The following is a 72,089-nucleotide window of genomic DNA, read 5'->3' on the forward strand; positions in this document are numbered from 1 at the left end:
TAGATTTTTGTTTTATGAGGCTTATTCACTTTAAGAGAAAGATATTTCAGTAAAAAAAAAAAAGAAGGCTGTAAACCCTTTGCAAAGGTCACAAGTTAGGATATATTTGATAGTAGCTTTTGAAAACATAATACTTTTATGGAAAAAAAGTATAAATGTCATAGAGTCTCTCCAGTATAGTGGTCTTTGAAAGAGGACATGGGAGTTTGAGGCCAGTCTCAGACTTGAGGGGAAATGGAAATGCTTTATATATTTCAAGTATGTCACATGCCTTCACTGCACTGTGAGGACAGTGAAAGAATGCAAAACCGATATAACTCTCACTCCTGCCGAATTCCTGCCACCGGTATTTTTAAATTGATCACGTTTGCAGTGTTTTCATGTATGGATGAATCTCTTACAAAATGTTTATAATGAATACAGGAGAAATTAATACATTCAAAAAGTTTTTACTAACATTTATTTCACAAAGAAATTGCACTGCTTTGTTAACAGTCAGTCAACAGCTTTAGTCCTCTTGGAATATTGGAATATTTAATTTAGCCTCTGGAATGTATTAACACTTGAATAATGTCATGACTTTGTCCAGAGCTGGAGAAATAAACAGAGGAGATGGTTGAATAGATGAATCATCTATGTAATATGTAAATGGGGAAAAAAAAAGAATTATAATTATATCACATTTAATTATAAGTGTGGAATTTTTTAGATAAAAAGCAACAAAATGGATATTTTGAGCTCTCCGAATAAAAATAAATTATTTCTTTAAGAAGTGGAAAAACTGAGATGCTATGTAATTCTGGGAGGTGTTCAAGAGCATAAAAGAAAAAGTTAGATATTCAGTCTTGCAATTCAAGTAAATGTTTGCAAACATATCCCAATAGAAATCCAAAGGTATATTTTCATACTGTTTTGTTGCCATTTTCTGTTCTTGCATGATATTGTAACCCTGCATTAGCACAGAAACTCCAACAACCCTAGAGATTTTTCCTTTTAGAGTGAAAAAGTTGTTTCCTTAAAAATAAATATGCATATTTATGTTTATTATAGTTGTTCCAAAAAAAGGAGAGAGCGAATATGTAGATTATACACTCTAAACTTTTATTCTTGCTTCTGAAATGACACTCTTCCTTTCATTGTGGATGGTACAAGCAGACTCCATAGTGCTTGATAACCTTGGCTATCATTCCATTGGCCTCATTAAAATACAGGCTATCTACAGAAATCATGCTTTTACCTAAGCCTCGATTGTTGCATTTGTTATCTACTGTAAATCCCACCCCTTTATGCCTGCTAACACAGGCTTTCCAGTTATTCAAAGTATTGCCTTTATCAGACATCATCTTGATTCATCCTGACTTTGTTAAATTGCACCCAGCACTCTTATTGGATTCAGAGGAAATACAGGAACAGGAGAGGAGCCACTGTGATCTGATGTATATATTTTATAGTCTGTGAATAACCAGATCAGTGGATTTATCAAAAGATTGCCCCAGGTTTCCTTTGAAGGAGAGGCATAGCCTGTCTTGACAAAAATCAGACTACCTTGACAGGTCCTTCATTTGGTAGGACTTTTTCCAAGAGAGGAGAAAGTCCGAACCTGTATATTGAATGTTTCTGTCTTTGAGGCACATTGGAGGACAGAAAGTGCCTGTGCCTTTTCATATTATACTTAGGTTTTCTATATAAAATCTATTTGTCTGAAACTAATTAAAAAACTTTTGAGAAAGAAGTAGGTGAACTGCAGTGTAAGTCCCCATTTAAACAACTACAGCTAAACTGCTCGTGTTATGTTTGTAGAGATTCCTTCTTTAAGAAGAAACCATGACGTTTTCCAGCATTAGTTGCTAATGTTAGAGCAAAACAATTACTTTTGCAACAACAAACTGGAACATTGATTTCACCTACATTCTACCCAATTGAAAAACCAGGGATTTCATATTTTCAAATCTTCTGTAGTGATTTAACAGGTTTAGCAGACTTCATTGTTGTTTCCTACTCTGTAAATAGAGGCGTTCAGGGTAAAGATTGACAAAAGAGACTTAATTGTCTGAGTTCTCTAAAAGTCCCTAGTTTCTTCTGGCAGATGACTTGAAGAATACAAAATTAGGAGGCTTTTTTTGTTAAGCTTGTGAGTACTTGGATTTTTTTTTTCCATAAAAAAGACATTAAACTATATACAGTAGATTCTGCATTCAGGCAGTACTGTGTATCTGAAATAATAAGTTGGACTCTTTATTCTCTGATGCAATTGTGTATCAGTGATTTAACTCTCTGAATCTAAATACAGATCATACAATGTCTGAACTTTCATTAACTGAGGCTTTAACTGCATTATGTATTGAACATTTGCAGGAGCTCTTCTGACGTAGTAGCTTCTTTGTGAACATTTGTTATGGTTTCATTTTCCCAGTACAGAAGGAAATTGAAAAAAGGCTTTTCTAAAGGTTAGTTAATTAGAGATAATAAATTTTGTTTTGCAGGTGTAGACTCCCAGAAGATTTAATTTTCCAACAAATGTATTGAGCCCATAAATGAATGCTTACCTTTTTTTTGCAGTGTTAAATTTCCAATCAAATTAAAGGTGACAGAATAAGAGAGAGACCCTTTGCATTTTGCAGGATGCTTCATCTTACATGACAGCTTATAAGAGATCAGTAGCACATTCACCATTTGACTTAGACTACACAGTCATTTGAATATCATTAAACAGTATTGGCAAATAAACATATCTCAATTAGACAAGGTAGTAATATTAAGAGAATTTAACATCTGTGTTCATCTTGGCTGCAGTCTGCTTTCACGCCTTGAGCCTGTCACTTTGTCTAGAGCTCTGTTTCTTCAATAGGTGAAGTTGGAACAATAAATATTTTGTGAAGGGTTATGATGTCCAAGAATGAACACAGGCACTGTAAAAGTGAGGAATTTTAGTTAATAACAAACTGTTTTAGCATTGCTAGGATGGGATACACAAGAACAGAAGAACTGGGCCTACTGGAACATTATAGTATAGGTCTTGCATTTGAGTGATTCCCTTTAAACCAAGCCAATGTTCTGAAACATTTGAATATGGGAGAAGTTTGTAAGTATTTGTAAAGATTCTTTTGGTGAGTTTCAAGCAGAAGATTTCATTTTATTCTCCTAACTCTTGGAAAGGTAAGAGTTTTCTTTGTTCTTTGTGTACACATCTTTTTCTAGACTCAAAGGCTTGCTTAATCAATGACTAATCATAATTTACTCCATGTAATCTCAGCTGCTTACCCACCTTCCACAACACATGGAGATATTGTATGGAAACCAGGTTTCTAGCTTAAAGGAGAAGCTGGGAATAGATCTCACTCACAAGTCCCCAACTTGATCGCTTATTTTTCTAACTGGTTACACAACTCAAAATATTTCTCATTGAGACCTCCTGACCAAGTGAATCAGAAAGAGTAGTGTTCAAATTCAAAGTTACAGGTGTGTGAATAAGGACATGAACACTTTGGTAGCATGCCCAAGGTTGGGTTGAGAGCTGTTTTCTCTGGGTTTATATGTAATTATGCAAGTTAAAGACTTGCATATAATTTTGAGTGTCTTAATCATAGCTGTATCGTTCCAGGCATTAAAAATTAGCTTTAGTTCTTGGTAATTCTACAATAATTTTTGTTAGAATTCACCATACTAAATACTAAAGAAAACTAATAGTAAATGGCAAATAATTTGTAGTGATTTTTGGTAATACAGACAGAGCAGCACCTTTCTACTTCTCTGTCCTACTATCCTCTTAAAATAGGACAAAACAGAGTTGTCTAGAGATGCTAGGCTATCTGTACTGCAAAAATAGTAGTGGGAAATGTATTTCACACACACTTTCTATGAGAATGACTGAAAAACATTCTAGGTGTGTACTATACAGCATTTTCTCTTGCAGCTGACATACCTAATTTATATGGTGTCATGGCCTCAATTTTCTGTCTCTAAACATTTTTCTTTATTGGGGATAGGCAATACATTTAGACTATAAAGGGAACACATCATGGTTAATGATGAAAAATTAGATTTATTAAAACCTTAATTAGATTTAAATGACACAATCTTTTCCCTGTAATTCTCTTTTTTTTTTTTTTTAACAATGTCTGCCAAGTAAGTACAATAATTCCTGTAATGTCAGGAAACAAAGTATAATTCAAATTAATGCTTACAGACAATTTTCTTAGCAAAGAGGGGGAAATGACTCAAATTGATGTGGGTTGAGTGTTTGTATTTGCTGGGGATGTTTTGTGCTTTTTTTTCCTTTCTGTTCCTTTCAAATGATAAAAACGCTAAGAATCTGGCATAGAATCCTGTTGGTGCTTGTGCTGCCTGTCCATTTTTAAAATATCACAGCTCACGCTTCACAGAATCATTAAGGTGGGAAAGGACCTCCAAGACATCGAGTCCAACCTTTGACCTATCATTGCCTTGTCAATTAGACCAGAGCACTGAGCACCATGTCCGCTTTTTTCTTGAACACCTCCAGGAATGGTGATTCCACCACCTCCTTGGGTAACCCATTGCAATGTTTAACAACCCCTTCTGTGAAGTTATTCTTCCTGAGGTCCATCCTGAACCTCCCCTGGCACAGCTTGAGGCCATTTCCTGTGGTCCTGTCACTTGTTGCCCAGGAGCAGAGACCGACTCCCACTTTGTTTCAACCTTCTTTCAAAAAGTTTTAGAGAGTGATAAAGTGACTCCTGAGCCTTCTTTTCCCCAGGATAACCAATCCCAGCTCCATCAGCTGCTCCTCATCAGACTTGTGCTCCAGACCCTTTCCCAGCTCCATTGCCCTTCTTTGGACTCACTCCATGACCTCAATGTCCTTCCTGCAGTGAGGGGCCCAGAACTGGACACAGCACTCAAGGTGTGGCCTCACCGGTGCCTAGTACAGGGGCACAATCACTGCCCTGGTCCTGCTGGCCACAATATTGCTGATACAAGCCAGGATGCCATTGGCTTTCTTGGCCACCTGGGCACACTGCTTAGTAAAAGCTGGAGACTGGAACCAGGTTGATCAAATCTAACCTAATCATGTCATCAGTCTAAGAGTCTGGACAAGGGAAGCCCAAGCAAGGGAAGGCAATACTTGTAGAAGGGACAATGATGCAAACAGCAGTTGCTACATGGCCTTTGCAAGGTTGTTATGATCCAGTTATTAAAATTATTAGAAATGCCTCTGCCTGAATTAAGGTGCAAACGAGACGATATGCCAAAGTCAATAGTATGGCTTTTATTTAACAGTAAATGTGAGGCAGAGAGAGGGAGAAATAGAAAGAAATAGGGAAAAGGAGAGGATGGGGAAGATAAAGAGTGGCAGAGAGATTAAATAGAAAATGTGTCACCACTCTGTGTAACCCAGCAGCATCCCGTGGGTCCTGTTCTTGTTGTCTTCTTGATGGTGAGGGTCCCACAAAACATGGAGTCCAATGGCTTAAGATATGTTCAGGAGATGGCCAATACTTCTCCTGGTGTGGGAGAAGCTTTGCAGTCTTTTGCAACAGGCTCTGGATTTGTTGCCTGACTTGGATCACGTGCAGTCCTCTGGTGGTAGAAGGCCTCAGAAATGAGTCAGGGGGAAATGCTTTGAGGCTCTGATGGTTTATGACCCCTTCTCAGCTGCCTCTCACATGAATGTCCCGTGTATACATGGTCTTCCCACATGAGGGATTTACTCCTTCTGTTTTACATGGAGAGATTTTGCCCTTAAACACCCAAACCCCTTTGCCTCCTCCACCTGTTGAGGCCAGCTAGGGCTGATTTTTAACACAGATGCATTCTTCTTCCCTAAATCTAGTTTACGTCTCAGGCTTGAGCTAATTGGACAAAAGTCTTTTCTCACGTTCCTATCACAGTCCAAATTCCAGTCAGGAGGCATATTTGGAAGGGGAAGTGCTTTAGTTGTCACAGACAGGCAGTTGCTTCTTTGCAGTTTGACAAAAAAATCTTTCTATGATTTTGACAACGTTTAAGACACTAACAACATTTCAGTCTATCACAAGGGTTGCAGTTCGCCTCTGTTGAGGACTAGCTCTGAGAAGGGCATGACAGGAGAAGGCATCTGGGAAAGGGTGAGGGAGGAGGGACTGAAGAAATTATACAGTTGTGGCACAGGCACCTGTGTGCAAAGGCAGTTGTGGGAGGTAGTTTTCTGATGTTGTCTCTGGCTGACTTCACAAGTGGAAACATCAACTGGCTTTGACAGAAGTGGGCAGTGATTCAGTGATTCAGCTGCAGTTTGTAGTACCAGGACTGTTACAGGCAAAGCCTGCAAGACAAAACGAATTGTGTAGTACACCTTGTAGGGTGAATTTGAGCCCAAAATAAGATTTCAGTTTGTGTTTTTGAAGCTCATATGAGTACTTCCATCACAACAGCTCAGGAAAACAAACAATGGTGAGTGCTTACATGTGCTAATAAAACTGTCAAATGGCAAAAAAACCCCAAGCAAAAGTGTTTTAAAAGTAAAACAATAGATTTGCATGTTTTATTAAAAGATAAGAACTTCCTTGCTGAAATAATACTAAAAAATATTTATTTCAAATAGTAATCTAATTCTTTAGGGTGAAGGGCTCTTGTATAATATCAATTATCAGATCTATCACAGGAGACTGTGAGTAAAAGTGTATAAATGCTAAAATTAGGTAGTTGATAAAAAGATTTTTGAAAACCGCTTTTTTCAGCAGTATCACATTAAAAGAGAAAATAATGTTGATGTAGAAAAGGTGATGACAGTTTTAAAACTTAGAAGGAATAAATCTTAAATAATAAGTCGCTCTCATTTTCATATGGAGTATGGAATTTAAGCTGGGTTCTGGGACTGTGAAGGCTCATCTGTACACAGTTTGCAATTTTTGTTTGTGTGTAACTCTCTTGTCTGCGCTTTAAAAAACAGCAAGGTAACAAAGCAGCCTTATTGAGGCAGTCACATTATCCTCATCACCTCCCCTCTTAGTGTTACATTTGTTACACTTAAAATTATAGAATTTTACTACATATAATATGCATACACACATTCTCCATCAAATTTTTATGAACTCAGACTCATCCATTCATTTATTTTTCCTGCTCTTACATACTTTAAATCATGTAGGAATACAATAGAAATGAGAGGCTTGCTTTTGAGGAATTCTCTACCAGCAGTTACGTTACTCTTGAGTCTAACCCTTGAATAATATATCTGCTCAAGAGCACAACTATTGGTAATTGAATATTGCAAATTATTTCAAGTCATTTTCTAATGGGATATTGAGAGCGAGATCTGATCAATAAAATAGAAGGTCAGACAATTTTTTTTATCACCGAAAAGCTGGTTGAGTGATGAGAATAATAGATTTTCTCATAGGCAGGAAGAAATCTGTTACAAAAGGGTGAAAAACAATGATTATTGGATACTAGAACTTAATGAAGTTAGAAATCAATGCAGTCATATGATACAGCAAAGAGTTACTTAAAAAATGTATTGTTACTTCAGTATGTGACACTTGAAATATTTAGTCTTGATTAATATAAGAAGTAGAATAAGTGTTTCCTTGATTACCAGCACAGGACTCAGGAGGATACTTTTCTCTGTATTTAGTGATCCAGAATGAGAATTCTTAATGAATTATTTCATGATGTTTTTCCCTTGAGGGCAAGTAAAATCCATGACCAGAAAAAAAGAATAGGGATTAGAGTGTCTGCAAGGAAAACTACTTTAGAACATCAGAAGTGGGAAAGAATTTATTTGCTTTGAAAAACAAAGCAACAATATCAAAACAAAACCTGCACATTTAGTGGAATCAGTTATTTGCATAGAATTTTTCAATATGTTTTTTATTCACATTAATAGTAAAAGCACATAATTTTTTCCTTTGTTAAATTTCCTTGAACTAAAACATTACTTTTAGTACTAAAACAGTACACTGTCAGAATGACTGTGTTAATGGACAAATACAACTGAAAGGGAAGATTTGATGCATCTAAAACTTATGTAACTTACTGAGCAATGAAGTGACAATGAATACTGTTTGGATATAAAGCCTTATGCATATGTGCTTATTTTTACATGAATCAACACAATCAGTCTTAGTTACTGTATGCAGTGCTTTTGATCTGTCTATTGTAGATTTTGTAAAAGTATTATGACCTGTGTCATACGAATAGGGAGAGAGTGCTGCAGCTCCTTTGTAGGATTAATAGGCCTGTGTGACTGTGACACAGATACAGGGCCCAGTATCTGACCTGCCTTTCAGTTGCTTGCCAGCAGTTCAACTTCAGGAAGTTCCTGTGAGCCCATTTCTCCATCTTGTCTAGGTCTGTCTGGATGGCAAATTTACCCTCAGGTGTATTGACTGTTGTCTCAGTTTGGGGTCATCTATGGACCTCATGAGCAAGCCTTTTGTCCAGGTTGTTGGTAAAGATTCTAAACGGACATATGGCAGGATAGATCCTTGAGCAGTATTCCTTCTTACTGGTCTCCAGGTAGAATATATCTCATGATAATTACTTTGAGCTCAACTATCCAGCCATTTTGTTACTATTTAGATGTGTTCCTATTCAGAATATAACATCTAAGCTTGGATATGGATCACTGTGGGAGTCAGTGTGGAAAGTCCTCCCTTTCTTTGATTACCAGGAGGTCTTACTTTCTGAGCACATGGCAGACTCTTCCTTTAAATTCACTTGCTCATGCCACCTCTTTTTCTCTTCACTGGGATTATGAAAGCTTCATATCACTCTCACCACGGTTACCTTTCACATACCAAACCTGATTTTTTTTCTCAGTGTGATGTTATGTGATCCAGCTAAAGGGATAAATTGTAAAAAGCAAGTCCAGTGATGCCTTTTAAAAGAGTTTTTACTGTTAAAAATAAATTTGCTTCAATAAAATGTAAAACAAGACACTTTCTACCAAAATGATACAAGTGAATGTTTTTCTCCTTGTTCCTTGTTTCTGTGCTTGAGCCTTTATGGTTGTCCTTAATAGCATCTATGGATACAAATTCCTTAAGCTTCTGCCTTTCATGTTGAACTGTCTTTCTTACAGCAAGTGAATGTATGAATAAATAGTAAATTAATTACTTTCCAAATACCTTCTTTGAAAAATATTTAGGAAAAATATAGTAATTCATGTCTACCAGTACTGTACAATTCTGCATAGTTTAAGAAAGCACTTTATGCACTGTAGAAATGAAAAAAATCAGATTCCAAGACACACCATTTTAGTACGTTATTCATGAAAAGTTTTTCTTGAGGAATTGGAATGATTTTATGTTTCTTAAATGATGAGTGAGATTTTTTGTAATATCCCTTTAGGTAAGTCAATGTCTGCTCCATGTTTATGCTCAAGTTCAGTCTGTAAATTGGGCAGCTTCCGAATTTCACAATTTTAAAATGTCTGACACAGCAATTCTAGCTGTTTAGTGTGTTTGTGTAATGTTTATGTTACAGTTACATGGTGACATTTTCTAGGGACCCAATTTGATATCATGGCAGCATAATTTTTTGGCAGTCGTCTGCTACAGGTGAGATTAATCAGTGCAATACACTTAGTTTGTGACTGTGGGCTGTAGCCCAGATCTGATAATGCTTTAAAAGCAGCTCTGTCTGGAATCTCTATCCCCTGATCAGTGTAGTTCAAACTACCTCAAAGTAATTTTTAAAATATGGATCCACTCGGTAACTGTTTGTCAGTTAATGACCAAGTCTTTCTTATTTTGACTTCTCAGACGCACCATCCTTTTCTATTGCTTCATTTTTATTGAGTTTGGAGAAACTTCTAAAAGTTTACAACTAAAAGTTAACTTACAGTACACAAAATATTTGTGAAAGCTGCTATATGTAACCCCCTATTTGCCACAGAGATATACATCTGTATCACAAATTAAGGAAACAAAAGGAAAAGAAAGGAAGAAGGAATATAATTTAAGGAAAAAAATTAAAGCTACTCTAAAATGAGTGTCATGAGTCATCTCACAGTGTAACAAATCAGAACAATTTTTACAAACCCTTCTGGATTAAAACTTCCTAATTAAACTTGCAATTAAAGGAATAAGACATTGTAACAGTCAACTTGAAAGATTCCTTTTGCTCTTTGCTGCATTCAGCTTCACATTTGTCAAGATGTGTTGTTTGGCTTTCTAAATGTTAATGATTTTCATGATTGACAGAGATGTTTGGCTGTGACAGGTATTGTTAAATACATAAAATTCAGGAGTATGATTTTATGAAGCTGTCTTTTACTTTGAGAAAAATTCACGTTTTTTTTTACCAATCAACATTTTCTTTCAATGCAAAGAACTTCAAAACAATGATTGTAATCTGTTTGTTATATTTGGCCATTACACATTTTACAAATCTAGTTGGTCATAATTTCACATAACTTTGCTTCCTTATATAAAGGGATTCTTCTCTATTCTGAGAAATGCCTTCAAACTATTCATATTACTGTCTTTCAACATTTCTTTGGTTTACTTGTTTTAAGCTTTAAAGATCAGAGCTGTAATGCTTAAATGACTAAGGATAACCTATTTGTTATAGTAGTTAGGTAGCTTGGAAAATAAGAATCTATACCTGAGAATCTTCTCTGCTAAAATATTTTTTTTTTCACATTTCAAACCTACACAGAAACAAATCATTATTATATTTATATTGGAGATTCAAAGTTGTTTTTCTTTGCTGCAGAGGAAAATGTACAGAGTGAGTGTTGTGAGTTTATTGTTATTTGATCAGATATGTAATATTCTTCTTTTCATCCTAAAAGCCCCAACTTCCTCACAGTTGTCTTTCCTTTCAGTTTCCTTCTTAAACACCTCCAGGGATGGTGACTCCACCACCTCCCTGGATAGTCTGTGCTAATGCTTAACCTTTTCTATGAAGAAATTCCTCCTGACGTCCAACTGGAACTTCCCCTGGTACAGCTTCAGTCTATGTCCTCTTGTCCTGTCCCTTGTTCCCTGGGAAGAGAGCCCGACCTCCACCTGATTACAACCTCCTTTAGGGAGTCGAAGAGAGTGATAAGGTTTGCCCTGACCCTTCTTTTCTCAAGACTAAACACCCTCATCTCCCTCAGCTGATCTTCATCAGACTCAAGCTCCAGACCCTTCTCTGGACTTGTTTCACAACCTCAATGTCTTTCTTGAAGTGAGGGACCCTAAACAGAAAATTAATGATTTTTTTTTTCAAGAAACCTGCCAATAGCAAATTCTTTTCATTTTAAATGTGCTCTATTTTTAAGCATTTTCTATTGAAACTACTGATCTCTTTTGAAAATTTGTATATTTTCAGATTTTGGAGGAAGCTGTATTTGAGAACTTTCAGAGTGTATTCAATTGGGAATACTATGAGAATATTGATAGGCCTGTGTGGTGTGTGTTCTTTAAGCAGTAATGGCTGTTCAACAACTCCATCTGAAATATAAGAGTGACATTTGTTCCTAAGATTTCTTTGAGAATTTCCAACTCATCTCTGTTGCAAATAAACGGGATAACACTTCAGGACCTGAAAAAGTAGAGTGATGTCATCAAAGAACTTATCTAGACCTGTGCTTTGGAAGGACAGCCCTGAAAGCTTCTGAGAGCTCTCAGGAGAAGCCATATCACGGGAACAAGGGTGGTAAAAGGTGTTGTGAGAAGTACAATAGCAGTGCCAGGTGTGTACTGGTTCTATGCTAGGAAAATCAAAACGAGCTTGAAACCAGTATAACTGGAAAGGTCTGGCCAACTGATGGTGCTCTACCAGCCTAGGCCCAGTACAAACTAAAGCAGATTCTGGAAGTGAAAGAAAATTGATGTATTATATCAGGAAGAATTTCTTCAAGTAAAAGGCTGTCAAACATTAGAATGGGCTGCCCAGGGAGGTGGTGGAGTCACCATCCATGGAAATGTTTGAGAAATGACTGGACGTGGCACTCAGTGCTCTGTTCTAGTTGACAAGGCAATGATACGTTAAAGGTTGGACTTGATCTTGGAGGTCTTTTCCCACCTTAATGATTTTATAATTTTATGCCAAAAGCAAAGATTGGGGATGAATAATAGGAAAATAGAGTCTCCTAGCTCCATTTAAATATTAATTTATATTACAGTAAGCATGCTGTAAGTATGATGAACTGCAGTGAAGATGTCTTGGTGTTAACCTTTATCTAATTTTGTTTTTCAGTGTTGTTAGCCTAATATACACTTGCAGATTAAAAGAAGGATGGGGTTCATAACACATAAAGAATATTTTAATTATTTTCCAGGAGCTCAAGAAGGTTTTGTGATGTGATAAGTCACACTAGGTTTCGGGAGGACTCTGGTGACATAGCTTTGCAAATGATTTCTCTAAGCAAAACTATAACCGACATAAACAAAAAATTTAGGTGCAATGTGATTAACACACAGAATGCAAGAAAACTGCAAGGTGAAGGATTGGACACCAGAAGGAATTTTTTTTGTGGTTTTGTATGTCTTGAGCTCTCTGTACATTCTATAACATGGCAACAAAATCTGTGTTAAAATATTTCCAATTCAGCTTCCTGTGAAGAGTGGCCTAGTTATTATCAGTGTCCTCTCCAAGGGGGACAATGTGATTCGTGTCAGTCAGATGAGTCATGATATTCTCATCTGGATGATACTGAAGGCACTATTTTTTTAAAGTTTATATGATATATGGTGTGATAAAACAGCTTGATAGACTCTTTTTTTTATTGTTGTAGTTTATAATATATTATTTAAATATCAAAGACCATGTTAGCTGAGATGGATATGAACCACATGATGATCCAATGCACAAAATCACTAATGGAGTAAAATATAATAGGCATGCTGTAAGCATAGATAGCATAGGAATCTTTTGATGGATAGTAGGCTGTTGAAATATGAAGCATGAACTGTGTGACCGTTTATTCTTTATTAAATTTTAAGCTGGCACAGAAGAATTATAAAACTGCAATTCACACATATGTAACGTATATTAAAAATAGGTGGCAGAAGAAGTTGAAAATATATGAATTCAGCTTGACAAAAAACACAGGAGTATTTTCCTAAATTTTATTTAATGTTGGATCATTCCTCAATTTTAACATCCCTTTCAACCTCTACAAGCCTGCCAAATTCAAACAGCTAGGATAAAACTAATCTTTGGGTTATAAGTGGCTTGCTGTTTTCCTTTGAAGTCATGGATAGATAAATTACAGTCACAATATCCTATCAACCGAGGTATTCCTCTCACAAAAATTTCCATTCTATATTTATGGTATCTCACAACATCTTGGAGATTATTTAGGGATGAATCTTAAACAATATTTTGTTGCAGGAAACAGCTAGTTTGAAACAGTTTACTGTGTTTTTATATAATATTAATTTTGTTTAATGAGGGCCTTGCAAAATGTCAAATGTCATTTAGTATATTACTTTGATGCATGAACATATAGGCATTTAAAAATTCCATCTAAATTAAATTATACACTTTGTCTTAAACAAGGAAATAAGAAATGAATGTAACTCACATTCGACATTATAGCTCAACATCAAACTGTAAAACCAGCAGCTCTACCTGTTATAGATTACTCTGTTTATAGAATCAACAAAAGCAAAATTCCTAAGTTAAACCTCTGGAACCGTGAAAGCATTTTGCGCAAACCTCATATCATGCTTCTTACTTTTCTTGAGAATATAATACTCTTTTCTTTTCTTGTGCTAACAAGACAGCTATTTTGCCTGACATATAGATGCAGAAAAAGTACAAATACAAGCAAATCATTTCTAAAAGCTTGAGATAAAAGGAGAAAGGGACTGGATTTTTGCAAAACCTTTCCAGGTCCGAGTCCATTGCAACTGTCTTCCATGTAATTTTAAGAAAATACCTGGTTTTGCAGTTCTGGAATTTATTCTTATATCATCTTGTTTTGCAAAACACTTTTCTATTATATTTCCCCTCACATTTTCATTTTTTAGTATATCTCACCAAATCTAATGTATATGTACGTGTACTGGTTTAAAAGTAAACCGGAGGGAGAAATGAACCCAACTCTAGAGAGATTATAATTCAGAGTTACAATTTACCAAAAATAAATTACAATAGATGCAACGATACAGAGAAAAACCGGTTTTAACCCACAAAACCTGATGTATAACCCACCCACCTGGGAGAAGAAATGAACAGTGTTTGTTGGCCCCTGTGCTGAGCACCACATGGCCCCCTTGGGTGCAAAATAGAAGGAAAGGAAAACCTGTTGGTCCAGATGATGATGGCAGTTCTGTGGAGGTAATGATCGCAGTCTTGTCAAGAGTGGCAGTGGCAGTCCTATTGGAGTTCTGGTCCTCCTCTTGATCCAACAAGTGATACCAGAAGTCCCAAAACCCCAAGACCATATATTCTGTTCCAGGCATTTGTACTTAAAAGAAAAAAACAAAACCCCCAAACTTTCTGGTGAGAACTTCTTGATCTGCTCTTTTTTATTGTTAGTGTTTAATTTTCAAGCTGATCTACAACTATGGAAGCACAGCAATTGGCCTTAGAATTATAGATTATGTGCTGCTGCAACAGCAGAAGTCCTGCATGTAGGATCAGAGGTTTTGTCCGCGGTAGCTTCAAGTTTGAGAGCAACTTTATTGTCAAAGATGTTCAGGCTACAGGAGATCAGAGACACAGATATGATATGGTGACTCTACAGAATAAAACAAAGTTTAGCTCTAGACAAGTAAATTGCTTTAGGATGATATTTTGTTCATGAAAGAATAACCACAAACACTTAACAATTTCCAAGTCATCAGATGCCATTACCTGGAAATCCTTTTTGAGCTATAATTATGAACCAGAAGTTACTAAAGAGATCATGATCATCTTCCTTTATAACTAGTGATGCCTAAAAGAAAATTTGGGGAGAGAAAAAAAACCTCAGAGGCAATTTACTTTTGAAGGTGAGATAAGGAAAGGATTTAATTTGTACCTAGGCATGTGTGTGCGTGCCTCTGTTACAGATGTTTACAATTTATGATACTCTCCATCCAATCAATGATTTTATCCACCCCTCAGCCTTTGCCCAGATCGACCCTCGATCCCCCCCTTGGGAATTGGGGCTGGGGTCTTTTGAGACCACCTCTTCATCAATCTTCATCTTCTTCAGAGCCAACTGAAGAAGATTTCTTCTCCCAGGTGGGTGGGTTATACATCAGGTTTTCTGGGTTAAAACCAGTTTTTCTCTGTATTGTTGCATCTATTGTAATTTATTTTTGGTAAATTGTAACTCTGAATTATAGTCTCCTAGAGTTAGGTTCAACTTCAGGGCACAGTTACCCAGAGCTTGATTGTACTCTGCAGTTTAGGCCAAAGTACAAGTGTTCTCTAAACAGAATAGGCCTACCTTGACAAGAGACTGAATATTCCGGGGATACTGATATGGGGAATTGGGATAAAAAGGTTGGAGAATGTGTGTAGCTTCTATGCTAAGGGTAAGGGAATAAGTGCTGCTGCTTCTAAATCTACTTCTACTATATAACTACTTATAAAGCTTATAAAAATAAAAATAATAATAAAAAAACCCCAGATGGACCTTAAGGCATCACTAGGTAAGATAAGACAGACCTTTGCATGCCTCTTTTCTGTTTGAGACATGAGCCACTCCTGCTTGAAGGCAAATAATCTGTCGCACTTCCCAGGAGAATATCCTCATCATTGGGATATGCATATGGGTTACGGTGCCATGCTGGCTCTGCCATTCCCTTGAGTGGCACAGCTGTCAAATCTCATGCAGCTAAATGAGTTTAAAGCCATTTCTTCCACCTTCCAAGTAATTTCCTTCCTCAGTGGTAGGTCACTGTGTAAAACAGGCCACTGACTTCTATTTCTCCTCTTCCTAGTTAAAATGCTAGAAAAGTAAAAGATGTTCTTTCCATTTGAAAAAAGAAACAGAACTCAGAATTGTGGTGTGAAAGTAGACTTACACGTACTTTTAGTAAGAAAAAAGTGCAGAAGATTGTTTTCAGGTTTTTTTGTTGTCGTTGTTTTGTTATTTTGTTTTTTTGGAAGGAAAGATGTTGTTTGAGTCACTGGGTTATTCATTCAGCTTGAATTACTACTTGACAAGTGAGCCTTAATCCAGATTTACTTAATGTTGTGATGGGTGGCTGGTTTCAGTGACAGGCATTAACAGAGAATCTCTGTGCCTTCTGTGATACTTGCAATCATTCCCACCACGCCCCCCATACCTGGAAATGACTCCAACTTTCTTCATTTGTCTCTATCTACACCATTCCTTCTCTCCTGCTTCAATAACCTTAATCTGTCTGCTTTGAAAAGAATAAGTGGTTTTATGCATCTGGGAATTCTAGCTTCAGATTTTTAGAAGAAGTTGCAAGTCTTTGTTGGACCAATGTGACTACCATAAAGAATAATTACATCATCTTTCTTCCTATTCAGAGACAGATTTTCATGAAAGCATTAACCTTGATAATGGAGGACTTTATTCAGGAATAAATATTTTCTGTGATTTTTTTCCTATGTCTTTCTATATTTAATTATTTTTTGAATTTTCTGGAACTGAACAATATAGTTTGTAAAATAAAAAAGTGTATACATTCATAAGAACTTCATAATGTTTACTTATAGTTCATTCTCTGACGCCTCCTCATTCCTTTGTTCTGTTAAAATCCAATACAGAAATAGTCTCGTACTTGGAACACCTATAGCATTAAATCCAAATATAAGAATAAGCTAGTTAAAAGAATCATGTCTGTAACATGTGAAACCAGATTTGCTTGTGTGGGTTGAAAAATAAGAAAAGTAAAAATTACTTGGTCTGGGCCTTTAGTTGTCATTTATACTGTCAACCCTCATTCCTTTTGGGCGATAAGAAGTGGGAGTTGAACAAGCTTCTATCTTCTTTGCTCAGATTCATGACACTGGAGCCTTCTTACAGTGAAGTGACATCCTTTAAAGTTAATCCTGACAATAGTGTTTTATGGATTGTCTACATCAAGCCTTTCTACTTTTTTATATTTTACCTTTTTTCTTTCCCCTATTCTTCTTTCTCCTATTAGTTAAAGCAAACATAAGTGAGATGCCCCTTTCACATGCAGTGCTTCATTTTCTCCAGAAAATTATCTCTGAGTTGTTGTGTATGACTGCAAGATGTAGGTCACATTTCAGGATGTGGGAGCACATCTGCCCTCGAGTGAAAATGCACAGCTGCAGAAGTGCTCTGCAAGAAGTTAAAAAGGCTTTAATGTAAGCAGTGTAAAGATCCTGTTTAAATTAACAAATGCACACTGGTGGTTTCACTGACATCGCTGAGGTAGAGCAGGTCTATATGTTTGTGTCTAAGCTCCCATTTAGGAAAATGAAATGAGAACACTGAGTGCATGAAAGGTAATAACACTGGGAAATAACAGGATTTCTGGATACCGACTAAGTAAAAATTTGAAAAAGTTTTGAAAAAGTTTTAGTTTTCAGATGAAAAATCACAAAAGTATAGATTTAAAAGGCTTTTGCAGTACTTTTGCAAATGCCATACCCCTGTTATCCCTCTGGTCCAGGTTCACCACCACACCTAGTGATGCCTGTGACCAAAACTTTAACTTGGCAAGGAATAAGATATACACGAGAGGTGATATTAGCAAATCAAGAATGATGACCTTAGGAGGGAGAAAAAATCATGCAGGCTGGTTTTGCATTGCCAAATTAAATTATACTTATATGTCGCTTGTGGTACTTAAATATTTTACAATTTTACACTTATTCATCAAACTCCCACTGTTTTCTATGGGAGATAGTTATTTTCAAGAGTAACATTTTTTTAAGACGTATAAGCAAGTTTTAATCGAAAAATTGAAATTGCTCATATCCTGGTAAAATTACTTCTGGGTTAATTGGAAACTATTTGTTCTGTAACGACATTCAGGCAATAGAAATTCAGAGGATTTGAGATGGATTTTCATACTAATTCTAGGTAATCATAGATTATACTCATTTCATTGATAGTTTAGTGAAAGTCTTATAACTCTTTAATTGAATAGCTTAGGGTTTGAAGCATGAAAGCTTTGTATATAAACCTGATATTTTGTAGTGTTTTAATCACTTTGATATAAAACATCTGACAATTCAAATGGATAAGTGAAAGATCATAGGTGGCAATTAAAGGTTTCAACATTTGGAAGAAATACAGCTAAGTGGTTATGCAATCATTCACATAAGTGACTGATAGATGCGGATGAAAAAAAGGAAAAAGTAATATGCTTAAATAATTTTGTGTTTATATGGAACACATACTGTCTCGTCTTTGTAAACCTTGTTTCTACACTGAGATTCTTCATAGAATCATACAATATCCTGAGTTGGAAGAGACCTGTAAGGATCATTGAAGTCTTCAGTCCTCTTAGATTTTCATTTGAAATGTAGATGCAAAAACTATAAAGAGAGAAAATTATTAAAATCTAATTTCCAAAGTGCATAGTCTTGCAATGAATTAAGTTTCTTTAGCATAAAATCGGGGATATGCATTTTTCTGTGAAGCTGGAGCAATAATTTCTGACAGTTTGAGATAGTCATTAATGATGTGCATTTCATTTTGTTAATTGCCATACCCTTTTTAGAAAAAACAGCCTCAGCAAAACAAGGGGAAGAAGCTTTAGTCCATTCTACTAATCTTGAGCACCTACTGCAGTCAGACATAACCTTAGATCTTGTGACAGCACTAGTTGCAGCTCTAGCAGCTCTTAAATTTAATTTGGAATAAGTGGTAGCTTGTAAAAATGTTTAGGACTGTGGATAACCTGCTAACTCTACCCTTAGCTTGCTATTTGCATCCTTTCTGGGCACAGAACAAGTGCCCAGAACAGAACTCTGTGTGTGTCTCCAGATAAGAACCATCATACTTAAAAGGCTGCAAACCAGCAAATTATTTAGGAGGGATATTTGTTTTCTCACTTTTTTATTGCCTTACAAGTCATGATGTAGAAAAAGCAAATATTTTGAAATGCAACTAAATTTTTAAAGCTAATAGATTTCAAAGATAAGCTATTGCAGCATTGGTGGCATTGACACCCTTACATTCTGTGAAGCTACCCTGATTATTTTTCCATTACTATACCTTGGTAATTTATCTTTCAAACATTCCTTAATGTACTCAGAGCTTTCCCTCCTTCTTCAGACACAGTACAAGAAGCTTGTACTTCAGAATGAAGGGGCTGTGGTCACATGTGCTACATGACATGGCTGATGATGATTCCCACCACAAAGTTTCCAGGGTTACTACTCAGTGAGAGATTGAGTTGCTCCCAGTTGATACTCCAGGATGATAAAGAAGTAATTGCTGTTCTTGCTGCTTCCTTTTAATTTCTGTTTCCAAACACACTAAATAATAGTCATAAGATACATGGGGGATTTATTGGAGGAGCCCACAGGCTGCTCCAATAGGGATCATTATGGCAGAGATGCAGGAATGTGTGTCCAGCCTGAGAGCTGTGACTGGCTCAATGCTGTTTAAATTGAAAGCATGTAAAGATTGTTCCAAATATCTTATGGGGTTAAGTCTGAGCTGTAGTGTTGTATCTGCCTTCCTTTCCCTCAATCATGTGGCATAAGTGAATTTAGTCATAATATTTTGTGGGATTTTTATCCTGATGCTTCTCAGGCTTCTTAGTCATACTAGTGAAAGATAAACGAGGTGACTCTGTAGCCTGTTTGTTCTCTTCTTGATGCTGCCTTGCAGGCCTGGTTTCCTTTTCCTGTTCTTTTTGTGGGAATGGTAACCACAAATTCCAATCAGTCTTGCATTATGGCTATGGGTTTCTGTTTCTCTCATACTAGCTCTGTTAATGTGACATATCCAAATGGTTGCTTGGTTGTTTTACTCTGAAGACCTTCTAAACTGGTTAAAGTGACTTAAAACGGTTTCTTCAAAGAAAAACAGCATTTGATTTCCAAGATAGTAGCTGGGTAAACATTGCAAAACCTGTAGCTCAACAACACAACCCCCAAACTCTTTGTTTGCTTACTGTAGTCTTTCTGCCTATACCTACATTATTCTCTCATTTGAGGTGGAAGAACTGGCCCTTTTGTTCTGATTCCTTGTTCTCCATGACTGTGTCATATGGTACATCAAAACTGGAGTCAGCAAGTGTTCCCTGGCATGAAACTTTGCCCAGGCATTGACTTTTGCAATATTAAGCAGTTCTTGCTTTTCTTTAGCCCAGAACTACTGATAATTCCGCTCTGATTTTAGGCGTTGGGAGACTTTACCAGTATGGATGCAGTTCTTTTTGTGCCAGAGAGCCTTAGAGCCAGGAAATGGTCTCAGGCACTTTTAGTTTTATAGCATAGAGATAACTTTCAGGCCAAAATGTGTGTTTGCATCTCTGTCAGCTTTCTGATAAGCACCACTTAGTACTCTTTCTTAGGTAGTTATTTTAGACTATTACGATAAACTTGTGCAGACTTTTGGCCTTTAAAAGTTACTATCGGTCCAAAATTAGTGTTCTTAACTGTAAAGAAAACAAAAGGTAATTCAAGTGTTACACTAAAATAGAATCACAAAATGAAGGAACATACTGAGGTAGGACATAAACATCTCAATCTTTTTTCAAAAATAGTTGCAACGTTTTTTCTGCCAAAATTCTTGATCGAGCTTGACTAAAATAATGAGTTTTTCTTGTCATTTTCTTTGAACTATTTTGCATATTTCCTGAAATGCTAGGGAATGTCTTGGTCATAGTAGCATCCTCTCCTCCTCCTTTACTATAGTTCCAACCAAAAGAAATCCCAAATTTGTCCAACTATTTAGAAATTTCACATGGGCAATAGCCATTGTTTGCTTAACTCTTCCAAATATTTTACATAACAAGCCCCTTTGTTGCTGTTAATTTTTTTTTGTTTGTTTTTTGGTTGGTTTTGTTTGTTTGTTTGTTTTATCTCCACACAGCAGCTTGATTTAACTCATAAAAGTTTAGCAGGTTGATATTACACAGATAACCTGATGGGGATACGATAGTGGTAAAAAATAGACTCTCATTTTCAGAAGACATTTGAGATGACATGACTCGATGACTTCCTTTCTATTGCCAGCATTACTTTCCAAAGCCTGTCTATTGCTGATTTATTTTTTATATGCAAGCATTTTCTAGATACCAATTTTAAATAGTCAACAGCTGCAAAATGAAATGAGAAAGCCCTAAGCCAGGCTTGCAAGTTTTTCTATGGGTAACAATGACAGAGAAATTAAGTAACTTATAGAAAGTCAGTGAACCTGATTTCCTTTTCCTTCTTGCAAGTGTGCAAAGCAATGAGGTCTTGGTGGTGGAAAACCTCCATCAATGAATACAGAATCAAGCCTGACTAAACAAATCACAACAAAGAAAGTATGCTCTAAAATGTAATTTTTAGCTGTTAGACCTACTGAGCTCTGCTGAGAGGTCACATTTCATATTTCTTATTTTTAAGGGATGAAATCAGTGCAACACTTGCAAAATCACTTTTTAGAAATGAAAGAAGACTTTTTTCCAGTGAATGAATGTTTCTGCAGACAAAAGAAACTGCAAAGAATAAATAGTAACAAAAATTTCTTTTGCCCTGGCCATCATAATGATGGTTCCCATTTAAGGATATTCTTAAACTGCAGTGACAAATGGGTTGAAATCCTTAGATAAATTAAACATACTCGCATACTTTGCTCCATGGGAGCTGATGCTATCAAAAAAAGTCATGTGAGTATCATGTTGTTCTGATGATAATTAATGCCTTGATAAAGTATACCTGCTATTTATGAGCAGGAACCATCCCTTTGTTCTGACTCAGAATGTCTTTTTCAGGCATTGCCATGGCAGAAGTGATCAATTGTAATTTGAGTCAAATGTGCAGGACTTACCAATTTGCATCAAGAGAAAATATGCAGGTAATCCTATACACACCTATGAAATGTTGGGGCAAGTGGCTGCAATAGAAACTGCTATTATGATTTCTTTAGGTGCATATTTAGCAATAAAAACCAATGGTTTCATATCAGTGCTGTCACACAAACAGAAGCCTCAGGCACCTTTATCTTCACTGAAAACCATCTTGATCCTTATTAAAGGATGGGGATTGTGTCAGTACCTGCTCCTTTTTCCTCTCTCAGTAAATATGTGTGGATTGAATGGTGCTCTGTATTCTTAATTACGGAGAGGTGTTATCATTCCTCTTTGTGAGAAGTAATCCAACACGACAAAGGGTGTTTTATAACACCCAGTGGGAAAGTTTTTACTGGCTGTGGAGAAAGTCCAGGTTCTGTTCCTGGTTCATGCATCTCTTTGGAGAAAAGCTTTATCCCTGGCAGACCCTCCATCTCTTTCTGTCTGCTAAATAATTGCTTGCCAGACCCTCCATCCTTTTCTGTCTGCTTAATAATTGCTTGCAGCAGTTTTGTTGTCAGGGGACATTTTCTAAATGTTTAAAGACATAAACTTAATGCAATTTTGCCATTTCCTGGATCTGGACCTATCAGGAGTTTAGCTAAAGATAAGCTACTTTTGCCACCTAGAAATGCTTCAGCTATGGGGTGTTGGAAGTCGAGATAGGACACTTAAATTCTTTCCCTAAGCATCTAATATCAGTTCCTTTGGAGGGAGCACACTGGAACTATTGTCTGACCCAATACAGCTTGTTTTTATGTAACTTTGTACTGACTCTGTCTCCTGCGGCTCCTTTCAAGCCTTGTCAATATTTCTAGCTTTACATCTTCAAAGTGGGCTGCAGTGGTTTTTTTTTTGTTCTTTTAAACTGCCTTTCCCATTCTGTCCCTACACTGAGAGGGGCAGAGAATTTTTTTCTGAGAAACCAATTAGACTTTTATTACTGCTTGACTTGAAATCCCTATTCTGATTTTATACTCTTAGAGCTGTTGCAATAATGGTGACCATTTTGAAATTGTTACTTACAAGAAGGAACTTCCAAGAGTGTGTCGTTCCATGGCACAAATCCACAAAAACTTCAGTTCTCACTGTACCATAACGGTCTGCAAATACATAAGAATAAACATATTTTATAGTGCCTTTTCCAAACAAACAAACAAAAAAACCCCAGTATTTAAATGATATATATGCAGTATGCTTGTAGTTATTCCCACTGTTTAATTATGTCAATAGCATTGAGCAGGATTTAGAGATTAAATCAGGAGCAAATTTTCTTCCTGAGCAGTTTGACAATAAACTGCATGCATTTTCTGTTGTACCTAGTTTTTATACAGCAAAGAATAATAATCAAATGATAATATTAATACTCTGATCTTTTATACAGAAAATTGACATTCAATGAAATATAAATATTTCAACATCTGATACACTTCAAATTCTCCACAGCTGAGGTAGAAGACAAACTCTAAAAACCTGTATTCTTGAGAACAAGAAGTACAAATTTGACTGATAAATTGTGAACTTCAATGAAAGTATTTCAAATAATCACCTTAGTTCTTAGGTCCAACTTTAAACACCAACTCAAATATCCTCATTCTAGTCAGTTTCTGGGTACCCACAGACCCCAAATAAATCAAGAATCAGCTATATGAGATAAGAAACTTTCAAAACTAGATCACCAAGGACAGAGATGAAATCAACTGTTAGTTATCTTTGGCTTTGGTCAAATAATTGCTACTTTTTTTTCCCCCAAACAATTAAAATAAAGTGAATAGAATCACAGTTGTTTATATGTTTATTAACTGGTTTCTTTAACTAATAGAGTTTTCTCTTCAGGTTTAAATCTTTAATGAGGTTTCTATTTTTAAAACTGAGGTAAATATCCTTTTAGTCATGAAGCATATAAATGATTAAATAAGAACAATTAATTCTAAAATAAAGACTGACCAGAAAGTTTCAGTCTAACATCTTTCCACTGGAAAATCTAATTCTCTTAAAATTATATGTTTCACAGAATACATTGACTTTGATACTTCCCTTATCAATAGTACTTAGTAAACAGTTCTGATGTGTTTAATCAATAGTTTCAGCTTTCTTCTTTCTTTTTTGGTATAGCAAAACATTATTCTGATTCTGATTTGGGTTTAATTTGGGTTTTAAAGTCTAATGTTGTTTTATGGTTATGGATAGTGTATTTATAGGGTGCAAACTGAATCTTTTTATATTTTCAGAAGAAAATTATTATACTTTTGAATGTATAAAAAATATCAGGGAATGCTGACCCTTGATCTAGTTGCTTCTGATCTAAACAGTACCAACACACAAAGAAAGTAAAACATCAAAGTCCCAAAATTTTCTGTAGCGTGAGAAATGCCCCTTAGTTTAACTTGGAAAAGGAACATATCAGGAATATCAGAAGGCAGAGGGACTGGGAGGAGCCTGCAGGTTGAGTGATTTCTCTATTTCCACCTGTGTAAGCTTTAGAATTAGGACCCTTCAACTGCTTCCCTGGATTTTCCTAGACTGAAGCTGGAGGCCTCTTATAGGAGGTCATAACTCTGTAGTGAAGGGTGAAGTAAGTGGATACTAAAACATTATAAATTTGTGATGTTTCCTTTCATCTGACTGAAGTGTGAGGCCAGGACACCACTACTGTTCAGATTTGAAGCAAGGATACTTTGATGAAATAACAAATACAGTAAATACAGAGGAACTTTTTTATAAAAAATACTCTGAGTAGTACATTTGTCTAAAGTATGGAAGAATTAAATGCTCTTTTCCCATTCTGTATGTTTCTAGAGCACAACATTAAGTTTTTTCTTTCTTCAGCTGTGTCATTAGTCACCAAATCCTTCATCAAAGGTAGATGTTGGAATATTTGCAATTCTGAACTTGCATTTAGACCTGAGTATTCTGGTAAAAATCAGCAAAATAGTATCCGTTCCAGTGACGTGTAAAAGTTGTTTGTGTTCAGCTCTAATGTTATGTAGTTTTATCACAGTAGCCATTAGCTATGATAGGCAACAGCAACCAATTTCTAATGGCACTGCTTTACTGGTTTCATCCTGTTTTAAATGTATCTCTAATGGTTACACCTAATTCCAAAGTCTGTGCCTTTAAGCTGCATATCATTTCAAACAAGCAGCTGTTAAGAACTTGTCTTTGGTTGCTTTAGAATAATTTTAAAGTATTGGCCTTATTTTCTTGAGGTCAGGCTTCTTTATCCAGAATGAGAGCTATCAAGAACACCTCTACATCTTTCTTTATCTTATATTGGACCACTCTGGCACCCAGTTACATTTTCGATTGTTGTCAAGCACATAATTTACACACTGAGCAAATAAAACCCTTGTCTGATATAGGGTCTTTAGGCAGGGATTACTTCCATTTCACCAAAAGCTAAGACTTCTGTTTTCTGAAATTTGATTTCTTTTTCTTATGGGTTTTCAAATACTTAAACTCAGTGAGAAGACAGTAGTAACACTTTGTTTAGCAACAAAAGCAATTGTCCAAATATTTATTTCAATTATTTAAAAAACCTGTGCTACATCTTTTTGACCCTTTGCTGCATCGTAATTAACATGTAAGTCATCACTGGTACATTCACATGCAGAACAGACAGTTTAGGATGAATATCTTTAATACTATTAACTTTTCCAGATACAAACCATAGAGAAAAGTCATAAACTCTTTCTTTTTTTTTTTCCCCTGTTGGAGAGGTAATAGCACTGTGGGAGAATTTGGCAGTCATGTTAAGAGCTACATATACCTGTAATGAAAAAAAAGTGCAAAATTTTATTGTTTCCCAAAAGGCGGCTCAGTGTTTGTAAGGTTTCTACATAACACTTTTAATAGGAATTCACAGCTGTTATTTTCCAAGATCATTGAGATCTCTATGTGCAAAACTATGCATGCAAAGTGGAATAGTATTCTTTGTTAAGCAGAGTGTGTATTTTTCACATTAAATATTGGAATAACTAGCATCTTTTCTCTGGACAAAGGCAAATCATGCCAGAAAGCATTTTGTATCACAGCTCAAGGCAATGGAATACTGTATATTAACACTAATATAAGATGAGTGAATCAATCAGTATTAAGAAATGAATTATTAAAATATAACATATATAGATTTTTCTTCTTCCTTTCTTTTTGCTACATACTGGTAACTTGGGATCTGTTATGTATTTTACTTCAGCTTTGCATTTCATTCTCTATTTCCTCCTAGAACTTAAGTTCTTGATGCACAGTGAGTTCCACCCCCTTTGCCCAGTGTCTTTTGAATCTGTGTCCTCTTTCCAGCCACAGAGTGCTTTCCTTAGCAGATTGTCACATCTCCTCCTCTTCTGTGTTTATCAACATGGTCTGATTAGTCATGATAAATCCACCCTGCTCACTGCGACATCCGTGGCTTTCTCCTTGGTAGTCTTTTTTTCTGATTGTTTTAGTTCTGACAACTGAGTGAAAGAATTCAGGTAAAAAATTTTACGTCTTTGGTCTTCATGTGACCCCCCTGAAAGATCAGAACTCCATAGCTGAGGAAAAATCCACCATTAGTTTGCCTTGGAGTTTTTTATTAATTGTATCCAACAGATCAGATTATTGATCTCATTGTCTATGTACTTTTACTTATATATTCTTATATATTTATACTTATTTAGATCTTTCCTTTGTCTCTCAAGGTAGAACAGAAAAATGTGTGGAGTTCTCTTGATTCTGTCTGATGCCAGTCATAAGTTTGAGGTTCTATATTTTGTTAGTTGTTTAGCAAAAATAAAAATTCTTAGGTGTTTCTAACAGCAAGATGTGGACTTACCTTTTCACTTTACCTGAAAAAGAATTGAAATTCTTTGTGCAACATGAATTTTTCAAATAAGGATTATTTTTTTTCAAACATAAATTTATTCTGATTGGAAAAACCAATCATCTGTAAATACATGTTCACTGAAAGAAAAGATCTCTTCCTAAACAAGCAACAGTGAGAACATTAGTTTTTGTAAAGAAGCACTGGAGTATAAAGTATATGTCCCTTAATACATGCAGTGGTGCACATTTGGTAACCTTGAAAAGTGAATATATTCTGCTTGAGCTACTGCTAATGTGTTAAGATGCTTGCAGCAATTAGAAACACAGACGTGTCTGTTGTACAAATGGCAAGGGCTTCTGTAAATTCAGTTTGCAATGTGTTGCTATCTTTCATTAATATGCATGTAGTAAAAATATTTCTAGATTTCCGGGTAGGAATTCTGCCTGTAGAGAGACAGCATGACATCATTTCACTTGTATCACTTTGTTATTACCTTTGGAAAATATTCTTCTAATAAAATGGGAAATTGGCTTAGCTGTCAGACTTCTTTGGTTGCTCCAAGAAGTGAAAGAGTTGTCCTTGGATAGTGTCATTTCTTCATAGAATCAGCTGGGTTGGAAGGGACCTCCGAGATCATCAAGTCCAACCCTTGATCCAACACCGCTGTGGTTACTAGACCATGGCACTAAGTGCCACATCCAGTCTCATCTTAAAAACCTCCAAGGACGGTGAATCCACCACTTCCCCGGGCAGCCCATTCTAGTGCCTAATTACTCTCTCTGTAAAGAATTTTTTCCTAATATCCAACCTAAACCTCCCCTGGCAGAGCTTAAGACCGTGCCCTCTTGTCTTACTGAGAGCTGCCTGGGAGAAGAGACCAACCCCCACCTGGCTACAACCTCCTTTCAGGGAGTTGTAGAGAGCGATGAGGTCTCACCTGAGCCTCCTCTTCTCCAGGCTGAACAACCCCAGCTCCCTCAGCCTCTCCTCATAGGACTTGTGCTCAAGTCCCTTCACCAGCCTCATTGCTCTTCTGTGGACCTGCTCCTCCACCTCAGTATCCTTCCTGAACTGAGAGGCCCAGAACTGGACACAGCACTCGAGGTGTGGCCTCACCAGTGCTGAGTACAGGGGAAGAATCACTTCCCTGCTCCTGTTGGCCACGGTGTTCCTGCTACAGGCCAGGATGCCATTGGCCTTCTTGGCCACCTGGGCACACTGCTGGCTCATGTTCAGCTTCCTGTCAATCCAAATTCCCAAGTCCCTCTCTTCAAAAGGACAACAAAGTGTAAATTAAAACTAACCCAAGCCTTCAAAGAGAAGTCTTCTTGCACTTGCAAGAGGGAGCCATCATTTTATAATTCTACACATCATGTCATCATTTCCTATAATATACCATAATGACCAGCTGGCACACTGATATAATGAAATGTTGACTCTGCTGAATATTTAAAGAGAGTTATTCTTGTTATGGGTTATGAAGACTATTAGTTCATATGGAAGATCTTCCCACTGAAATGAAGTTGCAAATTGTTGTTACTTTTTTTATGTTTTGGTTTAGGATGAAGAAATTAAAAAGAATATAATAGAACTTTGTTTTTAGACCAGAAACCTGAGATTGTCAAAGTTAATTGAATCAGATCTTGAATTTATATAAATAAGACAGCTGTGATTGGTTCACTTTATGATATGAAATATAAATCTTGTCTAAACAAACCACATGATTGTTTTCTAACAAGAAGCTAAATACATCAGAAAATTGACTACTGATATTTTCCTCCCACCTCCCAAAAAACCCAAACTCTTTCTTATGTAGCTAAACTGTAAACTGATATTTAATATCAAAAATCTCTCTTAATTTCTAACATTCATTGTGTGATAATTTATTCTTTTAAGTCTGGGAATAACCCAAAGCATGGTTTATTTTACTTTTAAAGGCAAAGAGGGTATTCTTCTTTCTATTTTTTTCACACTATTTATTAATTTTTAAATCTTGGTTCATTAATTCATTTAGTTATTCATGAGAAGTTGTGGATTTATCTATATTAATGAAATTTAAAAAGATGCTTCAGGCTTTGTTGGCATGGATTACATAAATTAATATTTACTACCAGAAATGTAAACTAATTGAAGTTCCTGGAGAAAAAACATTGTGGTGTTGGTTTGCTTGTTTGTTTTTGTTGTTTTTGTTTTGTTTAAACTAAAAAACCTGCTGGTTCTATGAATGTGCCCTCACTAATAATTTCAGTCATCACATCTAATGTGATACTACAGCTTCTTAGAAGACACAACAAAATGCAAACAAACCTACAAATCATGTCACAATCACAGAAGCATTGAGTATGCTTCATTTGTTCTTACTTTCATATTTTCTGAACACCTCAGGGCTGCTTACATGTGAATTCCTCAGACTGTAGTTTTTGGTGAAGTTAGAAAACAAAGTTGAACTTCTCTATTAATTATTGCTGTCATCTGTTTTGAGCTAAAATAAGATATGTTCAGCACAGTAACTCCTTTTTCCTGTGCTCTGGACCGTCTGCTATTTGACAGTTAATTGTTCTGTTCCTGTGCAGAAAGAGTAGCAACTAAGAGGAAAAAGAGAGCAAAAGGTGAAAGCAGGTGGATGCAGGGATAAAACTAGCAATGAAGCTGGGATAAAGAGACAGGGAATGGGAAAATTCGTGGGAAGAGGTGGTGGGAAACTAGGTCAGTTAATTATTTTGTGCTGGATCCTGGATACGTCTGTTGGATTAGATGAGCAAGAACATGACTGGAATCAGGAGAAAGTGGTTGGAAAGAAGAATAATTGGCACTGGGTGAACGGGACGAGGTTTGACTGAGTAGTGAGCAAGGCAGAGATTTTGTGCCTGGAGACAGTGCACTGTCAGAGCTTATTTGGAAGCCTGGGTCCATAAATCCTAACAAATAGCCTTATGCTGAGCAATCCTGATGCCGTGGAGGTTTCCATCAACAGCAGAGGGACGGAAGTCCAATTTTTAGCAGACTTACAACCTCTATCTGTTATGTCCCTTTTCTGCCATCCCTCTTTTTGACTGGCACAGTCCCTAAATTCCAGCACAATACCACCTGCTTCCTTCCAAGTTTTCTTCCCATTTGGCTGGACAATGGCAGTTGTAATAAGACCAATTTAGAACTGCATATGCGTAAACGGGCCAGTTGATTAATGTCTCATGAAAAGGCTAATTTAAGTTGGTTTATTTATTTTTTAACATAACCGTACTGCCACCTTTGTTCAGGAAAACTGTAGATATTTAAAAAACGTTAAAATATTTGTGATTTTTAATTCAGTTGAAGTCAATACCTTCATAAGGGACTGGAAAGGAGAATAGACAGGTTCCTGTAGCCATTTCAAAGGTTTTATTTATTTGAGAAACTATACTAAGAAGCAGGAAACAGTATATCATCCTGAATATAAAATATATTATAATGTATATAATGTTGTGATTGAATATTGCACTAACAGCCTCAATTTTGTCATTACAGAACCTCTGTGTTCTTGATTTTTTTATACCGCCTGTGGTATTCTTTAGACATTTGGTTTGGGTGTAATTTCTTTTAAATCTTTGTATTTGAAATTATTGATTGTAGTCATGCCCAGACTTCTCCTCTTGCTTTTCCCATCCCCTTCTCAAGATAAAACCCAGCAAATTCCATGACTGTGCTATCATAAAATTTACATGAACATTTAACAACTCTATCTTGTTCCAGACATCTAATGGACTTTGTAAATGAAGTTTTGTTCTGGATCACTTAGGACATCTTTGGCAGAATTGAGAGTGCCTCAACATTTTAATTAATATGTTGATTTGTCTCATTCCCTAGTGTCAGAAATAAGTTTCTGCTTCCATGATCATTTTATTTCTTCAGCAACTCTTGTCCTCAATGATTACTCCTTTAGAGACAGTGAAGTATGAGCCCCAGTATATGGCGAACTCATGGTGTTTAGAGAGGTTTAATTTCTTTACTTCAGTACACAACCACTCCAGGGAATTCCTTAGCATAGCCACTTCCTGCTTAAGCAGATTGAAACTAGAAATGTGCAGCAAACTGCCACTGCTAAAATGGCTGGTGGCCATAAGAATTAAGGTATGGCCTACTGATAGCAGCAGGCACCACTTCCATTAGCATGTTAGAAAAGTATTTCATAAATATACACTGCTCTCTAGTCGATGGAATCTTCACAAAACTACTGGTGGTTTTCATGCAGATTGCCATAAGATTTCATTAACTCAACAGGGATGATCTGATTTGTTTTTTCCCATTGTAAATGTGTTTTTCTTCTACTTTCTGCTCGATATGAGAATAAATTATTGTGTGCATGCACTACTTTAATGCCTGAAAGTAGCAGAACACCATGCTTTCCCTCTCTCCATTGCAATATTGAATGTTTGCACCTTTCTAGGTCTAAGAGCACATGTGATATCATTCATAAAAGCAAGGACTCAGACTCCAAAGTATTTTGGATATTCCAGCCTCTGTGTACTTAACATACAAGTTAAGATTATAAACGGTGTTGAGAATAAATGGTTGCTAAAATACCAAATGTTTCTACTCCAACTGAAAGAAGGTTAATTTAAATTAGATTTTAGGAAGAAATTCTTTACTGCGAGGGTGGTGAGACTCCAGCACAGGTTGCCCAGAGAAGCTGTGGATGCCCCATTCCTGGAAGTGTTCAAGGCCAGGTTGGATGGAGCTCTGAGCAACCTGGTTCAGTGAAAAGTGTCCCTGCCCAGGGCCAGGGGGTTGGAATGAGATGATCTTTAAGGTCCTTTCCAACCCAAACAATTCTATGATTCTATGACTCAAGCTCCAAAATATTTTTGATATTCCAACCTCTGTGTCCTTGGCACACAAGATTGTAGATGATGTTAAGGATAAATTGTGACTAAAATGCTAAGTGTTTCTACAAAACAAAAAGCTTACATTTGTAAGCTTCAGAGCATTAAAAATATTTAAGTTGTAGAAGGATATTGATAAATAATTAATGATATCTTCAGTATTTGATAATGATTCCTTGCTTACTCTTCTGATAAAAAAGAGGTGAGTTCATCTTTCAGGCAATTAATTTCAAGGCAGTGTCTTAACTATATTATTTCTTGCAAAAGCTTTCAGTAGCACTAAGCACCTGAAGAATGTGGTGTGTTATAAAGAATAAGCACCTGAATAATGTGATGTGTGATAAAACTTGCAGAGATTTCACATATAACTTTGCAACCTGAATCCTTTAATTTGAGCCTGTACTGCCTTGTTTTCCTGCAGTGACATAGACAGAAGATGGCACTGTTTATTCATTGTTCTAAAAATGAAAAGCTATTTTCCTGTTCTTTCAAGGAAAAATAAATGTTAGCATACAGGGAAAACAGGAAAGAAATGGAGGTGATAATATTTTTGGAGAAATAGATTCTTTCTGCTGAGTCAGGACATACACCTGTAAAAGCTGCAGTGTTCAAGAGGCTCAGAAAGGAGCCCCAGAATTCACAAAGGGGTTCCTGATCTTGTGAGCAGCCACATACCTGCTTCTCTTAAAGTTTTGTTTGCAATGGAACTCAATATGCCCAGTAAGTTGTTTTTGCAAAATTAGTCTTTATCTGCAAAACATCTTGGAAAGGAATGAAAAGAATTAATTTAGGTGCGAATTATATTAATATTATACTGCAAATGGGTAGTCATGAATATATTATGACATTCAGTTAATGAAAGTTACTTATAATCTACTCTGAAAGTCTATTTTGAGTAAACAGTAGGCTCTTAATTTGAATGTAATAGTGTTGGCTTATCTATAATCAACTGTAACTACAAATAAATGATGTCAGAGGTATCCTCCAAGACTTCTAACTAGTGCTCTTCTTGGTGTGCCAGTTGGTAGTTTCAAATTAGCTACAGCACATCCTTCACAGCTGACTGATAGTAAAGCAAAGAAGACTGTCCTTGGGAAAGCAGGAGTTTTAGCTCCCTTTTGTAAAGTCTTGTTAATTTTTCTTCTGCTTATTTGTTTTCTTTCTTGCTATAAATTCTAAGCCTTGAGGACTGGCCCTTTGGAATATTACTATGATTTCCTGCTGAATTGTTTCTCTTATCAAACAGCTTCTCCTGGGTAACTCAAGCTGTTGATCCAAACAAGGCAAAGTAGAATTTGGCCCAGCATGAATATAAGCTTCAGGGTGTGAATAATACTAGTAAGCAGGGTTTTTCTTTGGGGAAGGCTATAAATTGTTTTTTTTTTTCAAACAAACACAGCAAGAACAATTCTACAAAAGCAATGCTATAAAAATGTTTGCCAAAGTAAACGAGGTTCTATGCTCTTCTTTTTAATGTTTATGTCATTAAATAAGATACTCTGTTTTGCTTTGGAGGGGTTTACATCTTTCCTTAAAAGAACAGTGCAAGCAGTTTTTGATAGTCTTTGAAAATGCTTTTAATTCACTTTCATTTCAGTCTGGGGTAAGTCTGAAATACTTTACATTAATAAACAGGTAATTGAAGCTAAGCAATATTATTTGTGGTTGTGGCTTTTTGTTTGTTTGGTTGGTTTGGTTGTTTTTCTACTGGTTTTTGGGTTTTTTTGATGCCACTGAAAAGAATAGTTCAGGTTTAGTAGACCATATGTGATTTCAGCATTGAAGTATGGGCTTTAATGTTCTGCAAGTCCCAATTATCTCAAAATAACATTCCGAACTATGATGACTTGCTTTTTTACAGTTCTGCTTCATTTCTTCTCAATCAAATTCTTCTTGGCCATAAGAGTGATGGTATTTATAAAAGGTGTTATGTAAATAAAATAATTTATGGGAAATCAAACAAGGAGAATCTCACTTTGTAAAGACAAGTTCATAAAGATATTACCTTAGGAGTATTATCTACAAATCTGTATGGTGAAAGAGAGCTTTAACCTTGTAACAAATTCCTGTTTATACTTAAAAGTCTTCCTACTTTCTGTTTAATTACAACCTTAGATCTCTATTTTGGGTTTCTAACCCTAACCCTAATCCTAACCTTTACTCTTGCCCTTAACCTTAATGCTAACCCTAATCCTTACCCTAAACTTTGGAATAAATTGTGTGTCAAGTAAGTTAGCTTTGTGTTTGTTGGGAATCTTTCAAAAATATAGGTGGCTGAATTTTAGGTAAGAAGACTACAGTATACATCATCGTATATATATAGACCTTATATTTTGAAATTTTAAATCACTATTGCAAGAGCAGGATCTTGAAAGAACATTTGACATATAAACATCAGTTTCCTTTGAAATTATAGGGTCCAGTCACCATTCCAAAATGCTACTCAGCCTAATTCATGTCATATTCTACTGGAAAAAAATGAAGTGTCTTCCATTTTCTTCTTTTCTCTAATCATTAGAAAATTGAACTTTGAATGTCATGACCTATTGTAATGGAGGTGATTGCTTGGCACAGAACTGGAGTAAACTGCATTGTGTACTCTTGAGATATGCTACTTGGGAAGGGAATAAATCTGTGAATCAATGTACTTTATGGATTGCCTGTCTAATTTCAGAATCTATTATAATGTTCTCCCTGTAACAAAAGGCTATTGGTCTAAGTGAAATTGCTCAAGTCAGTCCAGCGTGCTGGGCACCAACACCTTTGCTCTACAAAAAATACTGGAGAAGTTCCTCCGTTTGCTTTCACTTTACTATTGCCGTGTTACGGCTGACACCTCGGGTTCTTATATAGAAACCTCTAGAAGTTAACAATTGACCTTTTTGTGCTTGAGTACCAGGCCTTTTTACCCTAACAGGCCCTTAAAATTTTTGGATTCTCATCCCCTTTATCCTAGCAAGACGTGTTTGCCGGTGGGTTACATTTACAGTTGTGTGCAGGGCCTAAGTCCTAGGGCTCGCCTGACTTGGTCTGACCTGGTTCCAAAGACTTGAGTTACAAGATAGGGCACTGTACAGGTCCTAATGGGAATATTTCCTTTAGACATATATTCTTCTTTTCCCTTCTTTGCATAGGGGACCTCTGGACTCTCACTGATTTTTTACTATGGCAATAGTTGCCTTTTGTTGCTCCCCATAAGTTTTGAAGGTTCTGGTCCTCTCAGAGTAGGAGTTCCATTCTGAGACAAAACCATTGGCAAACTTGCCAGGAGCGCCCGTGAGCATCTGAGCATCTCTCAGCACCAGCTTTTCACTCTTCTCACCTCTTAGTCCATCTGAGGCCGTGTAAAAATTATGTATTATTATAACTGGGATTGTGTATCCAGGCCACTCAGATTATTTACTCATATTTTTAAGAAGGACAAAAATCTGCCCAAATGGGATGTAAAAACACATTTTATTTAAAACAAAGAATCTAAAAACAAGGCAGTGACCTTGATGAATGCAATGTAAACTTCAAAGCCCTCCTCTATTATCACTTGCCCTATGTAATAACAATGTTTGTTTTCACTGCACCTTTACACTCGGATGCACAGCAAAATTAATTTCCTGGTGACAAAGGAAATCTTGTCGCTTAGCTTGCTTAAAGACATCATGACTCTGAATTCTGCAGGGGTTGCTGCCAGAGGAGCTGAGAGATGCAGTAGATGGGCTACTTAACCTGAGAACTTACACAAAATAATGTTGATCTTCAGTTGCCCAAGCAATATATTTTCTAAGTAAATAAATTGGAGGAAAAGCACTTTTATTCCAGGGTCAGGTCAGTGTGCGGTTCCAGGTGAAAAATTACACTCTTTAGGCCTTTTCCCAGCAGAAATAAATCCAAAGCCATGATGTAGCTACATGGAGATCTCACACATTTATTCAGTAACTGCAACAAAAATAGTTGTTACTATGACCATCTCTGCTTTCTTTCTGTTGTTCTTTCTGTTTTCTTTTTTTAAAAAAAGTAAATCAAAAGCATTATATATGTTGAAAAAACCAGCCATGTCAAGGCCTGTACAGTAGAATGCGTAATGAAAACACAATCAGTAATCCTGGTTGTAGGAAGAATGAAATGGGAGTGGAGGGAAGGTGGAGTTCAGACTTTACCTTGTTGCTAAAGTGACGCAAATTGCTGTAGCTTGCAATGAAAATCTCATATATTCAGAATTAAAGGCAAGCCTGATAATGTCAGTGGGTTAAGGGGCTTGAATATGGAACTGACTGACCAACCTGCTTTGTGCTTTAATGACCCTAATAACTGCTACAATCTTATTTGAACTAAATTACTAAATAAGTTATTAGCCAGACATACCAGATTTGAAATAATATGCCACTGCCAACTCTCTCCTCATTTTGTTACCTGTTCCTTGATACATGCAGTCTCCAGCATAATACTTTAAAGGAAAAAAAAATCCCTGCCAACTCTGACTGTAGATTCACATCACATTAAAAGCAGAATAAAGGATTAGAGTACTAAAAAAACTTACAAGCTGAACAAACCCTTATAGTCTCTAGGTTTAAAAAGAAATCTTTTCTTTTCTTGTTTACTTGCTTCAGAGATGAAAGCCTTCATGTTAGGATTAAGAAAGCCCTACATTAAAAAAAAGAAACGATAAAAAAAGAAGTGCTGGAACTGACTCTTTTGTATGGCAAAGTAAAACAGTCAGACAAATAATTCAAGTAAAAGGAATAAGATGCATGATTCTGAATTCTGCATGTGACAAACACCTTGCATAGAATTCAGTGGAACAGCCAGGAGCTAGACATGATAAAGGGGAGTGCTTATATAGCACCATTACAAACACTAGTCTTCTAGTTTTAAAGCTTTTATAACAAAGAGTGTTCCTTTTACAGAGCTGATCAACGTCAAAAGAAGATAGCCTACCTTTTCCTGTAAAAAAGCAGATTAGCTTCCTGTCTCCTGGCCTCCCTGTATTGGTGAAAATGTCTGAGAAATTACACAAGGTCCGTTATTTGGAACATCCACTGGAAAACTGGTAGCAAAACCAAATTAATAGTGAATAATGCCATAATGTCTAAAATTAGGAAGCAGAAATTAGGGCATCTGGTCAAGAGACTACCTGCCTCCTATGCATAGACAGCCTGGGTATGTTTGTGTAGCTGCATGAAGCAAAATTTAAGGACAGGAACATTTCATGCCTCACTCTATTCCAAGGTAGACCCAGGACTCCCTGTTCTCTTTGGCCTTTTTTTCTCCCAATGTCATAATTAGTTGGGTCAACTCAGGATTTTGGGTTTTCTTTTTTTCCCTCATGTAATTGTATTAAGGAGCTAGGATGTCTTCGTACCATAAATCATAAAATCATAGAACCAATAAGATTGGAAAAAAAATCTCCAAAATCATCCAGTCCAGCCTTTGACCAAACACCACCCTATCAACTAAACCATAGCACAGAGTGCCACATCCAGTCATTTCTTGAGCCCTTCCAGCGATGGTGACTCCACCAGCTCCCTGGGCAGCCCATTCAAACTCTTGACAACCCTTTCAGTGAAGAAATTCTTCCTGATGAATTGAAAAACAAACCCCTCTAAAATTTGCTTTTGAGAATTCATCTTCAGTTAAGGCTTGCTGTGGTCTCCAATCCAGAGATTCAGAGTCTCTTTGTGTATTCTATGCAAAATAATTAATGCTGCAGTTTGAAGGAGCCAAGGATGAGAGCAAGTGATGAACAGCAGTGAAGTCCATGGCCAGGTCTCTGAAAGAAGCAATGCTTTGGCTGTATATGATACTAACCCATGACAAAAGATAATTAAAGTGCCAGCAGAAGCAAAACTTCCTAGGACAAAAAGAGGATTTCAGTACAACCTCTTTTTATGGAACCTTCTATTCTACATACAGCCATGTTGTGAATCATAATTAGTATCAGGAAAATTTTTCCTTCACGTTATGGGCCAAATATCAGAAGTTTTTTACTTTATTAGAAAACTATTATAACCTTTGAACACACAACATGGTGTTTGAAGCAAAAGTTGTGATGAATGTTCACTGGGAATCTGATTTTTCTTTTTTTTTCTTCTCCTTACACACACTAGATTTAGCAGTAAATCAGTAGCTACCTTTTATTTGTCTGAAGTTGATGATACACTGAAGCATAGCACAGGTCAGTAGGAAGTGATTGAATGAAAAAGAAACTCGATTCCCAGTGTGGTCCTGGGTTGGTATTTTCATGGTTGTTGTACTGATATCTACTGGTTTTGAGTTTTTTTTGCTTTGGCATTAGTCAGGTAGGAAACAGCTCCACACAAAACTGCCCCTAAAGTCCTTTTGGTCCTTTCCTGGTAGCTGGAAAATTGCAGAGAATCCTTGAGGTGATGAAAGCCAGCAGCATCCTTATTTGCATTAGCAGGAAAGTAGGCAGCCAATCAAGGGAAGTGAACTGTTCCTTTTATTCAACATTTGTGAGACTTCCTCTGAAGGAATATGTTCCATCTCAGACCCCATGGCATGAGAAAGGTGGTGACAGTCTAGGGGATGGGTGCTAAATTAGCAGAAGGATTGGAGTGTACTTTCCATAAGGAGAGGCTCAGGGAAGTGTATTAGCTTAGCCCAAAAGGAAGGCAAAAGAAGTGTTACTGTTATTGTCAGCCCTTAATGAGGGCTATAGGGACATGGCACAAGATTTCTTAGGAGAGAACACTATAAAAGCAAAAGGCAGTGGTCATAGATTTCAACTGAGGAAACACTGCTGGAAAACAAGGAAAAAATTATTTGCAACAAAGCGTCTAAGCCCTGGCACTGGCTGTGCAGGGCAGATGAATAATCTCTGTCCTTGGCAATACTCAGAACTTGTCTGGACCAGGATCTGAGACATGCTCAAACTCAGATGGCTGAGCAGGAAGTTAAACTGGGTGACCTACTCCCAGCTCAAGTTTTCTAGGATTCTTTGATCCTGCACACACTAATTGCTGACTGTAAAAATTACACTGTCTGGCATATACACAGCAAAACTTTGGACAGCCTGGTTGTGGTGTGACTGTTTGCTAGGCAAATTTGGATGTTGCCTGCAAAACTTGCTGTTAGATGGTATTTCTGGATAATTTCTGGTGCTGTGCAGGGGACGTTTCAGATTTTAGTTTGCTGATTCTGTAGGAACCATTATCCCCCGTGTATTAACGGGGCCATCAGTTTGTGAGAATTCCTCAGAACAGACCTGAACATGTCTGCAGTATCCTCACTGTGTGTTACATGAGATCACAGTTCTAGAATTTGGCCTCGATGCTGTGCTATAGACAGCCTCCTCTGTCGGCTCTGTTAATGTTAATACATACACACATTTGGCACAGCTGATGCTTAATTCCTTCCTACTGACAGATAAATAACAGTTTTCTAAATGAATATTGTTGGAGGGATAATCCATTTCAGAACAAACTAAGCAATTTTGAGATGATGTTGAATTATCTCTAGACTCCATTAAGAGTAAGGAACTCTTTTACTCAGTGACATACCAGAAAATGAATCAACCCACTAAGCTCTCTTTCCCCACCTTTTAGCACACTCTTTTTGTGAAAGTAGGTAGAGGAATGATGTCATGCAAGTCAACAAAATTGACATTTTTGAAAGAGTTTTTGTGGATTTTTTAAAAATAATGGGAATTAAGAAACCATGTTTGTGTTCTCAGTGTGTGATCTCGAGAAAGTAATTTTCTCTCTCCATTTCTCTGTAGAGAGAAGGTATTTATATGTGCTTTTGTTTTGTAATATTCTTCATCTATGGGTTGAAAAGAGTTCTGTGTATGAGTTAAATCTTCTAAAAATGACAGTGAAGATGACATTGCAAATATGTATTTTGATGCATTCAGTAGAGTAATTAGTCAACAGTGCATCTGGAATTTAACAGCAACTATATGCAAACAGATGTATTTTCCTGTCACTTTGGATGGCAGGGGAGGGGAAAGTGTATAGAACCAAAATCAACCCCTGTAAACAGTGACAGCAGCAACAAGAGAATAAACTGTGGAAAGATAATTGAACAGTTCTAAGCGCTTTATGATGTGAGAATCTTAAAAACTGGAAAACGGGCATTTGTCTCACATGGGCTCTCTCCTGCTGGTGTTAAAACACCTTGGTGCAGAGCTGAAAGGTTTTACTTGCACCACAGGGAATGCCTGTTACCTCATGCATGCTGTTGTAAAAATGTGTTAGTATTTAAATAATAGCACAAAAGATCATTATATTTCCTGCTCTAACAAGATCAGTTTTGATAAAAGGAAGTCTTAGTCAATCTTTTCCGTCCCTGTCTTGCAGCATCATTTTGCACTTAGAGGCGACATCACAGCAGTGTGGTCTGTGGTAGTTTTGTGAGCTCCCAGGACCCTGAGAAACTCCTGTGCTGTGGGTTCCTGCAGCGACCTCAGTCCGCAATATTGCTAACATTTGGGAATTAAAGTACAATTAAACTGAAAAGAACGAAGTACAAATATTTTGTTTCTAAGACTATTTTAAAATTATTTAAAAAAAAAAATTCAAGTACCTCTGTAATGCTAACCAGCATCCTGAAAAAAGCTTCCTTAAACCTGTAAATTGACAGAAACCAGTTATTTATCAGAGGAGAAATGGTGAAGTTAATTAGAGCCTGGTATCATTAGCCTTCATAATGGTAGTCAGAATATCAATGAAGAAAATGATTTTGATTGTCAGAAAGGTAATTTTGAAAGATGAGCCTTTGGAGATATCATAGTTAAGTTCTCTTTAAAGATAACTAAGGGATCTACTATTTAAAAAAAAAGTCTCATTTCATTTTAATGGACAAATTCAATATTTGAGTTGATATGCGGATTTAAGTCCAAGTTGAAAGTGAATTATAACTCAGAAAGCACTTTAAATCCCAACATTTAATTGCAAATTTGCAGAAAAAACCTGAAGGCAAAACCAACAATCAACTTAGCTGTTTCTTGTGGCTGAACAAAAAGCCAGTGACTTCTGAATAGCAATCAAATAGGTAAAATGAATAATTGGGTCACATCCAAACCTCAGTTCTGGCAGCTTAATTTGAGTGAAAGCTTTATGTGAGCTGTTTTATCTATTAGAATAAGTGATTTATTTTAATACTTGATCTCTTGCTCTGTACAGACCTAAACCTCTAGGGTAAATAAGAAAGTTGGAAAGGAAAAACAATTTATCTAACCATGTTTAAAAACTGCCTTTCACTGTCCTATATTATTCTGATGATAGCTAGAATTTGTCTTTGTTTCTCTCTGTATCTGAGGTCATGTTCTAATAAGTTTTGCCCATGCTTCATTTCTAATTACTGGATGAATATAGCAGAAAGTATTGCAAAGGCTGGAGCATTTCAGAACAAGCACGGCTTTTCTTCTGCCACATAAACCCATTACAGCTTTTACCAATCCACCTGCAGTGTTCTGTTCATGCTCTTTGTTGATCAATGCCCCTTTCCAAACTAAAAACCAGTGAAGTAAAAAATTTTTAAAGCTGTAGTTTGTTGAAAGTTTTACCAAAAATCTGTGGTCCTTGATGTAGGGGATTTAAGCTGCTGAGAAAAGGTTGGCTTTTCTAAGGCACTTTCTGTGTTCATCTCGACATGGCCCATTTTGCAGACCACATCATTCTCAAATAAAAATATTTATTGAAACAAAATTGGGGAAGACTCCTGAAATTTAAGAACATGTGGTTACTTGATAAAAAGTCTTGGGGTAGGCATTTTGTTGTCTACCTGTAAATATCAGGCAATATACTGTTTTGTTCCTCTAAAAGAACTAAGTGATGCAAATGTGTAATTACTGTAGTGCAAGATAGGGAAAAAGAATTAGTAGAGCTGCTAACTCCTGCTGCATATGATGAAAATATGAAGTCAAATGAAACTCTGATTTCTTGGAGTGAGATATGTACACATTTGTGTTGATTTTTTAAAATCTTTCTCTAGTCACATAATGATAGAGAAGAGATATCCTAAGGAGCTTAGAGTATCTGAGATCATAGAATCACAGGATGGTGTGGGTTGGAAGAGATGTTAAAGAGCATCTAATTCTGACTCTCTGCCATAGGCAGGGACAATTTCCACGAGACCAAGTTGCTCAGAGCTCCATCCAACCTGGCCTTGAACACTTCAGGGATGGGATATCCACAGCTCCTCTGGGCAACCTGTGCCAGGGCCTCGTCACCCTCACAGGGAAGGATCTTTCTGTAATATCCAATCTAAACCTACTCTCTGTCAGTTTGAAGTCATTCCCCTTGTCCTGTCACTACATACTCTTGTAAATAGTCCCTCTCCATGTTTCTTGTGGGCTCCCTTCAGGTACTGGAAGGCTGCAGTTAGGTCACCCCAAAGCCTTCTCTTCTCCAGATTGAACGATCCCAATTCTCTCAAACTTTCCCCATAGAAGAGGGGCTCCCATATTCATGATTAGTCACTGAAAGTTTGTTCACAAGATGTTGTTCACTAGTAGAAAATAAATTATTCTTGAGACTTTTTCAGGCAGTTTGTAGGCCAAAAGAGATGCATCAATTAAAGTTAGAAAAATTAGAAATAATTTTATTTTTCTTTTGTCTCAAGTTTATGTTCATTGTTGAAGATTTCATGTAATGTAAGATTTTCACAAGCATGCTTAAAATTGAGTTGTACATTTATTTACAGTGATGTATCTCCATTGCTTTTATTAAGCTTGGGATATCCATTGGAAGGTGGGGCAGTTGGGTCATCTGTTGTAAACAAAAGTGTTAGACCCTTAAACCACATGTGCACAGCCCTGTTTGAGCTTGCACAAGCTGCCTCCTCTGATCCAACCAGTGTGTTCTCTTTAGGAGCTCAGCAGTTTAAACCATCAAGGAGGAGGTATTTGGGATCACTGATATATTTTATGGTGACTATGAGCACCAAAATTGGGCTTGTGTGGGTTGTATTGAGAATTATAGGATGACTCATGATCTACGTAAAATTTACCTCTGTACTGTGTGTTTAGTTACTGTGTATTTTGTTTAGTTACACTTAAAAATAATATTGATAATAAGAATATTTGCATAGAAGCACTCACAAGGAAAATGGAGTGTTTATGTTGTTAGAGGTTGGCTTGTAGTGTAATGTAAAACATAAAATGACTCTTGCCTGTGCATGTCATCAGGCAAACTCCAGAAGGCTTTTTTTTTTTAAACTGAGAAATAATATTGAAAAGAAACAAGAAGGATTTAAACCACAGTTTGTTTACTTTCTGTCTGAGGTTTATTTATGGTTTTTAGAGCTGTAAAATGTGAAAAATCTCTTCAGTCCCAGTAAGGAGGTAGAAACCTATGTCTAATTCTAAGACCATGTTCTTAAGAAAGTTATATTTCATAAAAAAGCAAACAAAACCCAGTAGAAACAGTAGAAGGTACTTTCTGAGTCATTATCTTCCTGACAGCGAGCTTTCTCATAAACAATACCTTCAACTCATTTATGTTTCCTAAAACCTGCTCTGTTTTAACCGTTCAGCAGATTAGTTTGCATTTTTATAGTCCTTTATATTTAGCAGCTGTTAATCACTAATTTTAACCTGACTCATTTGCAGGCATAGGTGAGAAAACGGAAGAGGGTTAAAAGTTTCATGACATTCTAAGAACTCAAAAGGTCATGAAGCATAATTAACTCTAAGAAATGGTAGAGATTGTCAATCTGTCAGAAGCATCTAACTAAGACAATGTTGATTGATACCTTCTTTTTGATGGTGTAACATCTGCATTTTCTGTGCATAAATATTACCTACATTGTACAAGTGCAGAAAACTTCTTACCTGTGTACTCGTCTATGAAATCAGTGTGAGTGCTTTGTGGTAGAGTTAGTTCTAAATATAGAAAATAAAATCAGGGTTTGCTTTATACTGGGATTAAATATGGTTTATACCTCCAGGGAAGAGAGCAATAGTAACTCTAAAGAGTGTAATCATGACCTTGTTGAAATGACCAAGGATTGGCGTGTGAGGTCTCTCTTCTACTGTTGCCTTGGTAATGGGTAATGCCATTATCTCCTACTGCTGAGCTAAAATGTGGCTTTACCATGGACTTGGATGAATTATGAGCTGGTGGACCTTGTTTGTGCAGGAAATACCAGTATAGCAATTAAGAGAGATTATACAGGCTTCTGGTTAGGTTTGCACAAGTTTTCTCCCTAGAACTAGGGTTACTAACTTGAATCATAGCTTCTTCACTGCTACCATTAATTTTACTTGCTAGTTACAGAAAGGGAATAGCTGTCTGTACTGTCACCTGGATGTAGTTGTAATGAAATTTTAACTGAGATTTAACTGAGAGGAAGATAAGTAAAATATCTCTGATACTAAAAGTGGCTCTAGTGTTTGAGAGTGTTAGAGCACAGTTTTGCTTGTGTCTTGGACCAATAATTTTCAAAACCACTCAGGAAAACCAAAACCTGTGTATTCATATTTTAAATCAAGTACACATCACAGACATCACAAAAATTGCCTAAGAAAAGGCATTAGAGCAATTGCAAAGAGTGGTACCAACTTGCTCTGAGATGGAGTCATAGAATCATTTAGGTTGGAAAGGATCTTAAGGATCATTGAGTCCAACTGTTAACACTGCCAAGTCCACCACTAAACCATGTCCCTAAGAGCCACATCTACAATTAAATACCACCAGGGATGGTGACTCCATCATTGCCGTGGTTAGCTTATTCCAATGTTTGACAATCCTTTCAGTGAAGAAATGTTTTCTAATATCCAATCTAAACATCCCCTGGTGCAACTTGAAGCCATTTTCTTTTGCCCTATTGCTTGTTACTTGGGAGAGGAGGCTGACCCTGACCTTGCTTCCTTCAGCCTCCCATTCTCCAGGTTAAACCACCCCCCAGTTCAAAAGCTTGCTTTTCTACAAGCTTTTAATAGTTTTAGGACCAGAACCAATTTTTTCCTTAAAGGGGAATTAAAATTACCAACCAATGTTAAGAATCATGATCTTTCTGGTCATGGAGAGGTTTTTTTCTTCATCATCATGCATCTCAGCGAGTTGGGTGGAGGGTGTTCAATACCCATACTGATGATTAGCCTGACACTAAAGATATTCTCCCGTGCAACAAGAGTTTGTATATCATAAGCATTGATTCTGATTCTTTCTATTCCTAAGCGTCTGCTCAGATAAGTAGGTTATTTATGATACTTAAGCTGAAGGCAATACTCCTCTTTTCTTCATCCTTCAGGGATTTAAATTCCAGGGGTCACTATAGAGTCTTCTGTTACTGAAAATGCATCTTTCTGTTGGGTGGCAAAGTACATCCTCCTTAAAAAGTAAGCTGTTCAAATGTTTTCACATTACTTACACCATAAAAAGCACATGCATGTGCAGTTGCCACATTGCTTGTGACCACTGTAAGCTATATTTCTACGAATGCTTTATAAAATTTCTAGGTGGCTCAAATAAGATTTGCTCAGATATTATTTAACAGGATTAAACCCATTGAATTATTCTACATGTGAGTTCCCTTGTCTGAGTAGAACTAATTGATAAAAAATTAGTTTCTGCTGTTTTGAGATATTATTTTTCAGCCTTTCTGAAATGCACCTGCCTTCCTACTCATGTTATGACTTTATCAGTCAACTAAATGGTTATGACTGTGAGATCACTAAGAAACTCACAGCAGTCCTTCTACTAATTAAAGGGAGTTTTTTGGAATTCAGGCATTTGGAACTAACCCAAATTAATTAATCTAGTAGAGATTCTGGAAGTAAGAAAGAAAGGGAGTGGGTGTAAATAACTGCTGCGACATGGCTGCCAGCTTGCTGGGGAAGCTTCTCCTTCAAAAAGAGGGCTCCCTTGGAAAATGGTGCATCTTTGATAGAGAATGTGTCCTCAGATTGGTTATACAGAGTTATGCAAACAAGTTCAATTATAGCTAATGAAAGCTGTACTCCCACATGCTGACCTGAAAGGCTTCTTATTGTACAGAGTCTCTTTGAAAAGACACTTTGAGGGAGATGGAGTAGAAGTCAAACAGTAAAGTACAGTGAACTAGGGTACAATAAAGTCTTCTATTTACTTTTTCTGATTGATAGAGAGGAAATTATCTAAATCCACTTAATTAGCTATGAAGGATCAAAGTCTTTACAAGATAATTTGAGATATAACCAATTTTTTTTAGTCTGGGAACTTGGCCATATTGCTCAACATGGTCTATATATTTACATAGCTAAGTTAGCTATTAGACTTAGCTATAGAATTAGTTTTACTAATAATGGTTGTAATTGGCAGTAGATTTAAAAGACAAAGATTTCACCCGAAATCTTGCAAGAACTTTCAATTGGATAATAGTTTGATTTTTGTCTTTGCATATGTGAACAAATTATAGTAACTTCTCCTCAGTTGTTCTGGTTTAATTTACAATATTTCTCAAATGAGAAATTTAGAGAGCCATTTCTTCTTCTAGTGAGCTTATAACTGTATTGTTTAAAAGAGATCCTGGGGGAGAGGTTTTTAGGGGAGATTTTGGGAGAGGTTTTTTCTTTTTCCTTTTAGTTTACATCAACTAAGAATCTGTTTTGTGATTCAAAACTTCTACCAACAAATGTAGCTGGTAGAAATATATTTCAGATCATGCCTGTCTGCAACTTAGATAATGACTTGCTGTTGGTCACAATGCTTTTGAAGGATTCTTCAAGCTTCTATAGTGCATACTTTTTGTTACTTTCTCTTAGTCACTAGAAAATAGTACTGTAATATACATTTAATTAGTGGAAGTTCAGCTCAACAAACTTTGAATGACTTTTTGTACACATTTGCAGAAATCATCTGTAGAATCAATAAAATATGAGTATAAATATATGAGTGTCTGTGAGTGTGTGCATGTGCACATATAGGTAGATGGTTATATTTCTGTACAAAGTAGGAAAGGGAAAAATGTTACAAAATCAGTTAGGTTTTTCTTTTTTTTCTCTTCTCCCAGAAGAAGCTTCAACTTTCTTTGGCTTCTGATAAAACATTTAGAAGGATGCTCTTTTGAAGATGTAGGTATCTGAAAGTGGTATTGGCAGGCTCTATTTATCCTGGAGGATTTCAGGATGGATTGATATTTCCTCACTCTCAATCTGGTAGTAGTTCAGGACTATTACAGTGTCCTTTGGGGATAGAACTGTAAAGGACACATCAGAAACAGGAATTTATTGCAAAATTCCTGTTTCCAGTATGCTCTGATATGATCAGTAACTGTGGGATATGCTATTAAACACTGCTAGAGATTTAGTCAGCTGACAGTTCCTTTAAGAGGAATATTTACTGTCCAGATCTATGGCATAATGGAGATATCTAATGTTCAGAAGATCTTGTTTTATAGTTACATGCATCTAAAAGGGGGTGACACTTATTTTCTTGGCTTAGTGAGTAAAATAAGAGCTAAAACTCACTACAGGTAGTTAATACAGTATCCTTGATACTGAAATAATTCAAAACCTAACACTTGAAATTTTGCTCTCAGAATCTATTGTCTCCTTTAACAAAAAAAAACCCAAAACAACAAACAAGTTCTCTTTGAATGTGTTTAGACAAATGAAAATTGTATTTAATGCAGACAGAGGAGAAAAACACCAAGCGACAGATAGAGGACTTGTACTTTATGACTGTTACATCCTTCGTTTGGATGAATGACTCAGAAGTTACACAGTCCCATATACTGTACTTGAAAAGATTTTTTTTCTCCCTGAAACTCTTTATTCTGAATGTGCAATGTCTTGAAGCTTGCTGGCTCATCAACCACATGAGATATGAAACATGTCTTTGTCTGGGAAGAACTATTATTCCACATAGTACTGTTTTTGGTTTTGTTGGGATTTTTTTGTTTGTTTGGTTGGTTTTTTAACCCCCTATGGAAAGGAAGTTAACAAATCCCTCTTTCTACTGGCAGATATGAGAATTGCTTCAAGATTCCACCCCCATCTTTTCCTTCTCATCCAAGGTGACACATCTGCCTCCACTTTTTCTTTGGTTCATTTTCCTTTCCCTCATATTCCTCCACCGCAGCATTATGACATGCCTATCTTTCAAGCAACCAGCTACTCTTAAATTATAATTTGTTTTTGTCTTGTGGAAACTTGTGTGTGTGGAAATCTCAAAGTACTGTAGTGGCAGGACCTAGTTAAACAATACCAAACTTTATAATGGCTTTCTCAAGATTAAAATATAAATTTATGCCATGTCATTTACTGCAGCCATATGGACACACTGGTATGGACCACAACAGGAGCTCAGCTGCAGACAGTGACACTTGGGGATTTAAAGAGGCTGAATGCAACTACTGAAATTTGACCTGCACAGTGAGTTAACTCTGAATCTTTCATGAGAAGTGTCAGAAAATCATGAATGAATATAAACACCCATGAGTTCTGATTCTGATAGTTCTTCACTCCTGCCAAATAACTTTATTGAAAAAAAAGTTTTCAGAAATGAAAGTCCATATTTTTACTTTCCTTTTCTGAATTTTTTGAGTTTGCTTGTATGATTTGAAGTCTTAAGTTTAGGAAAAAAATATACTTTTTTCCCCTGACAGAGTTAATATTTTCTGACATTAAAGTGGTATGTACAGGTAGTTTTACTGTAATTATACTGGTAAACATCTTTTTTTTTTTTTTGGTAGTAGTAGGAGTTTTTTTTTTCAAATCCACTGTTTTCATCTCTTTATATTTTTATGTGTTCCATCTTCCCTACGTCTTTTTCTCTCTGTGCATTTAATTTTCACTACTGATTACCTGAAGATGCACATATGGATTGATTTTCAAGTTCATCAGTTTTCATTTGTATCAATTCTTTAACAAAACCCGTAAGATGTTTTCTCAGCGATTTCCCTGTGCACCTTGATGTAAAAAATGAAGAATATAAGCTTAAATTAGTATCCAAACATATGTAGACCAGTGTTGTCAGAGCTGTACAGTGCATGAATAATTTCAGATAGGGAAACAACAACCTTTGGCAGCCAAGTTGTGTGAAACACAGCTGAGGTTAGAGAATAGGCCAGCACCATTTGTATTAACCCTCTATTTATGCAGAATTCCATTACACTTAATTGAGTTTTATATTCACATGACGTTGTGGAGCTAGGGGTTTTGGAAAGCAGTATGTTAAAAGAATGGATTTGTAAATAAATGCTCTCTACTTCTAAGAACTCTTGCCAGAATCCTTCTGTAAAGCATTAAGCAGAGTTTAAAGCACTAATAACTTTCCTCCTTGCAGGTAATTTTTTTTGTTGTTTGTGTGTGTGTATCTTAATTTCACTATATGTTTAAATATATACCCTTTCATTCAGTAGGAGATAAAAAATACACCTTCTTTGTTAGATCATGTACTTAGGCTATGAATCTTTAGGACAAGGTTCTGTCTCTGCTATTTTAGAGTAATCGGAAGATTTCTAGGACTGTCAGATAATGGATGTGCCTGTGGTGAGTTGACTCAGGCAGGATGCCAGTTGCCCACCAAAGCTGCTCTATCACTGCCCTCCTCAGCTGGACAGGGGAGAGAAAATATAGCAAAAGGTTCGTGGGTGGAGATAAGGGCAGGGAGAGATCACTCACCAGTTACCGACATGGGCAAAACAGACTTGACTTGGAGAAATGAGTTTAATTTATTACTAATCAAATCAGAGTAGGATAGTGAGAAATAAAACCAAATCTTAAAACACCTTCTTCCTAACCCTCCCTCCTTCCAGGGCTCAGCTTCACTCCTACTTTTCTCTACCTCTTCCCTCAAGCAGCACAGTGAGGTGGAGAAGCGGGGCTGAGGTCAGTTCATCACATGTTATCTCTGCTGCTCCTTCCTCCTCAGGGGTAGGACTCCTCACACTCTTCCTCTGCTCCAGCATGGGGTCCCTCCCATGGGAGACAGTCCTCCATGAATTCCTCCAATGTGAGCCCTTTCCATGGGCTGCAGTTCTTCATGAACTGCTCCAGTCTGAGTCCCTTCCATGGGGTGCAGTCCTTCAGGAACAGACTGTCCAGTGTGGGCCTCCTACAGAGTTTCAGAGGGTAAAGCAGCAGGAAAATCATAACTTCCAGTTCCTTGGTGTTATGCTACTTCCCTTTTCAAGGGAAAATGCCTTTTTCATTAGGATGTATTAAGCAGGGCCTCTAGGAAGTAGTAAGGATCCTTTCAGTCTACTGAAAGTATATCCTTTGTTCTTTGTAACATGATGTCTAAGGTTCCATTTAGATTATGAAATCTACACATCTGATAAAATCACATGTTATGGTACTTATAATTTTTTGTGAAGGACAAGTTGCATTATGCTTTCTCCTCTGTGTCTATTCAGAATAATCCATAAACCCTTCAAACCTAAAACTTCTAGAGCAGAGGCTCTTAGAGAACTGTGCTAAAATAATAAGGTTTTTGGGCCTGATCTGTGTGTATTTTTAAAATCTAATTGCAATACTATTAAAATTTTCAGAATACTTGGTTACTTTCCTGTACTTCGATCAAATCAATTTAAATAAAAAAGGCCCCTATAACTTAATAAACTCTAAGTAAGAGACAGTTCTAATAGTCTAAAAGCTTGTTAAGGTAATATTCTCATTTCAGTCTAAGATTTTTAGAGAGGGTACTAATGTAAACTATATGGTAATCAATTTAAAAATGCATTCTGAGCTCATTGACAATGAAGTTAAAGCCGAATGACTAGTAGAAGAATGCCTAAATTATTCAGTTTCAAGACTGGTATTAAGTTGCATATGACAGAGCTATTTAAACCTGTTCTTCATGTCATTCTCTTTCGAACAGAAAGATAATTGCCTCTTACATTTTAGGCAAATTATTCTCGAAAACTAATGGTGTCACAAAAATCTATTTCTGTGTCAGTTTTGTGCTACAATTTGAATGTATGCCCCAACTTTAACAAGGCAGCAGAGTGCATTGCTGAATGTACCAAGAAAGAAAAATGCCTACCTTATGATAAGGAAATCACTGGGCACCCATCAAGAGGAAGTCTGGGCCCTTTAATCTGAATCTCATTCATATTTCTGCTGAATAGAAACTTTTTAAAGTGTCTTCAATGCCAGGAGAGGTTTACTGAAGTGAAAGGATGGAGTATTTGTACTACAAGGGAGCTGGTCAAAGGCAGCTCTATTTTAGGTAGGGCTATACTTAGTGAAGGAGGTGATCCTTGTTAAAAGGGAGGAATGACTGAAGCTGCTTGAAGTCAGAGAGAAATGTTTGTTCTTATTCTTGAAGCGATGATAAAATTGTAGAATAATTTCATACTGTTTTAACTGTCACTTCACTGTTATATTAAAAATCCTGCCTTTATTTTCACTCTTTTTTCCAAAGTGTCTTTGGATGCCTGATCCAGAGTCCCAAGGTATTTTGATCAGTGAGAACACATCGATGAGGACCTTGAGATTTGCTGGGCAATAACTTCCATGCCAAAATTACCTGCAGTGGTCAGTGAGACCACTTATTTTTCACAAGGAAGATCATAAAAGTAGGCTGAAACAGGAGCATGTTCTAAGGTCATAGAGTGACAATTCTCTACCTTTCCTATATTGAAGACATATAAGTAGTAAAAACTGTCATTAGCTGCAGTATACTTATCAATGACTGCACATAACTACCCTGGGCTGTGTAGTTTGAAATAATTTTCTGGTTATGTGTGTTTTGTTTTGTTTGGCTTTTTTTTGTGCGTTTTGTTTTTAATGGTACAAATTTCTAAGATCATCTCTTGAGAAAATCTTCCATGAAATATAGTGTAAATTCAGTATGATCGCTGAGTTTTTTCTTTTTCCCCTTTTCTCTTTGAACTGAACTTTTTTTGTTGTTTTCAACTGAAAGGACAGTGGCAGAAATTTCAAGAAGTTTATACAGTGCCATGGAAACAGACATCAAGATGTAAGATATGAGCCACTGTTTGCTACAGAACAAATCACTGCACTATAAACACAACATTTTATATGCATGTTAAATGTCATGTGAAGCTTTTATGGCACTTCAAATGTCTCTTGTGTGAATTCTTTGATGTCTTTTAGTGTGTGAGTTCACACTGAGGTCTTGCTACGTTTCTTTTAAAACTGAACAGAAATGTAATGGAAAATTAGTCTTTGTTGATACCACTTATTGAAGTACTTGTTTAATGACATGTTTTCCTGCATGTTTAGTTAGCTGAATATTCATAAAACCTTTATATTTTGAGGTTGTTCTGAAAGCTTAAGCACTTAGACCTCCTCTCCCAGTCTGGTGGCCACAGTCAGGTACAGAAGGGGTGAGCCAGGACAGAGCCTTCTTATGTTCCAGTTGCAGCTGTGCAGATGAGAAGCATTGCCCTTCTGCTTCTTTCTGAGTTGCTCTGAAAATTGTTATCCAAGTTATCTTTACAATTCTTGTATCATTACTGCATAGATGGACATGGGGAATTCTATGAATGGCATGACTGTGAAAGAAAATATTGTCCATGTAACTGAAGTTACATGTCCTCTTGCAATAGGAAGCAATTCTACAGGAAAATACAGACCTTTACATTCAAGTTCATCTAGAGAACTTTTAATTTCTTAAATGGTCTTTTGGATATTCTTTCTGCCATATTTTCACTGTAGGATTTCAAAGAAAGCAAAAAAAGTTAATAGTGCTTGTGATCTGTATAGTCAAAGGTCTAGGAAAGAGGACTGCAAGAGATCTTCCAAGCTGAACATTTATTACTTAATAGCAGTTATATCCTAGAACCTCTCCATAAATGAATCTTCCAAAAATAATTTTCTCTTCTTGCCACCATTAATCTGTCAGAATTCAAAAATATAACTCCAGAGATTTAGAAAACTTCAAATCAAGTCTAAAATATTCCCTTATCAGTAGACTCATTTCTTCAGGTTCTTAAGTTTGTTCCTCTATGCCTACAGATTTGTAGGAGGCAAACTGTTATAAAACATGCTTACTATGTGATCTCATGCCACTGATTATCCTTCCAACTTGATCTACATTATTATTTGATTTGGGTAAATTAAGTAATTTCATTTAAGTTTTTGAAATGTTCACAAGAAAAAGGGCTATTTGATGGCTAAGAAGGGGCAGAACTGTTTTTCAAATACCTCAACTGCCAGTATCGAAGAACAACAGGTTTTAGTTCTGCCAAGTTGCAGTTATCTTGCATATTTTTACAAATCAAAAACCACATTGATTTTCCATTCCTGTGCCTAGTATATATGCTGGTGTATGTTCTTGACAATTACAGAAACACACTGTCTTCTTAGTAAAGTGTGGGTGCTTTCTTTGTTTTCTATAATGCCATATCAAAATAAATATTAAACCCCACTTAAAATGACTAAAAATTAATGGAATCGAGGTATATTTTATGTGTGAAGGAATGCAAGGCACTAAACAAGGAAAAAAAGAAAGTTCTTGGGTTGTCAGAATCTAGTATCTTAATAGAAGTTAAATGAGTTAAACTTTGTCAGCTAATTTTTTTTCTTTTGTTATCTGATAATCAGTGCTTTTTCACTTCTTCACCTTACATCTTCTTTCTTTCAGCTTCTTTCATCCACTCATAAGCAGGATGGCTGGCAATGTCCCTGCTACAAATAGGAAAAGAAATACCAAAGGGGACTTTTGGATGCATATCTCCCAGAGATCCTATTCTGTATGGATGAAAGCTGAGCGAAAAAAGAAAGTGAGAGATCACAGAGAAATTCTTAGAGAACAGCTGCAGAGTCATGAATTAGAATAGAACTGAAAGACTTTGAAAATCCAGAACAGCCTGTAGCTTTGTCATTAGGGTGTTGAACATCCAGATATGTTCTGTGACTTTTTCTGCATCTACAGAGAATTTCTGTGGGTTTATATAATTTTATGAGGAGTTTTCCAGGTGAGCCTGGATAGCTGGGATGATCTTGTTGAACCACCTGAGTTGTGTATCTACTCTTGTAACATCAGTGGTGAACTGGAACATCTGCTGGAGCCTTCACTGGAGTAAAAACCTATTAGCTGAAACTGTAGGTCTGCTTGTAAACTTTGGACCTCTGCCATCGTCCAGATAGGAGATCTTCACCCTAAAATCACCACACCATTGACTACATTATAGATTCTGGACACATACAGAGACACACCTGTTCTATCTCAGCACTGGAAAGCCTACCCTCAGCAGTCTACCTTGCAAGCCTGTGCAAGGAACTACGCGAATTTCAATGAATTTAGGTTACTTTTGTAACCTAAATATTTTCTTATAAATAAATTAGACCTCTCCACTTTCTTTAACTGATTTAAGTTCCCAACTGTGATTCACTTTCTTGCTACTGCCTAAAGACTTTTCAGACCAAGCCCTTTTTATTCCTTGTTGTTCAGTGAGAAATTTTTACATTTGCACATAGGTTTAAGCATTTAGAAATTCCAGAGAGGAGAATATGATGCTAAACTGATACAGAGTCTCAGAGTATGTAATGAAGAACTTCTTGATAAAAATTCCCCAATGTATGAGAGTAAAGGGTACATAAATTTTTACTGAGGCAAGTCTTCATTGCTCAAGAAACCATGAAATCTTTTTTCCTACTGTTTTGTTGTAGTGAGGATGCCTCTATACCCTGTGGTTTTCCAGTTTGCGTAGGTAGGCTCTAAAGCGTGAAATCTATTAAAATATTAAAAATTATGAATTATTAATTGAAGTTCATTACAATAAGATAAAAGAACTCTCTGCTTTGTTTCTACACTCAGATGCAATCAAAGCTTAGAAGTTTCCAGTGCTTCAGTGTCATTTAAAACTGAATTAAGTCCCGTTTGTCAAAGAAGTCACAATGTCCATGACTTTTGGGAAATGAAATATTTTGCCATGATTGTTAATCTTTGTTTGGCAGTTTATTGTGGTCTCTGACAAAAGTATTTCAGTAGCTTTTCTGCATGACAATTAGCGTGAAACCTTTGCACTGAGGTGCCAATCAGCTCATTGCTCCTGGGCCCAGAGAAGTTTGAATGAAAAGGGGATAAATTTCTCTATGTTATGTATTTGCTATTTTAATCTGAACTGAAATAATGAACAAAACTTGGCCTGTTTTAATGGACTGCATTAACATTGTTTCTGAACATATCAAACAGTGCAAAGGTGGATTGTTTTAGGTTTTGGGTTGTTTTTTTTCCCCTCATTTTATCCAAGGAGATAACACATTGTCATCTTTTCAGGTAAAACCACCAGTGGTGGGTTTAAACTAAAATTGCATACCTTCACTTATTTTTGATTGCCATGAATATTTTTAGGGATTGAAGACAGTAGAATGCCTTTTAATGACAGTTCAGATAAAGCTTAAAAGCACAGAGCAATGGTTTGGATTTTTCAAAAAAACCCCAACCCAGTGTCCCAGTTTTGGTTAAGATAATTTTCTTCTTAGTAGCTGTTACAATGCTGTGTTTAGGATTCAGTATGAGAGTGATGTTTATAACACATGGTTGTTTTGGCTGTTAAGCAGTACTTACCCAAAGTCAAGGACTTCTCACTACTTTGTCAGTGAGGGGCTGCATGAGAAGCTTGGAGGAGGCATGGACAGGACACCTGATCTGAACTGACAGCCTGTCCCTCAGCAGCAATTGTCCCCTCCTGACCAACTTCCCCAGTTTATATGACAAAATTCATTAGAAGTATGCCTGTCTTGAAAATAGTTTTCTGATGGAAATATAAGCTTTTGATTATGATAACTTACAGAGTCAAAGAAAAGTATTTTGTCACTTTCCGAGTTTTCAATTATTTGAGGACAAAATAGTCATAAATGTTAGCAAAGAAGAGAAATAAAATGCAACATGCCTTAAAAAATAAATTAAGCTCTATGGAAGAGTAACATGTTCTTTGCTGACTTACTTCAAATACTTGCTGCCACACCTTATGCAACACATTTCCAACAGCTGTGGGTGCTTAAGAGGCAAAGCCACGTTACAGTTAGTGTAACAAATCTCATTGCAGGTTGCAGAGGAAGGAAAGTTTTTTATTTGTTTATTTTAAACGGAACTGTAGTTATACACTCATAACTCCTTTCTTCATGCTGACAAGTAACATAATGTCTGTGTAGGGAGTCTGGGCAAGATTCCCTGTGATAGGACAATGAACAAGGGTCATGCACTGTGAAGGATCTCATGCCTGTGAGATTGCTTAATTTAGCAATCATGTGCCTGTTTTTTGGGTATGCCTTCAAAACGCTGATACCGGTTTTTATCTTTTCCCCTTTTCCTTTTCTCCCTTTATTAGGGAATTCTGCTGATCTACTCAGTGGCATTGTTTCCCTCTCTGGTTGTAGTCTGCCTGTTGTTTTCCTACTCTGAACACCTTGAAGTTGTATGTAGATGTGTGCCATGATGTCTGCTAGCTTGATGAATTCAGTACCATCGACACCTGCTGTTTCCTTATTCCTTATTCATATAATTTCTTCGTGTGCTGTCATTCACGTTTCTACTTATAAATAATTCATATAATTCTTAAAGATTTTAGTCACAGGTCTCTGCAAACAAATGCATTTTACTGCTTAAAAAATCTAGATGTGAACAATATTGACTTCATTTATCTCAGCATAGGTGTTCTCATGCTAACTCATCTGGATTTTGTAATCACGTGAAATGATTTGCTATGCAGCTTGTTTAAAGTTTTGAAACAGGTACAGCATGGGATGTACATGAGAGCAAAGATCAGTGAATTTCAATTAATTTTTTTTTTATGATATCTGGGCACAAAAAAGGATGTCCCTCAAAGCTTTTATTATTTGCTTTATTTCATTCATGCAGCAGCTTCAAATATGGTTATCCATGGCCTAAGAAGGTGCTGATGATATTAACTTATTCTATCAAGATTGCAGGCTTTATCAAAAATTGATGTACAAAAATTCAAAGGTTGACTAGAGATTAATAGTTCATTTTGCATTAAATTTTTAGTCATAAATGTATCACTTCATTACTGTGGATATTAACATAAAAAATTACCATATTTTGTAAGCTAAGCTACATGTAGGATCACTTATCTTTACAAAAACAGAATGAAAATTTTCATTGTTAAATGTTCATTATCATTGGCAGGATTCTAAAGTGTTTCGCATGTTCCCTCTGCAGCACTACAGGCTGGGGACAGAGTGACTGGAAAGCTGTCCAGTGGAAAAGGACCTGGGGGTGCTGGTTGACAGCAGCTGAACCTGATCCAGAGTGTGCCCAGATGACCAAGAAGACCAATGGGATCCTGGCCTGTATCAGCAGAACCAGGGCAGTGATTGTCTCCCTGTACTCAGCCCTGGGGTGGCACCTCAAGTTCTGTGTCCATTTCTGGGCCCCTCAGACATTGAGTGGCTGAAGCGTGTCCAGAGAAGGGCAGTGGAGCTAGTGAAGGGTCTAGAGGGTACGTATGATGAGCAGCAGCTGAGGGTTGTTCAGCCTGGAGAAAAGGAGGCTCAGGGGAGACCTTATCACCCTCTACAACTCCCTGACAGGATGATGTAGCCAGGCGGGGATCAGTCTCTTAACTCGGTTCTTCCAGGTAACAATTGAATTGATGAGAAGACACAGCATCAATCTGAGCCAGGGGAGGTTCAGGCTGGACATTAGGAAGAATTTCTTCACTGACAGGGTTGCTAAATTTTGTAATGGACTTAATCATTGCCCAGGGAAGTGGTGGAGTCACCATCCCTGGAGGTGTTCAAAAAATGACTGGACATGGCCCTTAGTGCCATGGTCTAGTTGAAAAGGTGGTGATTGTTCAAAGGACTTGGCTGTCTAGGAAGTCATTTCCAATCTAAATGATTCCATGTGATTCTTTGTGATTCTGTGTTTTGCTGCTGGCAGAGGAAGAATTGGCAAAGAAGGAATTGGCAAAGAGCTAGAAATGAATGCCCATTAGTGGATGCAGCCTGTTGGAGATGATCCTTACTATGTTATGGGCAGAAGAGACTAAGGAGTATGAGTCTATTGTGGTCTTTATGCTGATGTGTGGATAACATTTATCAGCTGTGGAAGTCCACCTAGTAGCATTTAGCATGTACTCCACATAAAGTAGTACAATCCCTGCACAACTCTAGCAGCGTTATGGCTCTCTGTCCACTAAGGAATTAAGACCAAAGATCCGGTTTTGGTGGTCCAGAGGAGTTGTGGGTCTGCTAGGACCTTTTCATGCTTTCTAAAATGTCGGGTCTTCAAAGATGCCCAATGAGTGAACACAGGTTAATCACCATTATATGACTTTCAAATGGTAAATAGGCATTAAAAACATGACAAGATGGGGAAAAGTAGAAGCTACTCAGACAGAAATGTTGTACAGGATTACCTGACCTACAACATAAGCAGCAATCTAACTCACACTGAGCAATGATTTATATTTTGCATCAGGAGGTGTTTATCATGTATCTGCCTGTCTAATCACCATTGCAGCTATGAAATCTGGCTTATTCATCTTTGCTAGGGCATTACCATCTGTTTAAATGGGGAATGAAAACAATTTGGGATGTTCTGGAAGCATACAAATATCACACCAATAACAATGCTGTGTGGTTGAGTTTCAGGATCTGTGCAAACACCTGTTTATGTACATGCTTTTGAGGCCCTGACATGGTTAAACACAAAAGACATTTTCATTTCCTTTTTAAACTCTGTCTAGCTGGGATAACCATTCCATGATGTTTTTTAAACTCACTCTGACCTGTGTGGAAGAACTATGTGTAATGTCCTCTGTATCACTGGGTCTGTTAGCGCAGCCAGACTCACATCCTAAATTGCAAACAGCACGAGAAAAGTGAGAGTTTCATGCCAGGGGCTTGTGTCCCTGTTTTTTTAAGTGCTGAGCAAGGCCAGTTGCTGCCACTTGTTTCCCAAAGACAAAGAGGATCCTTTCTAAACTACAAAAGCAATGGCAAAGGTAATGACTGCTTTAGAGTCCATCCTTCCCTCCTCAGTATGTGCAGAAGAATTTTAACGTGGTGAAATAGGAGTAGATCTGTAGAGGAAGTAGGTGGCTTTGAGAATCCAGAATAATTTTGTACTGATTTCAGGGGGTCTAATTTGCATCAGGTTTAGTGTGACCCTATAGACTGAATGTCCTTCATTTGGCATGTTGGATGAGCTTCTGGTACAGTTTCATCTGAAAGGGATACAGTTTGTGTACTCAGAAATGTTGGAAGAAGGGATGATCAGGTGGTTCCTTCCAAAAGTACGCTCCAGATCTGAACTCATATGGTAATATGGATGTATTTATAGTTATTTTTGTGTTTTGAACACCCACTTCAGCAAATAGTAAGATAGATTGATGGTATATACCCCATAAATACCTTGTCAGGAACTGGTATTTCAAATACAAAACAATCAAGTAGCATTGTGTGGTACTGGGAATGTTAAAATGCAAATGGCAGATGTCCTAGTGGATCGCAGTGCTGTAATCTTAAGAGATACAGTAATAACTTAAAGGAACACAGTCCAATAGTTACTACAGAGCACAGGTATATTTCTTGCATCCTGGTTCTGGATTCCCACTGTAACTCACAAAATCAGAGCTCTTAGGATTCACACTGGCTCCTGCCAACATAAACCTTGATCTAAACTGTGTTGCAGCAAGCCTGCTCTGAAGAGAAAACCTAGGAGGGATGACATTCCTTTGCTGTAGGTAAAGACAGCCTCCATAGATTACCTTTGCTCCTCGAAGTTAAGTTCCTTTGGAGGGTAAGGAATTGCACGGGCAACCAGCACTTCTCTGAGCCATGGCAGTGAGTGTCCATCATTCCTACTGGTGAGTTACACTTTTAACTGAGTGCATAGAGCTGAGAAGGTCAAATACTATTGCAACTGCTTTGCCTAGCTGGATTAATAGAAGGCCCTCTCACCTATATCAAAGGTCAGGACACAAGGCACAAACCTTTTTCTGAGACTTGATGAGTAATAACAAACATTTCTGGTACAAAAATAAAAAATATATTCAATGCAGTGATTGCCATACATACAATGCCATGCTAGGTTTGTAAATTCATATCAGATTAAAATATTTAAAAAGGAATACCCTTTCAGAATGAAACCTCCTTTTATTCAGTAGAGGTAACCATTGCTAAAGAAACCCAGGTGTAAAACCTTTCCTAATCACTGTAGAGCAATTACATTTTAGTTTTGAGTGATCAATGCAAATTTCTCTGTTACCATTTAGTTTTAATCAGAGCATAGTAATATAAAAATGTTAATTAGAATGTAGATTTCTACTCAACCTTGCTTAGAAGGGGAAACACATCAATAAAAATAGTGGCATAGATAAATGAACAGGTTGATGGAAAAAAACATTATCATTTATTTGAATGATGAGTATTCCTGTTCTGAAAGCATCTTTGCTGAAGGCAAAGCTTTTAATATATTTAAATTTACTTCCAAGCACAGAAGAAAACTACTCTGGAGAAAATGAAGCTGTCTGAAATATATTTAGGTATGATGAAATAAACGTAATGGACCCATTGCAGCATGTTAAGGTTCCTGATGATGTGCATCTGTTCTGAGGTACTTCACTTCAGGTCAGGAAAAGTATTGATGACATGATGTGAAGCAACACAGGCTTCTGATTTCAGTGGATTTATATTATCTAAAGATCAGGCCCAGATGGTAGCACACTGCAAAAGTCTTAAAGAAACATGATACTGGAAGTGGTCAACAGACTAGGAAAGTGCATTTCATTTATATGATAGTAGCAATTCCCACAAGCGAGCCTGTGGCTTTACCTTATACTTGGCTGCAACATCAGCTTAAAGGATTCCTTCATTTCTTTCATGTGCTACCCTTTGGCTCCTCTGTTGTGCTGACACAACTGCCTGGTATGAATCAAGTTTGGGAACAGATTCTTTTGAAAATGAAGGAAGAAATAATGGTGGTTTTTTTTTCTTCCTCCCTTAGATGGATCAGTACTTGATCTGACATTTGCAACAGAGCTGCACAGTGTCTATACTGCTCTCCTTCAGTGCTGTGGCACAGAATTGGTGGGAGGAAGGGACATGTGCTGGGGCATGGCAGTGCTTCAAATCAGTAACTCCACTTGACACTGTTGAACATCAGCTTTGGACTGGTTTGTGGGTTGTGTGTTTTTGGTTTTAGCTAATTAGTCTCTTTTTTTTAAAGTCATGTGACTATTTTTTCCCATTCAATTCTTCAAAATATTTTTATTTCTGTTATCTGGTAACCACCATTCATTCGAGGGGTGCTGGTGTACAGGTGTGTGTCTGAGAGGAGGAACACAAGTTTATAATGTTAGCTATCTTTATCATGACTTCTATCACAAGGATGAGTCTCATGTTTTCTCTGTCTCTTGTGCCTCATTGTCTTGTAGCTTTTAAATAATTCAAAGTCATGTGCTAAAACTGCCTTTCCATTAAAGCATTGGGGCAAACAACATAATTTACTTTAAGCTTGAAATATTTCTGAATAGATCTACATGACCTGCTTGCCTTCCAGAGCATGAGATTGGGTCTGATTACCAGGGAAATATTTTCCTGTTGTGTGAACTCAAAAGGGAACCTTGTAAAGTTTTCATGTACCTCATAGCAGGAAGACAGTGCTATGGGTTCTGCAGGCATTAGTAAGGTCTTCCTATGCAAAGAGTGATTGCAGATAGAGGCATTAATGTTAATTTTATTAATATTTATTTTACTATATTTTCTATTCCTGGAAATCCCAGCTTCTGGCATCAGATAACTAAACATTTCTTTTTTAACTTTAGGATGTATATATATATAAATCCATATTATATATGGAGTGCTGGTTAAATCTGAGTGTATATCTCTTTGCAGTGTCTGTTGTATTAGTCTTTTAGTCTATTTGAGTTTTAGTTCTCAGATTGATGTGTTAAAGATGAATGACACTCTTACCCAAAATCAAGGAATCTGTTACAAAGGAATTGAGATGCAGATGATTTAGCAGTGAAGACTTTTCTGTCTCATGTCTGAGTAAATGGTGACCTTCAGTGTTCATAAAAATAGGTGAGCTGTATTCTGACAGTCTGTGCACTCTCTGTATGTAATACATGGTACTTGTCTGTGTAATTGTGAGAACACATGTCCACAGCGCCTTTGGAAACGGCAAGTCCAAGAGGTATTCAGGCAGTGGGAGCTGTCAGTGATGATGTGGCCATGGGAAATGATGCACAAACAGCCAGGTCATTCAGATTGGCATTTCACAGGCATTTAATGTGAAAAAAATAGTTATCAGATTATATGTACCTGAATACTTTTGTTTCAAAATTGGAGCAAGGTTTGGAAATGATTCCTCACAAATAATTAGGTCAATAGATTGTAGACTCTCTTTCTTCAGTGAGTTTAGATTGTGTTGAATGCTGGGTGTCTGTTAGTGAGGTACTTCCTTAGGCCTAATAGTGCCAGTGAAAAATTCTGCCCATGTATGAATGGTATGACAGGATTTAGCCACTTTACTAAAAATAATTATTTCAAATGTTCAGAGGACAAGTGCAGATCGACTCCCTCTTTTATACTTGAATTTCTCACATCAGTAGAAGGTCAAGATATTAATTTGTCATGCATGCAGATAATTTAATACTAAGTACTCAAATATTAGCAGGATACACATGGCTTTTCCCCAGGAGTCATGTTCTTTGCTTTGAAAATGAATGTTTGTTCTAATTTCATAATACAGTGTTCAGTGGAAAGGACTACATCTGTGCACTACAAGGGAGAGGGAAAAGTTGACTTTTCATTTTTTGGAGGATGGTTAGAATGTATGGAATTCGGTCTAACACGGTAATTGCATACCCAAACCCTCTAGCTAAAACAAATAACCCACTAAATTTATGTGATTTTACTAGGATTGATATTTTATCTGTTTGTCATGTTTGATTCTTCTCTAACACATTATTGGGAAAAAGGATAAAATAGAGTTTTTATATTAATATTTTCTTTTGCTCTTTTTTTTTCTTCAGAGGCAAAATCCGTGGAAATTTTTGGTGTCACTGTGTTTGCTTCTGTAAAAATTTGTATTTTAAATGCGTGATAAATTTATTTCTTCTTTTCTTTACCTCTTTCCAAACCAGTAGAATAATTTTGAATCTCAAGTTGAAATATACTCTGGGTCTGATTCTTTACATTCAAAGGTCTGAAAATCATATCTTTTTCAAACAATTGTGCCTTAGTATGGAGACACCTCAAATCAGCTTTAACTCTTCAAAATGTACTTACTATATTTTGATAATATATGAGCCACTTTTTATTAAATTATCTATGTGAATATGTTCACTGAAATCTGTGACACAACTTGTGTGTCGATGATAACACACATAGTAGCAGAGCCTGATGTGCCAAGCTTCGCATTCCTCTTGATATCCAGCACAGTTTTGTTTGTCCCCCTTCACAGAAAGTGACCAGACATCACCTGCTAAAGGCAGGTAGACAATAAAATCTTTTGTTTCACTTTGCTTCCACACGTGCATCCTTTGGCTTTGCTGTTCTCTTGACCCACTTTTTTTTTATTTATTATTATTACTGTTTACATCTTTTTTCAACTTCCCCTTTTCTGCTGCGGAGTGATAGAGTGGTTTGGTGGTATGGTGGGTTGGCCTTGGCTGGATGCCAGGTGCCCACCCAGCCCCTCTATCACTCCCCTTCTCAGCTGGAAAATGGAGAGAGTAAGATGGAAAACAACTCGCGGGTCGGGACAAGGCAGTTCATTAAAGCACAAGCAAAGCAGAAGCTTGTGTGTGCAGAAGCGAAAAGATAGCAGGGTTTATTCTCTACTTCCCATGAGCAGCGATGCTCAGCCACCTCCAAGAAGCAGGGCTTTGATTTTTGTAATGGTTCCTCAGCAGGCAGCAACTGGAGACAATGAATGCCCCTGTTCCTGCTCCTTGCCTTAGCTTTTATATCTGGGCTGATGTCATACAGTATGGAATATCCCTTTGGTCAGTTTGGGTCAGCTGGCCTACTTGGGTCCCCTCCCAGAATCTTGCCCTCAGCTGAGGAAGAAAAGTTACAGTGCTGACGCTGTGCTCAGCAGTAGCCAAAACATCGGTGTGTTATCAACACCCTTCTAGCTACCAACACAAAGCACAGCACTGTGAGGGCTACTGTGGGGAAATGAACTCCAGCTCAGCCAGACCCAATTCAGGTGGGCAGCTGGTGTCCAGCCAGGGTCAACCCACCATGAGAGTGAAACTCCAAACTTCCCATATTGGAGAATCAGAAAATCTGTGTAGCATTTCAGAGTAAAATATGCTTAAAGAATTAAACTTTACCGTAAGTCTTCTTACTCATTGTCATACTTCTTCAGATGGGTTGTTGAATTACATAATATATCGGATATTTTACATCATTCATAATTTGTAATGCCTTAATGAGAAAGAGAATACAAGCCTGATATGATTCTGAAGTGTAGTTACATAAAAATTATTGCTATTTCATGAATTAGTCTGGGAAGATAAAGAGAGAAGTGGTAGAGAAGTTGTCCGTGAAGGTAACTGAGCAGGTAACTGTGTAACTGAGCAACTTTGACAGTAGTCTGATTTATGGGGTGGCTCTGCTGGTTGATAGGTCTTTTTGTAGCATTGATATTTTTGACGAAAATTTTTATGAGTTCATATTGTACTTTTAAACTAGAGTAAAACTAGCTGATTACATGATCCAGTCACTGAAGAGTTAATTGTGTGTTTTTAAAAAATAATGATAATTTTTACTGCTGTGGTTTGGACTACTGAATTCTGAAATCTTGTTAATTATGTCGAAAACCTCAAACAGCTTCTGTTTTCATGCTAATTACCCAGCCTTGAGATCATCTTAATCTGGAGGTTGAGCATACGTCAGAATGCTGTTAAGGCTTCCTCAAGTTGATTGAGTCACATCCTCTGCTTAGCAGGGGTAGGGGAGGATGCAGGGTAAAGGGAAAAGATGACAGAGGTTTTTCAGTGCAGAAAATAATTAGTTCAACACCAAAGGTGGATTTAAAAGGAGATGCTCCACCAAGTCACACAAAGTTCTTTCCTCATATTTTTAGCTCTGTAACATTATGAGATGTTTATGATCTCCATCAGTTGAATTAGTGCGATTATGGAATGGGGATCTCAAAAATGTGAACCACACTGTCAGGTCAGTCAATATCTTCCTGAGGAGGAAATAATTGCTGCAGTTTCACTCATGCTCCCCTTCCTCCTCCCAGTAAAACAATGTTGGCTGTTCTTTGGCGGGTATGAAGGGGCCAGCAAGGTCAAGCCAGTTATATGGTAGTAGATTGCAATACAAGGCTTTCTAAACCATATTACTCTGTGATTACATTTTTGCTGTCTCAGCTGTTCTAACTTTATTTCTTCACACCTTTATCTGATTTTATAGGCTCTAATCTCTACTTCCAATTTCATCAAGTTCCTCACATGGAAGAGGATGTCTCATGGAAGGCAATAAAAATGGAATAAGTTGTGTTCTAGAGCTGTAACTCTTTTCCCATTTTTCTGCATCTTTGCAGCTCTGAAGCTGTGTCTGTCAGTGTATCATGAGAGAAGGTATGTAAACAGGATTGCACAGATGATATTTTTGGAAAGCCAGTTAGCATGACTCTGGACTGTGCCTCATCAGGTGTAAATTCATATTGTGGCTCATTCAATGATCTGCCCCTTTTTAAAGCTTCTTAAAGAAGTTTAAGTTAGAGTACAGCAGTAACAAACATAAGAGTGGTCATACTATATTAGCAGTTGCACAGAAGGAAGAACAGGCTGCTCTGTTAAGCCCTGAAGCGCATCCAGAATGTTGCTGAAATTACACAGTAAATATTTATGCAAATATTGAAGCAGATGAGGTGCAAACAACTCCAAGTATTTACTTTCTTTGGGAGACTATATCATTATTTCTGTACGATGAAAATTAATGATGCTTAATGTTCTTAATTAGCATTTTTATTAATATAATGGGATATATAAAGACAGATGTAATTCATGATTTCTTTTATGAGAGCTAATAATTTGGCTGAACTTGTTGCATATTGCCTACTTAGTGTGAAGGTGGAATGGGCTGTATTATATACCAAAGGCAAAATAGAACAAAACCATGAAAGAATAGTTGTCTTGAGGATATAATACGCCTCGTGAAACAAAATGGGTTTGTGCTGACTGTAACTTATATCTACTTTGCCAAGCACAGATACAGAATTCAGGTACTTAAAAGGAGTTCTGCTGCTTTGTTCCGGCTCTCCCTGTGAATATATATATGTACAACATACATGCTTTTATATCTTTATAAAAAATATCTGTAAATGAAGTCAAGTTTAGAGCAAACTCATGGCTACTGTCTTAGTGTATTAAAATACAAAGAAAATTTGTTTGGATGCTCAAATGAAAAATAAATGCCTTTTTTTATCTGAGCATGGAGGAAAGAAGAGGGGGCAAAATGCAATATCCACAGTTACAACTTTCCTACTTGAGTTTCTTATTTCTGGATTAAGATTGACTGTGAATAATATCTGATTGGAAGGCAACAGAATATTAGCAACAATGAGAAAACTGAGTTGCAGTTGAAAAAGTATTATTTTATTGCAGTAACAAGTGTTTTAACAATGTACGTGTTGATATACAGATTTTGTTGAGTGAAACGTCAAAGAAGGCTTTTTCATGCCTATTTTAATAATTAAGAGGAAGAGGAAAAGGGTGTACAAAGAAAAATTAAATTAAACAGGAAAGAACAAGGGGAATAGAATCACAGGATCATTAAGATTGGAGAAGGCCTACGAGATCATGAGGTCTGACCTTTGACTAAATACCACCAAACCCAGAAAATCATATAATGAAGTACCATGTCCATGCATTTTTTGAACACTTCCAAGGATGTTGAATCCACTCTTCCCTGGGGAGTCTGTTACAATGCTTGACCACTCTTTTGGTAAAGAAATTTTTCCTAATTTCCAACCTGGACCTCCCCTGGTGCAACTTGAGGCTGTTTTGCCTTGTCCTGTCCCTGGTTGCCTGGGAGAAGAGGCTGACCCCCTCCTTGCCACAGCTTCCTTTCAGGTAGTTCTTGAATGTAAATTTGTATCACTGTGTGTTGGAAGGCTCATGTTTCCTCTACTGAAATTGAATAAAAATGCTCTTTCTGCTCTAAGGTTGGAAATTCCTGAATACCCTTTTTACAGTATTGCAGTGACAACACTATATCCCATGGTTTGCTTTAGATTGCTGTCTCTCTCTGCTTTTGGGCTACTGTGGAAAAGCACAATAGAAGACCCAAAATATTTCTTTTGGATTTAGGAACTTGTTTATTTAGTTACTATATTTGGTTCTAAAACTGCACACCCTTAGGATGCCTTCTTGTGATCTGGTGAGGATTCATCTGCTGCTTTCTTTGGGTTTAATAACGCTTGCTTTAGGCAAATAAAAAGTTGAGTAATTGGGAGGTTTTTTCTTTGCCTGAACATAATTTTCCCAAAAACTATTTTTACATGAGCAGTACCTGTTTAAATGGCTGTGACCTAGATGTTTGTCCTGATTATAGAATAGAAACTGAAGGAAAAGCCTAAGATGGCCTGATTTTTTCCAGATCCCTCTGCCTTTGAAGGAATACTCATTATGTGGATAACAACCTCTGGCCAGGCAATTCCTGAGCCTGGATTACCTTAAAATGCCAGTTGCCTACATGGTAACATTTCACACTCTGAATGCTTGACATGATTCATAAGAATAAGGGTGAGGACTATCTGTCTTTTAGGCCTTCACAGTCAGGACATTTAGAGCTCAGAGACAGAAGTTTGTTTCCCATTCATGAAGAAGGTAAATCTCTTGGTGCTATAGGAAATGTTTCACACATTCTACCCTGTGGATTTCAGTCATGATGTTTCAAACTTGATCCTAAATATTCCCAGTTTGCATCAAATTCCTAAGGTTTTCCCTGAGACTACATTACCATTTTTTATCTTTTTTTTATTTAATTTATTCTGTATGTGCAGTAGAGAAAGCTAGTTAAATTTTGTCATCTTCACAGTGCCAAGTAACATCTTTTACTTAAAAAGAAAGAAAAAAAGAAAAAAAAATTTCCAATTTCCATAAAATATTTATGAAAATAATGTGAATCCTACTTCATAAACTGAGGGAAAATATCCTTCAGTTTTTTCAGTTGAGTTGATTTTCATCTTAAAATTCTCCAGACAAACTTGTTTGCACTTGCTAAATTTGGCTACGAGATAATGTCTATGCCTAGATCATGCAGTTCAATGTTTTCTAAAACCACTAAAATACTTTCTGAAGAAACACAGTCAGGAGGAGGAGAAGGAGGAGAGCTCACTTGTGTGGATGCCCATTAGGATACTGCATCTCTTTTAGCTTCTGAGACCACAACAGTATGGGACTAAATACATGCAAAAGCTCATTTTCTGCTTGCTCACACATCCCTTCCATTGCAGTGCAGTGTAAGATGTGCATGTGTCAATATCCCAATTATATATCTATATTTGCAGATTATATCCATCTAAACTGAATTTTATCTCGTGGAGAGAATTAATTTGTCTCCCATACAGTAAAATTTTTGATTTTTCTTTCTCTTATTGCTGAAAACATCAGAACTTTGGTAGTGGCACTCCTGGTTTTATGTTTGTTTTAGTTTAGATTAAAACTGAAATGATTTAAACAGATGTGACTTAGTGATTTCTTTACTCTTGGCACCTGGGGCTGCTGGTGAAATACCAGAGGCGACAGATTTGTCCAGTCAGTTAATGATGGAATGTATTATCCTCTTTTTATAAAACATAAGACATTGAAATGCACAAAACAATAGACTTTGAGCAGCTACCTCCAATTTTTTAAAGAGGCAAGATTGTCTTAGTTATATCCTAAACCAATATGGGGAAATCCTTATCAGCATTAGTGCCTACACTTTTTAGCGTTTGCACAGAAGACCAAAATACTTTCATTACTAATGATATTTAAAAGAAAGACAGAAATTTGGGTTCAGAAAATATATTTATGAATGTCATAAAACCTCACCTATAACTTGCCCATGGTTGCCTGCACAGAAATTTATATATATTTGCCAGAAATTTTAATTCTGTAGTACAACATGCACAAACAGAGTTTATATATCTTCTGTCTATAAATGAAGCTAGTGACAAAGACTTTTTGGTAGTGTTTAAATTGTGTATGGGGAAAGAACAGTAGTTTTTGGTCACTAAGACATGTAAGTAGGGGAAGGATTTAATTTTGTTCTGTTTAGTTATTTTGCTTTACTTTTTATTTAATAAAAAGTGAGATTTAAAGAAGTATCCAGAATTCCTTGGGAACACAAGTGGGAATTCCATCTTGCACCTCTCCCAGATGAATTTTTTTACTGGGAGTTGGAGAATTGCTGAATTCTCTGTGTGCCTCTTCCCCCTGTACTTCCGCCCCAAACTGTCTCAATACTTTAACTTTTTAAGGACAAGTTGCACAACTCGTGAGAAAACATGGAGAAAAATACATTCTCTGTAAGCACATAGACAAAACATTTTTTTTTGAGAGGGCAGAATTTTGTAGTCAAAATGAATTGAATTACACCCAAGAAGAGTAATTCAAGAGCAAGGTTAGATCCTTCTAAGGAGGCTGTAAGAGTTATCTTGGCTCACACCATTCTGTATTTTCCTTTCAGAAGCACAATTGGCATTAAATCCACTTTATACTCTAAGTTTCACTGAAAAAGGAGGAATGTACTTGCCCATTGGAAGGCTTCCCACACTTTGAGTGCTGCAATAACATAAGATTAAAGTTATTTTCCTCCTGAACTTCTGCTGAAGTTTAAACTTCCTGTTTCCAGTGTCCACACAGGTTTCTTTGGTTGGGATTTGTATTTTCCTCCCTTATTGTACATTTATGGAGAATTGTACTCTCTCTTATAAGACTACATTTTATTAGATAGAAGGAGAGAAGTTCATTAGATGTCCTCGTGGAACAAACCACTCTGGTACTTTGACATTTGTGAGATTTTTTTTTTCCTACTTAAAATGGTCACAGAATATAGTTTTAAAACTGCTTCTTCAGCAGATAACACATAATTATAAAAAATACCCTTTCCATGACTCAACTTATTTACTTCTGAATGTCCAGAAAAAGATGTGTTTTAGAGGGGAAAGACACTGTTTTACATCAAGCAGAGTACTATGATGCATTCTTGCTAAGTTACTTTTTCTAAACGACTTGTTTTCAAAGTTTTTTTCGATGGTGGACGCTGGGAAAAAAAAGAACCAAAGCTAAAGGGAATATGTCATTCTGTTTCTTAAAGCACTAAGTTTGATTTTTCTTGCTCTCTTCACCATATATGTCAATACTGACAAATTATCATCTGTATTTAGCTGAATTATGTGATGAAGTTGTTTCCTCTGGGAAGAATTGCTTTGGTACACATTTCCTGTAAAATGGGGGTTTTGTCTGTACATATTTCCCCGTCACCAGTCTTATTGTCCCTTTTCTCATAACGAGGAAGCCATTGAGGCTTTGGGAGAAATTAATGAACATTTTCTAAAACTAAACCTGCTGCTTTTCCCCCCTGTTTTGATGGTGAAACTTTCTGCTTTGTAATACTGCAGTTGTTCATAGTTTGTCTCGACACAGAAAACTGAGGTTTCCTTGACAGCCTTGAGGATCTTTAAACCTGTCATTTTTCAAATGTATCACCATCTATTTCAACTGTGCATCTGTCAGACTGATAGAACTGATGGGGTCACATTTTGAAGTGAAAAGCCTAAAAGGCTCAGCATTGTAGATCAAACCTTTATTTTGAACCTCGAGTGACTAAGATACAGCATCCCCTCTTACTCAATTTGTTACTCACAGTAGTCAGCCCTGTTTCCAAAGCAGATTCAACCTTTTGAAATAACAAAGAGAAGGAATGCAGCCTAGGTACAACTAAGTCCCAATATTACACTTTGAAGCAAGTAGTTCATCCAGAGTTGCACTCTGAAAAGGGTTCTGACACTGCCAGAAATCCAAAACTGTGCTTGTGTGCTTGCTAAGTCTCTCTTTCTGACTTCCAAATCAAATGTTAGATGAGGAAAAAAAAAAAAAAAGGTTTGATTGACTGGGACTTGTGTTTATGTATTTATTTTGTCTTGGTTTTCCACTGGAGGTAGTATGAAGCACAGTAAAATCTTTTGTTCCGTAAAAGCAGAGGAATCTAAAACTTATAGAACATCGTGAAGTGTTAGATCATAATGCCCTAGACCTCACAGTGTTACTCAAACTGGCATGTAGTGATAAAATAAAAAAACAACCAAACAAAAAAGCACGTATTCTGCAAAAGAGGATGAAAATAAGATAATGTTTTATCTCTTACTCCATCTTTTTGTTGGTTTCTTTGTAGGCACACTGGATCAAAAATAATTCCAATAAAATTATGTAGAAATGGTTCCCATCAGCTCTGTTAATACTGTTTAGTTTTCTCCTCACACCTGTTTCCTCTGGTTGGTATTTATTGTCTCTCCTGGAGAGAGTGATCAGAATGTCAACGAGGTGTCAGAAACCCACAGTTAGAGAGCTGATCTATGAGGAAGGCTCTGTGAACACTCAGTGTTGATAATCTCAAAATCTGAAGCTCAAAACGCGTAACAAAGACTAAAATGTTATCAGATTAACACATGAGAAAAAATCATTTGCATTTGTCTCTACCTAGAAGTGCAGTCTCCTGAAGCCTATGCAACTGCAATGTTGTCAATACATTCTTTTCTGATAATATGCTTTCTTTGTCTCTTCACTTGCAGAACATTGGGTTTTGTTATATGAAGCTGCAGCTTCAGGTTATTCTGATTCTTGAAAAATAAATGCATTAATTGCCCTCATTTATTGCAACACTTGTTTACCTTTGACTCCAACAATTGAAGCTTTGCTCATTTCTCATACCCGTTTTGGCAGTTTACTGAGAGCTCCTTAATTAATTTTTCTAGTCTCCAGTTCCCTTGGTGACACGAAATCTCAGAGGAAAACATACACTTATACTCACTGCTTCTGGCATACAAGGAGAGGAGCAAAGAAAATGTCCAGCATTTTTCCCAAGCAGGAAAGAAGAGCAGAGTTCAGAAGTCCCTTTGTGTGTGGAATGTCTAATGAAACAGTGATAGCCCAGACACAGCAGACATTTCTGTAAATAGCATGGAGATTTTTTCCTGAATAAGCACTTTTCTAACTCAGCTACTTCCATCTGCATCAAGAGACTACAAAATATCTAATCTTGAAAATATTTCCCCCCTCCTCTGCTCCGTGTGTGATCTGGTTGATCCCAACTTCAAGATAAGATTACAAGATTGTCATTCATGAATGAATAAAAATTTTATCTTTCCCACAAACAAAGATGAGTTAAAGCTATGAGGGAAAAACAGAACAGTCTGTGGAATATCTCAGGATATTGCTATGAACCAGGATATCTGTTTACCAAGACTATTTTTTTTCTCTACCAAAACAGAGATGCTCTTTTATAGACAAGTTTTATTTGTTAGGGTTTTGTGTAGATGTATGATTTCCCAGGTGACACTTAGTATTGCCTCTTTTTTATATGAACAGGAGAGTTGAGCCTTCTCTGAATGGGAGTGGTTGATAAAGTTAACGGTGCCTATTTTTCAAGCCCGGAAATTACTTCTAAAACAGCAAATACATTTTTTGTTGAAAAATGTGGTTTTTGGAAAGCTAATGAGTCCTAAGACTTCTTTC

The sequence above is a fragment of the Lepidothrix coronata genome, unplaced genomic scaffold (genome assembly GCF_001604755.1).
Source record: "Lepidothrix coronata isolate B3197 unplaced genomic scaffold, Lepidothrix_coronata-1.0 Scaffold21, whole genome shotgun sequence".
In the NCBI taxonomy this organism is placed as follows: domain Eukaryota; kingdom Metazoa; phylum Chordata; class Aves; order Passeriformes; family Pipridae; genus Lepidothrix; species Lepidothrix coronata.